Genomic DNA, 71,361 nt, shown 5'->3' with positions numbered 1-71,361 from the left:
GTTTGCGAAGAACGAGTAAAGAACAATTGCGATGAGATTGTATTTTAGATGTAAAGAATAGGACCGGGGTCCACGGATCACTAGCGGTGTCTCTCCCATAAGATAGCAGGATGTTGGGTGAACAAATTACGGTTGGGCAATTGACAAATAAAGAAGGCATAACAATGCACATACATATATCATGATGAGTACTATGAGATTTAATCGGGGCATTACGACAAAGTACATAGACCGCTATCCGGCATGCATCTATGCCTAAAAAGTCCACTTTCGAGTTATCATCCGAACCCCCTCCGGTATTAAGTTGTAAACAACGGACAATTGCATTAAGTATGGTGCGTAATGTAATCAACACAAATATCCTTAGACAAAGCATCGAAGTTTTATCCCTAGTGGCAACAAGCACATCCACAACCTTAGAACTTTACATCACTTGTCCCAGATTTAATGGAGGCATGAACCCACTATCGAGCATAAATACCCCCTCTTGGAGTCACAAGTATCAACTTGGCCGAGCCTCTACTAGCAACGGAGAGCATGCAAGAACATAAATAACATATATGATAGATTGATAATCAACTTGACATAGTATTCAATATTCATCGGATCCCAACAAACACAACATGAAGGATTACAAATAGATGATCTTGATCATGATAGGCAGCTCACAAGATCTAACATGATAGCACAATGAGGAGAAGACAACCATCTAGCTACTGCTATGGACCCATAGTCCAGGGGTGAACTACTCACACATCGATCCGGAGGCGATCATGGCAATGAAGAGACCTCCGGGAGATGATTCCCCTCTCCGGCAGGGTGCCGGAGGCGATCTCTGAATCCCCGAGATGGGATTGGCGGCGCGGCGTCTGCGGAAGGTTTTCCGTATCGTGGCTCTCGGTGCTGGGGGTTTCGCGACGAAGACTATATGTAGGCGGAAGGGCAGGTCGGGGGGCCACACGAGGGCCCCACACGCTAGGGCCGCGCGGCCGGCACACGGGCCGCGCCGCCCTGTTGTGGCGGCGCCTCGTGGCCCCACTTCGTAAGTCCTCCGGTCTTCGGAAGCTTCGTGGAAAAATAGGACCACGGGCGTTGATTTCGTCCAATTCCGAGAATATTTCCTTACTAGGATTTACGAAACCAAAAACGACGAGAAAATAGCAACGGCTCTTCGGCATCTCGTCAATAGGTTAGTGCCGGAAAATGCATAACTATGACATATAATGTGTATAAAACATGTGAGTATCATCATAAAAGTAGCATGGAACATAAGAAATTATAGATACGTTTGGGACGTATCAGAGAACAATCAAAATAAAATTAAGATCAACAAAAGAGACAAGGAATTGCCATTTTGAGGGGCCGGAGGCTCCGGCTCCACTTGGCAGAAGCATCTGAGTTGTCAAAAATTCCGAGATCTCACGGAATATTTGCTTGAAAAATCCTCAAACGAGAGGTGAAAATGATGGATTGTCTAAAGGCAACAAAAGCAAGTGTAGATCAAGACCAAAAGCATCAAATACATGGATCAACACCAACAAAATCCCACAAGAATACCCAGAATGATCTAGTACCAAATGGGGCTATTTTGTGGGATATATGAAATTAAGAAAGATTTTTCCTACAAAGTCTAGTGATTTAGGGGACACAAAAAAAGAAAAAAGTCAAACCTTGGTAACCAAGAGCTCTGATACCATGTGATATGGGTTGGGGTCCCAATATTCATAATTAAACCATGAAACGACGGGGAAAACAAAGAAGACAAGGATAACACACAAAGTAATTGGGATACATAGCAAGTATGGACGAATTAAAGGCACCCATTTACGAGTGCCTACACATAAGAATTTGGATCGCCCAACTCAAACAACCCACTCTTGATGACACTGCTCTATCCAAACGGTCCATCGACTGATCCGGTAGAATCCACTAGGGAAAGATTTGCTAGGAAAAACTATAGGGTTCGTAGCATAGGAAACAAAAAATTTCTACCGCAATAACGAATAAAACCAAGATCCAATCTATGAAAAATTCAAGATCTAATCTACGAGATGTGTACAACGAGATAAATGAGAACTAACTCTCGAAGATCCAAAGACTTAACAAGATCCGATCTCGTGGTTGATGAAGACGATCCTCCCGGTGTTGCGATCCGATAGCACTTCCGCATTCGGTCACACGTACGGAGTCGATGAAAACCTTCCTCTCCCCGTTCCAGCGGGCAGCATAGGTACTAGATCCCCTCGGAATCTCAGCAGCACAATGGCATGGTGGTGGTGATGGAGGAGAAATTCATGTAGGGCTTCGCCAAGCCGGCGCAGGAAGGAGGAGGAGGAGGAGGAGGAGGAGGAGGAGGAGGAGAGGTGGCGGCTAGGGTTGGAGGAAAGGGGTGGGCTGAGCCCCTGCCCCCTCCCCTCTCTATATAGGGGGACGGTCAGCCAGGGAAGGCTTGGCCCCTCCTCCAAGCCCTAGGGCCGGCGCAAGGAGAGGGGAGGGGGGGGGGGGCCTTGCCCCCCAAGTCTTCCCCTTTAGGGTTTCCCCTAAACCCTAGGGGGTTGGCCGGCCTAGGCCTTGATGCTTCGTGCGCCTGGCCCATTATGGTTGGGCAGCACCACCTCGGCTCAGCTGGCCCCTCCCGGGGTTGTGGGCCCACCAGTGACCCCTCCGGAACCTTCTAGAAACCCTCCGGTCTTCCACCGAAAAATTCCCGAACTTTTCTGAACCCCGGAAAATAACTTCCCTTATATGAATCTTATTCTCCGAACTATTTCGAACCTCCTCATGATGTCATGGATCCCATCCGAGACTCCGAACAACATTCGGTCTCCATCACATATTCCATATCTACTTAAACAACATCAAACCTTAAGTGTGTCACCCTACAGTTCGCGAACTATGCAGATATGATCGAGACACCTCTCCAATCAATAACCAATAGCGGGACATGGAAATCCATAATGGCTCCCACACATTCAGAGATGACTTCGTGATCGAAAGAACCATTAACATACGATACCGATTCCCTTTGTCGCGTGATACTTTACTTATCCGAGGTTCAATCATCGGTATCTCCATACCTAGTTCAACCTCGTTGCCGATAAGTATTTTTTACTCGTACCATGGTATGCGATCCCTCGTGACCTAGTCACATGCTTGCAAGCTAATTGGATGACATTCCAGCGAGAGGGCCTATAGTATATCTATCCGTCATTTGGATGGATAAATCCCACTCTTGATCCATGCGCTTCAACTCATACTTTCAGAATACCTAATGCCACCTTTATGACCACCTTTACGAAGTGGTGTTTGATGTCATCGAAGCATCCATCCGGTGTTGGTGATTAACATGATCTCATGGTCGAAGGATTAGGTTACTATGTATTTGAAAGCTTGTAGCAAAACGAACTTAATGACTTGATCTTATGCTATGCTTATTATGGGTGTGTGTCCATCACATCATTCTCCTAATGATATGATCTTGTTATTGATAACATCCAATGTTCATGATCAGGAAACCATGATCATCTATTAATCAACAAGCTAGTTTAACAACACATCATTCTCCTAATGATATGATATTATTATTGATAACATCCAATGTTCATGATCAGGAAACCATGATCATCTATGAATCAACAAGCTAGTTTAACAAGAAACTTGCTAGGGACTCTTTTATGTTTACAAAAAATCACAAGTATTAATGTTTCCGGTTAATACAATTATAGCATGGGATGCAAACATTTATCATAAACACAAAGATCTAATAATAATCATTTTATTATTGCCTCCTGGGCATATCTCCAACAAAAACTAGTGGAGGGCTTAGACTCCACAAGGGGAGGGTCTTGGATTACACATGGGGAATTTAGGGAGCAAAGATTTAGGTTTCATATCATGAGTAAACTTAGATCGGATGAGAGAGGAAGGTTACTTATAGTCTTTTTTTGTAGGTAGGTTATTGATAGTCTAAGCATGAAGTGGTATGAGGAGGCAAAGGTTACACAGTTCCTTTCCGAGATGTTGTGCGCAAGCAGTAGTCCGGATCTTCCATACTTCTTGGAGAAGTGTTAGGCCAAGCCAGAATAAGGTTGGTCAGACCTTCGGGGGATTCGTTCGACTCCACTTGATTGTTGTGTAGAGGCCCTAGCCATGTTTTCTTTCCGGGTTTTTTTCTATCGCAAGAAATTTTTTTACCTCCCTAGCAAATCTTTTTACTATAAGGCCCCGCTTGGTTCAGTTTATTTTAGTCAAACCGGGTGTAAAATTTCCCGGCGGTAACCATTTCCATACAGAGCGCTTGGTTCACCTTCTTTTAGTAGGTCTGTTTTTCCCACCGAACGTTTACGCATGGCGGACAATAAAACCGGGCAACCAAATTTTACGGACATGTATTTGATATGGCATTCCAAGCGGGCCCTAAGAATTTTTTTCTTCACACAATTTCTTTTTAAATTCGTGAACATTTTTTAAAACATGTCAATATTTTTCCTCAATTTTATAAAATATCTTCTTCAAACTATTCGTTACTAAAAAAAACCTGGTATGTTATGGGGCCCTGCTAGATGCAGGCCATTTAACAAAATGCCTCTAGGCCGGAGCTCCCCAAATTTTCACTGCATTGTTTATGACTTTCTGTATCTGTTAGTTTCCATTGACACATGCCACATTGCGGCAAACACTGCGCACACTCATGTTGCAACACAAAGGGCGTGTTTGGTGGTTTGTATGTCCCTTGACTCGCATCGGGCGAGCAATTTTCGGTCAGTTTAGTTGCCTGGACCGAGGCGCGTTGTTGCAGGAACCGGTTCTCGAAGCAGCGTCGGGTCATGTTCTAGAGGACCCGTTCTGGCGCCACTTTGGGTGCATCGATGCAACTGTTGCACTAGGTGTTGCTTACGCTCACTCTTCCTTACACTAGTCCACACAGCCTCTCTCAAATCAACACAAACATAGTCCGAATCGAAATAAGATATACACGAAAAAGATGTGTGTCGATGATACGAACTAATTCTCACAATCGGTTTCGAGTTTAGTTGATCGTAAATCGTCAATTTCGTGTATGAAGTTTTAAGCGAATTTTGTCAATTCGTCGCACACGCTCAACCGTTTGAGATTTTCTTTCAGGAGTAGGTTCACATCACCATTCCGCATGACTTTCATGTTGACAGGTTTTTATTTCGGTGTACATATGCTGATACATAATTGACTCACAAGTATAATGCAATCTGTACGTATGTGTGACTAAGGTTTGAAATACTTTTGCTCAACTTCTCGTTCCCCATTTTCATGGATGGCGATGTGCTGTAACCGACGTGACCGACAGTGTCATGGTGATGTTCGTTTTCGTGGTCGGCGATGTGCCCATGCTTGTGACCGGCGGTGTCCTGGTGGTATTCATCTTCGTGGTTGGTGACATGGTGATGCTTGTGACCGGTGTCACCGACGGTGTCATGGTGGTGTTCGTCTTCGTGGTCGGTGACGTGTCCATGCTTGTGACCGGCGTGACCGGCGGTGTCCTGGTGGTGTTCGTCTTCGTGGACGGCGACATGGTGCTGCTTGTGACCGGCGTCACCGACTGTGTCATGATGGTGTCCGTCTTCGTGGTCGGCGACGTGTCCATGTGTGTGAACGGTGTCACCGATGGTGTCATGGTGGTCTTCGTCTTCGTGGTCGGCGACGTGGTGATGCTTTTGCCCGTCGTGACCGGCGGTGCCATCACTGACGTGCTGAAGCTTGTGAACGGTGGTGCCATGGTGATCTTGTGATAGGTGACGTAAGGTCACCATGTTGCCATATAGGTGAGGCTACAAAAATCATGCGACCAACCAATCGAAGTGTCACTTGGGTGTCACTCGATGCAACCCATCCTATCAAACGATGTGTCATTCGTGAATCGAAACTCGTCCGGAACGAGATGGGAATCCCATCTCACTGGCGCAATGAGCCACAATTCTCATGCAGGCTACCAAACGCGCCCAAAGTGCAGACATGGAACTTACGGAACTTGTTTTCTTTGGCGAGTGCACTCATCGGAAACCTGTTGAATTAATTGGCACACCATGCCATCGGTTCAGGGTGCAGATCGAACATCGCCTTCACCCGGATGGCAGTCTGATGCCCCCTTATCTGGTCGTCTTCGCCTCCTGTTCGGAGCCGTTCTTCGCCGAAGAAGCGCCTGTTATCTTTGCCTGCTGCTTCTCGCAGTCCAGATCGGCTACCTGCTCTTCGCCGCTCGCGTTGTACTCCTGATCCTTCTCCTTGCCCCACAGCAGCATGTACAGGCCGGCGATGACCACCACTCCTCCGATTATGCTGCAGATCAACAACAACAGTAGATCCATTGAGTTAAGAGTTGGAGCATTTTACACCGACAAAACGCAAACGTCACAACTCCGGAGGTAGTAATTGAGGTGAGTTTTTTTTAACCGGCAAAAAGCTTTGCCTTTCGAAAAGGAGGTTGCGCCGTATCAGCAAGACTTTTGGTGCTCTGACGGATCAGCCATGCGTTTGTTGTGTTGTGCTATCTTGTACGTATGGATGTGATGCAGAAAAGGGGCACTACGTATGTTCAAGACCACGCATATCGATCTTGAGATACGTACCTTCCGACGTATAGGTTTTCGCCGAAGATGAAGTAGGCGAGGATGGCCACCATGATGGTGGAGAGAGGGTTGAACATGGTGACGAAGACGGGGCCTTTCTTCTCCGTGCACCACAGCTGCGCAAACACCGTGAACCCACTGCACGCGATCCCCTGAAACAACAACATACATACAATTCCATCGTGAGCACCACTACTACTCTGAAATTGGAAATAACTGAATTTATGTACACTGATTTCTAACGTACAGAGTAGATGATGCACCAGAACTTGAGGCCGAAGCCAATGAGCCAGTCTTCTTTCTTGTGCTGCAGGAGCAGCGTAAAGGCCAACGACTGTATCCCTCCGATCGTCGCCATCCACGCCGTCAGAGATAGCTCCGCCGGGTACCTCTTCACAGACGACGCCTGCCATTTCAGCACGAAAGTGTCCATAGCTGATCACAGGTCCTCGATACATTTTCTTACATCCCAGCTTAATTATCTCATTTTCTGAAACACTTATGTGTCACTCTAGACCATGGTGACCTTTTATTTGACAAAACAGTTGCATACCTGCAGGATGTACCAGATGGACCAGCACACGCAGCTGGCCACGGCGAGGAATGCTCCTTTGAGCCAGCTATCATGCACGCCGTTGCTGCCCTGTATGTGAATCGGCGCATTCCAGGGGCTCGCAAACGCCGCTCCCTTGTACAGCGTCATGGTGGTCACTCCAGCGAAGGACACCACGGTTCCCGCGATCTTCGCGAGCCCTCGCGGGCTCCTCACGTCCACGATCTCCATCCTGAGGACGATGGCGATGACGAAGGTGATGGAAGCGATTGTGTTCACCACGGAGGTGACGAACGTCGGGGACGTATACTTGAGGCTCGCGAAGTACATGTTCAGAGTTAAGCTCACCCTGAAAATCCAGTTCACGGCAAAGTTGTGTCACTAATTTCTCTTCTGTGAATGACATGAGTATAGAGGTTCAGTTGAGATTTTTCTTGAGCTTACCCAAGAAGTGAGAGCACAAAAATCTCCAGGAACAGCATCCACGTCATCTTGGGTCGCAACTTCCTGACGACCAAACAAGGATTGGAAGAAGATGAACAAACAAGGAGCAAAGTAGACACATCACATGCACTGTCAAGTCTGAACTATCCTAATTGATGAACAGTTGAACACAAGAACACTGGATCGTCGTACATACTTCTCGTGGTAGTAGGCGAAAGGCCAGAGGAGGACGGTGACAACGACATGGCGGTAGGTGACGTATACGTAGGGGTTGAGGCCGCGGTTGAAGGCGGCCTCGGTGATGAAGTACATGAAGGTGTAGCACAGCTGCACCATGATCATCATGTTGTGCGGAGCGTACCGCCTCCAAACCCCTCCTCCCATCTCAGCAGCCATGGCAACCTCAAGCTCAAGTTCTCTCGCCTCAAAAGCGCGCGAGAGTCTATCGGTTTCCTTGATAGAAGAAAGAATTGGAGCGGAGAACGCCGAGTGTAGAGCTTGCCATTATAAAGGCCGTGGTGCCGTGGGGATGGGATGGCTGTCGTGGAGGAGTAGAACCTGATGCATGGAGGTGTCACTGTAATAGCCTGGCGAGTGACGAGACAGGTCCACCTGAGCAGCAACAGCGGCGCGTTGTGCTCTTCTGAATAATGTGCACTAAGAGCAGTGTCAGCATCGGTGCTTTCGGTTTTGGTCAGAACCTACCTAGTGCTGCGAAAACATAGAAATAACGGATGAAATCAGAATTAGATGACGAGCTTAGTGTAGGCATCGATCCTGTTTTGGACAACAGTTCAAGCAAAAGAATAGTACAGTCGAATGTGACATGTCGATCAGTAATTCAGTATGCGATGCCAATGTATGCAGAAATGGGCCGGCAAGAAACAACCAGTCCTCCACTCCTGCTAATTAATCTACCAGTTGTGAATCGATCATTCTGGCAAATTGGATGAAAATGATTTGTTTTTTTTTTTTTGAAATGGGGAATGCCCTGGCCACACAGCCTTTTATTATTATATCCTGAGCAACCATCAGCAGCCGATTGCATCCAATAACCATACACTTCCGTTAATCCTCCGGGAATAGGGAATACCGTAGCTGAATCCAGTGTGCCATATGAATAACCTGCAAAAAAAAAATTATAGAGTCCTTTCTATTAAAAACAATATTATTTTGACGGTTCCATATTGCCCAAACTAAAGCTAAAACAGCAATGTGAATTTTAGCCTTAGTTTTAGCATCTATGCTATTCAACCAATTTCCAAACAGATTGGTAATATTAATTGGTGGTGAAATACCAAAAGTAGCATGGAGAACACGCCAGACTAGTTTAACAAAAGGACATAAGATAAAGAGACGATTCACCGTCTCCTTCGAGTCACATTAACAATATTTCGTACTCCCATTCTAATTTCTTTTAGCTAAATTATCTCGTGTGAGAAGTACTCTCTTATTTAGAAACCACATAAAAACTTTTTATCTTTAGTGAGATTTTCAGCTTCCATGGACATTGTCTAAGAAAACGAGCATGTCCATTCACATACATCGATTTAACCATAAATGATCCCGAAGGCGTCAATTTACAGACAAAGGAATCAGACTCATCATTTAAATATACCTCCATTAGTCTGCAGCATAAATGTACCCAAGAGTTCCATTTATTGCCAATTAAACGTCGTGTGAAACCCATGTTAATAGGGTTCAAGGACAACACATTTGCAACTGAGACATGTCTCCATTGTACAATGTTCTATAAAGAAGGATACTGATGAGCAAGTGGAGATAAACCTAGCCAAGTATCTTCCCAAAATCGAACAGTAGTTCCATCACCAACTTTGAAAAGACCTCTATCAAAGAAACCACATTTAACATTCATGAGACCTTTCCAAAAAAATGAGTCCGTCGGTTTACTTTGAACTTGAGATAGAGTTTTTTGAGATAGGTATTTATTGCGCATCAATTCTTGCCACACACCCTCTTCATTAAGTAACTTAAACAGACACTTGTTGAGTAAAAAATTGTTCTTAATATCAAGTACTTCAATACCTAGCTTCCCTGTCCTTAGGTCTACAAATAATATTCCATTTTGTTAACCTGTATTTGCGTTTTTTCTTCACTTTGCCAGAAAAGTGAGATCTATAAAAATCTAATCATTTTCTGACCCCTTTGGTTTCCAAAAAACGACAACATAAACGTCGGTAAGCTGGTAAGAACTAAGTTAATGAGCGCCAACCGATCTCTGTATGATAACAACTTACTTGCCAACAACCAAGTTTGATCTCAAAATGGCTTTCGACTGAATACCATTCAGGAATTCGCAACTTCCTATAATAAATAGGAACCCCTAAATATTTGAAAGGAAGTGAACCAGACTCGCAACCCAATAATTGTTTGTACTGTTCCTCCTCATCCTTGATTCTCCTAAAACCAAAAATCTCGTTTTTATGAAAATTAATTTTTAACCTAGATAATTGCTCAAAGAAAGACAATATTAACTTCATGTTTATCGCCTTTTCTAGGTCATGTTCCATGAACAAAATTACCGTAGGATCGTCTCCAGATCTTGTCTTGTCTGTTCAAGTGTCACGAAAATACTGTAGGATCGTCTCCAGATCTTGATCACTAGTGAGACTGGCATCTTGACACTGCTCCTTTAATTTTCTTTCTAGCACCATATGCTGAGCTCTAATGGCGGGCCGAGAACATAATTTAAGTAGTGGACATGAGAATCCCGCAAGTGCCAAATGATTTCCTAAGCTGCTCTTAGAACAAAAACAAAGGTTTTTTTAAGCAAAATCAAACGGTGGTAAAGCTGAAACACTAACCACGGCCAAAAAGCAATTCCATTCGTGTCAAATGCTCATCAGTGCATGAAGGGTGATCAAACCAGGTGCTTCAAGTTGGGCCCTCGTTAAGCTAGGCTATTCCATCCACTAAATAAGTAAATATAGACCTAACCACTTAACCCGGCCCCATCAATTAATTACTTTAAAATCTTAGAGAGGAATTAGCAATGGTTTCGCCAACTCTTTCCATTGGGGGAATGGTACGTGCCACATGAGCCGTAGTACGTTTGAGAAGGCTGATGTGCACGCATCAGCAATCACCTAATCAGAATGACATCAATCTATACTTACTTCTCAATTCTCATTGGATTGGCGGGGCAACAATTAATGGCATTTTGACGCGGCAGCAGGATTTCATCAGCTTTTGTTGCAAAGGCACGATGTGTGGTGGCGAACATGCTGGCAAGTAGTAGTGGTGGGTTAGGAGAATGTGGCATCCAGGTAGGATCCGTCCCTGTGTCACACAAGCCTCACTCTTTTACTCTCTTGTTTTTCCCCTATTTGGTCCCCAAGAGGGATGAATATGTTGTGCACTTCTCGCACAGCATTGATTTGTGCTGCTACATTGGACATTGGGGCTAATTAAGGGATTGATTCATTTGTGTGTGGAATAAAGTAAAGCACTCATCTTCCTTTTTACGATCATGTATTTGGCATTGTCCAAAAAAAGATGCGGCTTCAATGGAATTAGGCAATTAGTCACCATGCTGAAACAGATGTGTGGCGTGACCACCGTGCATGAGAAATTGAGAATACATGGTTTTGAGACTATTGATCATCTCTTCATCCAGTGTTAGTTCTCTGTTCGCCTTTGAGACACTAGCTATCAAGGGGTGGATTGGCATCCCCATTATTCATCCGAGGCAATGGACGGGTCTCTATATCTATGCTTGGTGGAACATGATGGTCAGTGGCACCTCGCTGGATAGGAAAGCCATCTCCTCGCTTGCATTGTTGGTCACTTAGGAGTTATGGAATGCGCACAACGCGAGGGTTTTGCGCAACAAACAAGCGCCATTGCATGTTGTTCTAGATAAAGTTAAGTGTGAAGCCCAGTTGTGGGTAACCGCAGGTGCTAGGCATTTGGGCAATATTATGTTGGAAGAGTAATCCCATGTAATAATAATAACTTTACATTCTTGTAAAACTCTACTTAATCAATAGATTGGTGACTACATTTTGCCCTAGATTTTTTTTTAAAAAAAATTGAGAATACTAGTACATGATCGCTTGTGGTTCCTATAAATCATACTCCCTCGTTTTCAAATTAAGCTGAAAATAGTTTTTAGTCAAAGTCATTTTTTCCGAGATTTGACAAACTATATAGAAAAGATATAATATCTATAATACTAAATGCACACAATATGAAAGTATATATTTCATGATGATTCTAACACTATTAGTTTGAGATTATAAATTTTGATATTTTTCTATATAGTCGGACAAAATTTCAAAAGTTTGGTTTTGAGTAAAAGAAAAGCTACTATCTATGTTCATAAAAGGATGTCACAAATTTTTCTAAATGTATATTTATCCAAACACTCTTTAGTGTATAGATACATCCGAATTTAGAGAAATCTCAGACATCCTTTTACGGGCGGAGAGGGTATATGCATTACATTTTGGGAATGAGCGAGTATTAGTTGATCATTTTGGTACTAGGGAAACTGATCACAAATTCTCATGATAAGTTTATTTATCAAAAAGGGGAACATTGCCCCAGCTTCTGCATCAACCAATGGATACAACCAAGTTCTCGATAAGTATACATAAAAACTATAAGTTGTGTATAAATATTAGAAAAATCAATGCACCTTGGTGTGGAAGTTGGCGGCTGCCAACCGACCCTTCATTGGTGGCCCTTGTGCTCTTCCGCATCTCGTCCCCGATTTTTTGACCTAGGGTAGAATGTTTGTGCATGTTAGTGGATCTAGACCGTTGTACATGCTAACTTCTCATGCTGGGTGCCTCACCGTGTCGTACTAAACAACATGAACACAATAAATAAAATTAAATCTTGCATACATGGCGCACCGCCACGCCGAGGCTACTAATTTATATTGAACTCTTGTACCTTTCCATAACCCATTATATTCCTAAATATATATCCTTATTTTCATATGTATAATTCCTTATTTTCTTAGAGCTTTATGTTTTTTTTTGCGGGTAGAACTTTTAGAGTTTAACTAGAATAATTAATCATGCAACTACATTACCATGCCAGTTGTTGTAGAGTTCTATTTTACATCATTATAAATATTAATATTTAACTTGATAACTCAAAGCCGCATTCTCTCTAAGATGTTTCATTTGCATTTCAACCCTAGTTAAAAACGTTCAAACCTCTAATTGTGGCTTAGTGTGTAGTCCACTGGGCCGTGCAGATCCACCATACGCAAAACAGGACTCGATAATGTTTTTTGTTCGGCGGCAGTTGGGTTGGGCCAAAATCTGCCAGGGAAAGAGACACCACCACCCGATTGCTCGACTGGACTCCCCGCCGGCGGCGCCGCCGTGCGACATTTCCAGGCTTAAACCCTTCTCTGCTCCCCATTCCTAGAGCCGCTGAGAAACCCCGCGACGATGCGGCGCCTCCACAGGTCCCTCCTCGCCGCCGCCCTCACCAAGCCCCTCTGCCGCCACCGACCCCCTCCCCCGCTGCTCCACCGCTCTCCTCTCCGCCCGCACCAATCGCTCCCCTTCTCCACCCGAGCCCTAACCACGCCGCTACCTTCTTCCGCCGCGGCGCCGACCGCCCTAACCACGCCGCCACCTACTCCCAACGCGGCGCCGACCTCCCAACCCACCGCCCTCGCCTCCCTCGAGGCCGCCGAGCGCAAGGAGGCCGCGGGCGACCACCAGGAGGCCCTCGACCTCGCGCTCAAGGCGCTCGCCCCCCTGCAGGAGACCCACGGCGGCTGGTCGCTCCCCGTCGCGCGCGCCCTCCGCCTCGCTGGCGCCGCGGCCTTCCGCCTCAACCTCCTCAACGACAGCCTCGACTCCCTCGAGGCCGCCGCCGAGATCGTCGACTCCCTGCTGGGCGCGGGCGCCGAGGCGGCCACCGTCGGCGCGGCCGTGCTCGACCAGCTCGCGCGCACCAAGACGGCCATGGGGCGCCGCTGGGACGCGGTGGCCGACCTCCGCCGCGCCCTGGAGCTCAAAGGCCGCGTCCTGGACGGAGGGTGCGCGGACGCCTGCAGGGACGTCGCCGAGGCGTACGTGGGGGTGCTGTGCTTCGACAAGGCGCTGCCCCTCTGCCTTTCAGCGCTGGAGATCACCGTGAAGCGGTTCGGAGACGGCTCCGCCGAGGTGGCTAAGGTCCGGCAGATCCTCATGGTTGCTTACACCGGGCTGGGCCGCAACGAGGAGGCGTTGGAGCAGAACAAGCTTCTTAGGATGGTGTACGAGGGGCTGGGTATGGATGTGGAGCTTTCTCTGGCTGAAATCGATGGCGCCGGCTTGAGTATCCTGCTGGGTAGAACGGAGGACGCGATGAATGACCTGAAGAAGGTGATGAATCGGGCCAGCAAGGACAGCGAGGAGCGTGCGCTGGCATTTGTCACCATGGCCAAGATCCTCTGCTCCCAGGAGAGGCTCAGCGACTCCAGACGGTGCCTGGAGATTGCTCGTGAGACTCTCGACTCCAAACGTTCTGCCAACCCTGAGCGGACCGCTGGCGCATATACGGAGATATCGATGCTGTACGAGTCAATGACTGAATTCGAGATGTCGCTGTGTTTGATGAGGAAAACGCTTGCGTTTCTTGAGCGTGTCTCAGGGATGCAGCACATCCAAGGGAGTATCTCGGCAAGGCTGGGTTGGCTCCTCCTGCTGACGAAACGAGTTGATGAGGCTGTTCCTTTACTGGAGAAAGCAGTGGAGAAGCTCAAGAACTGTTTTGGACCGCTGCACTTTGGGTTAGGATTTGCTTATAAGCATCTGGGGGAGGCTAACCTTGAACTGAACCAACTGGACGCAGCTGTGAAGTTCTTTGTTCTTGCGAGTGATATCATTACTGCTGCATTTGGGCCGAAACATGAGGATTCCATTGAGATACTTCAGTTGATTGCAAATGCATATGGACTGATGGGGAGGTAATCAATTTCTTCTCATATTCTGACTGTTACATCATTGAGGTACATTTTACTAGTCTATGATATACAGATGCTTCAGTCCTGTAGAGTTACCCTGTAAGTTGATACTCTGTGCTGTCCAAGTGTCCATTAAGTTAGTTACTACACACTAGGCTGTTGTTCATCCAGTGGCGGACTTAGGAATTAACCGAAGCCTGGGTGCAGCACAAGGCAACTAAACCTTTTTTCCGACTAATATAAACACCACATGGTTTTAATCAATGTTTTAAAACTTGGCCCATATGCCAATTAATCGGTCAACTTATGATGAACCGTGGGGTGAGCGATAAATTTACAGCATATCGGCCTGGTTTATCGCCGAGGCCAATATAACGGTCTGACAACCTCCGACATTTCAGCCAAAATATCACGAATTACGGATCTAGTACCTGATTTCTCGGCCGATACATTACCTCAAATTTTGCCATTTTTGTTGATTCAAAGGCAAGGAATCAAGGTAACACTTCTTTCCAATTTGCCAATATTTTTTTTACATAGCGGATTCAAGAACTTATAATGGCAGAACTTGGATTTTTTTTTGAAAAAACTAGCCAATATGGAAGATAATGGATTAACCTAATCCGAAGCCGACCGAGCAGTAAACGATAAATGATGTCTTAAACATTGGTTTTAATACAAAAACACGAATATGAAGTCTCCCCTTTTTAATTTTAATTTCCATACCCTTAGTGGAAGTCGAAGTTTTAAGTTTCTAGTTGAGATAAAACATGGCGGATCTTTCAGGATTTCGAATGCAGGGACAATGAAGGGTAGACAAAAGGGAGGAGGATTTATGAAAATTTTCGTGCAGCGTATGCCATGTTTCGTTTGTATTTTTTCTGAACGCCTGTGCAAGTCAGATGTCTTTGTCCACATTCTACTCCCATACGACACGTCCTGCTCATGTAACTGCAAGACGAGTTTGGAAATTCTGGCTAAGGATCGACCATTTTTTCCTGGGTATCGATCGGTAACTGTAATACATAGTCTGTAACTGGCCACGGTCCACGGTAACAACTAATAGTGGCTCAATATGAGGAATAGTTCTGGCCCAATTTGTGGCCCATGATGGGCTGGCGTGCGGCATGGCCCTAAAATTGCCTCGTATAGCCTGGGCATGGCAGCGTTTGAGCGTGCTGGTCGCTGTGCAGAAATCTCTACGGGCAAAGGGGCGCGTGACAGAGAAGCCCGGGCGGTCGCCCGGGCAACAGCGAGTGTGGGTCCGCGCATGTGTTCATCTATGTAGCTGGATGCATTATGGATAATATCTTATTGCACCCATTTTGCCATCTTGTAGAAAAGTGAGCAATTCTGAACTGATTGAGCAACTATACGGTGTAGTGTCAGTTATAATTAGTAGGTCATTATGCAAGGGTTGCTGCACTGTTGTTGATTATTGCATACAGGAGTCTCAGCAAGAGCAGCAGTTGGTGATTGCAAAAGTCAAAAAAAAAAAAAAAAATCTCGCAGACATACCTTGTTTCCAGATCATTCTGGTGGTAGCTTAGGTGGAATATAGGAGAGAAGAAAAAATGTGATTTGGTTTCTAACACAGTAAGGGGAAACTCTGCATGAAATACATTGAGATAGAAAATAACAGCACCCAATGGGAAGTGAAATCCTGCTTATAACACAAAACTGTAAACATAAGCTAGGCCAAGTAGGGAGGTAGAGCTTATCTGTTATTACTGGCAGTGAAGGTAGAACATGCTCGTATAGCAAAAAAATGAAGATCCCGTGTTTGGTTTCAAATGTGAAACTATCTTCTTTTGATGCTAGCTGAACTATCTGTAGAGAACGCTTGTTCTGTTGGCTTATCTGTTTATCAGCACCCCCACTGCTCTGGCACATGTACATGGTCAAAAGTTGGTGTTGCATTAATTAGCATATGAATTTGCACTGCCATTCTGTCAACCATTTGACTGCTAACTAAAATTAGTGTTTGGTGGTTTTCTAAAAAAAAAAGCAGGTGAGATCTGTTATGGAACTACTTCATGCAAATTCCTGAAACTGTTATATAAATATAAGTAAGAACTTATATGTCAGCGTCTCAGCGATTCCCTTGTGTCGATTTGCATTTGATACTGTGCTTTGTATTGCAGTTACAAGCATGCAGAGGATTATCAACTACGAGTTATAGCTGCTTATGAAAGTTGTGGCCCTGATATGTCATATGAACAAAGAGAAGCTCGTAGGCTTCTGGAGCAGCTAAGGAAGAAGGCTGAAGGGTCACCTCATGCAGTATTTCCTGCCAATTCATTGCCTGTGCTTCCGCAAGACCGAGAATAATGCTTCTCCTAGCATCTTATAGAGGAAGATGACTCAATGGTAAATTAACTTATTATCAGTGATCCCTCAGCCTCAGGTCCTTTTACATATTTTGCGCCCGCTGTCACCATACAGTTCATTTACTAGTTAATGGATGAATGGAATTAAATGTTATAGTGTCGCATATTATTATTTGGGAACATAATCTATTGTTTCCATGCATGAAAATGTGGGCATGTGGATTACCCACCTTGAGGCTACCGGAAGTACTTAAGATTGTACGATTTTATCAAAATTACTTGAAACATGTTTTCATGTATTTTCTGATTCCATGGGGATCTTGTGACTGACTTATTTCTGGTTGGAATTGATTGACGACATTGAGGTACTGCTCCGACCATTATATTTGAATTGCTACCTTTAACTACTTTACTTGAGGAAGTAGCATATAAAAGAGTGTATCATGGAAGTGGCAGATTAACACACCACATAGGCTTGGTTGGGTTCTGTCATTCTGTGACTATATCTTATACATTTTCTATGTGAATTCCCGTGGCATGCTTGAAAAATTACAAATGGAAATTCAACTATTGCTTATCGAAGTACTGACATACTAGTTATGAAATAACTATGCTGCTATACTTAATTACCTGTAAGTTGATGCTGTCCAAAAGTCCATTGAGTTGGTTAGTATATACTAGGCTATTAATTTATTCATGGTTCATCTCTGTAACTGGAGGCAGTATGGAAAACATCTTGATTGAAATACTATATTTCTGTCCTACTGTCTCGTAGAAACCAACTGAGCAATTCTGAGATATTGTTCATAAATATCGTACTATTCCTGTTCTACCATCTCGTAGAAACCAACTGAGCAATTCTGAGATATTGTTCATAAATATCGTCAACAATACAACATGTGTCAATATATCATACTGACACAAATTGAGCATGATTTTCCTTATCAACAAATTGAGCAGCTACATGATGCGGTGCTAATTATGATTAGTCAGTCATTATGCAACCACTGCCTGAATTGCTGATTATTGCATAATAGAGTTTCCAGAAGTGATTTCATTGGAAGTTGCAAAAATAAAATGCAAGCTCGCCTGCAGACGTTTTCAGATTATTCTGGTGTGTAGATGGAGTATAGGAACAGAAAGGGAAGTCTATTTTGTTTCCTACTACAGTAAGGAATAGCCCTACACTATTAGAAAATAGCTGTACACAATAAGAAGAGAAATCCTGCTCACAGCTCAATTTTTGTTCACCAACAATGATCTTATCTTAAATGTTCAACATTGTATCACGATCTGCTTTTTTTAGCCGTAATTGGTAGAGCATCTCCACTTGTGTCCTGGAGTTCCTGGGTTCAAATTAGCCCCCTTGCATGCCTAGAAATACCCTTCCCCAACCCGCACAATGTGTGGGAGCTTTCAGCACTGGGTACGGAGCCTTGGCGCAGTGGTAAAAGCTGCTGCCTTGTGACCAGGAGGTCACGGGTTCAACAACAACAACAACAACAACAACAACAACAACAACAACATCAAATCCTTTTTCCCAAGCAAGTTGGGGTAGGCTAGATATGAAACCCAACAGAAAAGAGAACCAAAACAAGGAGAAAGAAAGAAAAAGGAAAAAAGAAAAAAGAAAAAATAAAAAAGAAGAAAGAAGGAAAAAAAAGGAAAAAAAGGAAAGAGAAAAGAAGCGAGTGACTAAGGTTCCGGCACATGGATCGCTGATCTCCATGCAGTCCTATCAAGAGCCAAGACTTTAGGTACATTCCAATTCCTCAGGTCTCTTTTTATCGCCTCCGCCCACGTCAACTTTGGTCGTCCTCTACCCCTTCTAGTCTCCTCCATACTCTTTAGAGTTCCACTGTTGACGGGAGCTTCTGGAGGCCTCCGCTGGATATGCCCAAACCACCTTAGTCGGTGTTGGACTAGCTTCTCATCGATAGGTGCCACCCCTAGCCTATCACGGATTACCTCGTTCCTAATCCGGTCCTTTCTTGTATGGCCGCACATCCAACGCAGCATGCGCATCTCCGCGACACTCATTTGTTGGATATGTTTTCTTTTAGTGGGCCAACATTCTGCCCCATAAAGCATCGCCGGTCTGACAGCCGTCCTATAGAACTTACCTTTTAGCTTTTGTGGGACATTCTTGTCACATAGGATATTAGATGCCTGCCTCCACTTCATCCACCCTGCATTGATCCTGTGGCAAACATCCTCATCGATATCACCATTGCTTTGCAACATTGATCCCAAGTAACAGAAGGTGTCCCTCTTGGGCACTATCTTTCCTTCTAAACTGACATCTCCGTCTTCGCCACCAACACCACTAAAGTCGCATCGCATGTACTCAGTCTTGGTCCTGCTAAGTCTAAACCCCTTTGACTCCAAAGTTTGCCTCCATAGCTCTAACTTCCTATTCATGCCGGCCCTAGTTTCATCTACTAGCACCACATCATCAGCAGCAAAGAGCATACACCAAGGAATATCTCCTTGTATATCCTTGGTCACCTCATCCATCACCAAGGAAAACATGTATGGGCTCAAGGATGACCCTTGATGTAGTCCTATCGTGATTGGGAAGGTATCAGTCTCACTATCACCTGCGCGAACACTTGTCACAACAGGATCGTACATATCTCTGATGAGGGTAATGTACTTTGTTGGAACTTTGTGTTTCTCCAACGCCCACCACATGACCGTCCTTGGTATCTTGTCATACGCCTTCTCCAAGTCGATGAAGACCATATGTAGGTCCTTCTTCTGCTCCCTATACCTCTCCATAAGTTGGCGAAGTAAGAAAATCGCCTTTCTAGTCGATCTCCCAGGCAATAAAACCGAATTGATTTTTAGTTACTTTCGTCACTCTCCTGAAGCGATGCTCGATGGTTCTCTCCCAAAGTTTCATAGTATGGCTCATAAGCTTAATCCCTCGGTACTTACTACAACTTTGGATATCTCCTTTATTCTTGAAGATAGGTACTAATATGTTTTTCCTCCACTCCTCGGGCATCTTGTTTGACTGAAAAATGTGGTTGAAAAACTTAGTTAGCCATACTATTGCCACGTCTCCGAGGCTTCTCCACACCTCAATTGGGATACCATCAGGGCCAAGGGCCTTTCCTCCTTTCATCCTCTTGAGGGCCTCTTTAACCTCAAGCTCTTGGATCCTCCGCACAAAACGCCTACTGGTGTCGTCAAAGGAGTCATCCAGCTTGGGCATAGTGCCCTCGTTCCCATCGTTTGAATAACCCATCAAAGTACTCCCTCCATCTGTTTTTGATCTCTTCATCTTTCACTAGAAGTCCTCGTCCTTGATACATTTAACTTGGTTGAGGTCCCTTGTCTTCCTCTCACGAATCTTCGCCACGCCATCCTTTGTACCTAGTCTGTCATATAGCTCCTCATAGGCCCGCCCCCTTGCTCCACTCACAACTTGCCTTGCCTTTTTCTTGGCCTCTTTGTACTTCACCATGTTGCTTGTGCTTCTATCGTGGTGCCAACTCTTGTAGCACTCCTTCTCCTTGATAGCCCTTTGGACATCCTCATTCCACCACCATGTGTCCTTAGCTTGTGGCTTCTTACCCTTGGTCACTCCAACCACCTCCCTAGCTACCTTCCGAATGCTCTTACCCATCTTCACCCACATGCTATCTGCATCTCCCTCTTCGTCCCATGGTCCTTCCATGATCATCCTCTCCCTAAAGGTTTGTTGTGCTTCCCCTTTGAGCTTCCACCACTTTGTTCTTGTGATGTTGATGCCTTTATCCCGCATCACACGAGCGTGTAAACGGAAGTCAGCTACCACAAGCTTATGTTGCGCCACAACACACTCCCCAGGGATCACCTTGCAATTAAACAAGCCCTCCTATCTCTTCTTTTAGTGAGGACAAAGTCAATCTGGCTAGAGTGTTGGGCACTACTAAAGGTCACTAGGTGAGATTGCCTCTTCCTAAAGAAGGTGTTAGCGACGCAACCTCAAAGTCCAGGATGTCTTTACCCTCAAAGTTTCTGTCACCATACCCGAAGCCTCCATGCACACCCTCGAACCCTATGTTAGTTGTGCCGACATGGCCATTGAGATCTCCTCCGATGAAGAGCTTCTCGTTTGGCGGTACACTTCTGGCGCTTATGTTGAGCCCAACTTGTGGGGCATAAGCACTCACCACGTTCAGGACAAGATTCCCAGTAACTAGCTTGACTAGGATGATCCTATCACCCTTTCTCCGAACGTCCACTACTCCATCCTTGAGGCTCTTATCTATGAGGACACTTAACCGGTATTCTCGACTTCCCTCGCCTTCTGACCCGCCCATCTAGTCTCCTGAACACAAAGGATATTTATACGCCTCCTGATGGCAGCATCCACTAACTCTCGTAGCTTCCCGGTCAAGGATCCTACATTCTAACTACCCACCCGCAACCTATTTGCCTCAGCTAGCTTCCTTGCCCTTCGCATCCATCGAGAGAGATGCAAAGACCCTTGCTCACTTAACACTACATCCGGGCGAAGATGTAGCGCGCCACTATGGCGGTGGCGGCCCGGCCCTTCCTCATTTAACACCATATCCGGGTTCCGATATGGCGCGCCACTAAGGCGGTGGCGGCCCAGCCCTTGCTCATTTAACACCACACCCGGGTTCCGATATGGCGCGTCGCTGAGAGGGTTATGCCCCAACGAAAATCTGTTGGGTTTCATATCCATAGGAAAGGCTGGTTTTTACGTTGGCTCGCCATGCCTAACACAACCCTCCTCCTTTACCCGGGCTTGGGACCGGCTATTCCTAAAAGGCATAGGCGGAGTTAGGAGGTCACGGGTTCAAGTCGTGGAAACAGCCTCTTGCAAAAAATTGCAAGGAATGGCTGCATACAATGACCCAATGTGGTCCGACCCCTCCCCGGACCTGGCGCAAAGAGGGCGCTTCATGCACCGGGCTGCCCAATTGGTCAGATTCGTTTATTTCCACACAAATTTTTGTATGCTATATTGCAATAGGTGATTTATTGTATACGTAAAAAAACGAAATTGAGTTAGTAGTTTTCTGAATATTTCAATTTTGTTTATTTGCATGTAGAAGCTAACAAACTGGCTAGTCAAAATACTAGTTTAGATCTTTTACTTGTACTATCACAGACTGTCAGGAGGTGCTTCCACTCATGTATATATAAGGTCAATGGTTACTCTGACAGAGAAAACATCAAGATACTTTTTAGTACGAGACTGCATGATCCAGATCAGCCCTGATATGAACTTGTAGCAGTTCCACCAATTTGTTGCGCTTACCATGGGCAATAGGACAAGCTGGCTATATCTTAGGAGGTGAATAATAAGACACCTTGCTGGCCCCAGCTTAACACTATAAGCCCAAAAGTGTAAGCTAGACCATGAAGGCATGTATTGCTTATCTGCTGCACTTACTAACGCGGAAAAGGTACTAGTCGTAACAGAGCATAAAATGGTGACATATGGTATGCTCATTAAAACTGATCTTTCTCAAGCACACTCCCCGCCAATATATAGATATGGATGGATTTAGATGTGATCATGTCAATATATTCTATTTGGGAAGACAGTCTATTATGCTCCATGTATGAAACAGGAGCTTGCTGATTACCCAACCTTCAGACTATAGGTAGCATGTCTACTGTATCTTTCACATATGCCATGTGAGTTTTCTGTGGCTTTAATAGAAAACCTGCCGAATTCCAAATGGCAATACAACTAAAGTCTATCAAAGTACTGACGTACTTAGGCTGTGCTGATACATCAGATATCTTGATTCACTGTGCCCAGCAATCTATCTTTTGTTCATGTAGTCTCCCTTGGGAAACTGAAGACTGTTGCACTACCACACACTTGATTCCTCTTGTGATTTCACTATTTGCTGCTGGGCGCCGAGTCTCTATTTTTTGGTCATCTAGAAACTTGCTTATTTTGTCTTCTGAAGGCCTAGTTACATGTACAATAGTGTCCAAGTCAGGAGCTGTTCCTCCTCTTGAGTAGATGGAAGATGGCTTCTACTTTGGCTAAATGACAAAGCAATGTCCTATAAAAGGTCCCCGTACTTGCTGTGCTGACAAATGCTGCTATAGCCAAATAGTGTGGTAAGTGAATGCATATTTATCCTCGCTTGGTTTGAATTTTGTTACTATTTTCCTTATATAGCATTGCTTTAGTTTATCACCATGGTTGCACATGCTGCATATTTGAAGGATCGAGTTCGCAATCAGCAAACATAAACTGAGGGTTGCTGCTAGCTTGTCTAAGTCTACACCGCAAGTATTTGTGTGCCAACAGTAATGTTGTTTGATCCAGTAGCCAGTGGTCCCTTATCAGTGACAGTTAGTCCACTTACCGGAATAGCTATTTGCTAAAGACAGTGGGACTGTCACTGCAGGGCATAGTTATGTGTCAGAAAGCTGGTTCAAGATTGAGCAACTAATTATGGTTAGTTCGGTCAAAAGCTAAGCAGTGGTAATTAAGACTCCCGGGGGATTTCTCCTACGCTACCCATAATATGTGGAAGTATCGACGTAATTTCATAGTCATTCGATCTGAATGCTACATGAAGAACTTATGCAACCACTACCTGAATTGTTGATTATTGCATAATAGAGTCTCCGGAAGTGATGTATTGGAAGTTGCAAAAATGAATGTCTCGCATGCAGATGTTTTCAGATCATTCTGGTGGTAGTGTAGATGGATATAGGAACAGAAAGGGAAGTCTACTTTGTTTCCTAATACAGTAAGGTATAGCCCTACACTGCGAATAGAAAATAGCTGTATACAATTAGAAGGGAAATCCTGCTCATGGCTCAGTTTTGTTCACCGAAATTGATCTTTTCTTGAATATTCATCAGTATTGTTATTTCGATCTGCTTCTTTTCAGCCATAGTTGGTCAGATTCGTTTATTTCCACACCAGTTTTTGTCTGCTATTTTAATGTGATTTTATTGTATACGTCAATAATATGAAATTGAGTTAATATTTTTCTGAATATTATAATTTTGTTTATTTGCATGTAGAAGCTAACAAACTAGCTAGTCAAAATTCTAGTTTAGCTCTTTCACTGATACTATCACAAGACATGCTTCCACACATGTATATAATAAGGCCAACGGTTACTCTGACAAAGAAAACATCAGAAGAAGATAATTACGGGACTTTAAGGGTCTTTATAACAGTATAACTGCATGATCCACATCAGCCCTCATATGGACTTGTAGCAGTTCCACCACTTTGTCACACTTACCATGGGCAATAGGACACAAGGAACACCGTTTGAAAAAAAATCAAAGTTCACATACTAACTCAGAGATCCAGTTTTTTAGAGCACGAAGTGGGTGATCGGGAGTTAGTTGAACATGTAAAATTATATGAACTGCAAGATGTAACATGTTCGAGTAGTGGCAGGACAAATTAGCTTTATCTTACAGGGTGAAAAATAAGACTGCTTTGCTGGCCCCAGCTTAACCCTATTAGCCCAAAAGTGTGAACTTAAGCTAGGCCAAGTAGGGAAGTATTCCTTATCTATTACGGTACTTACTAACGTGGAAAAGGTACAAGTCCTAACAGAGCATAAAATGGTGACATATGGTATGCTAATAAAACTGTTCTTTCTCAAGCACACTCCCTGCCAACATACAGATATGGATGGACTTCGTACTAATTAGCAAATAAAATAGAATATGGTTGTGTAGATAAAATGAGGATCGCATGTTTAGCGCTATATGACTAATGAACGAATGAAAGACTATCTTCTAGTTGAACAATCTTTAGCGAGTGCTTGTTGTGGTGGTTTGTGTGATGCTCTCAGCATGTTGCTGAATCGCCCCTCGTCCCTAGTTTTTGGTACAGGCATGCAGTAAAAAACAGATATTGCGTTAGTTAGCATATGAATTGTTGAGCGGTCGTTTATTTGGCTGCTAACTTAAATTTATGTTTTGTGGGTCAAATCTGTTATGGAACAACTGAATACAGTTTCCTGACCATCTTATAACAATTTATAGTAAAGCACTAGTTATATGCCGCTTCGCTCATTACAGCTACAAGCATGCCTTGGATTTTCAACGAGTTATTGATGCTTATGAAAGCTGTGGCCCTGGATCCGCCTGTGTGGAAGAGGAACTCTAGAGCAGCTGAGGAAGGCAGAAGGGGCACCTTTTATCCAGTATTTGCTGCAAATTCATTACCCTTGCTTACCCAAAATCGAGAGTAGTTCTTGTCGGCATCTGTTAGATGAGTACGGAGTATGACCCAATGGTAAATTAAGATTTTAGCAGTGACTCTGAGGTCGTTTTACTACTCCCTCCGTCCCAAAAAGGATGTCGCAAATTTGTCTAAATTTGGATGTAACTATACACTAAATTGCGTCGCGTCAAAATAGATCAAAATTTAGACAAATCTGTGACATCCTTTTTGGGACAGAGGGAGTATTATTTTGGTGCCCAATGTCACTACACAGTTTATTTACGTATCAGTGGAACTAGATGTGATCATGTCAACATATTCTATTTGGGAAGACCGTTGAATATGCTCCATGAATAAAACATGAGCTTGCTGACTTCAGGCTATAGGTAGCATTTATACTGTATCTTTCACATCTGCCATGTGAATTTTCTTTGCCTTTAGTAGAAAACCTGCCAAGTTCCAAATGGCAATAAAACTAATGCCTATTGAAGTACTGATGTACTTAGGTTCTACTCCCTCTGTCCCATAATATAAGATGTTATTACAACCAATATATCAGTAGATTGTTTGTATTTTTCTTCTTCGAGCAAAAGCAAAAGGATTGTGTCTCGTTGCATTGAATAGGGAAAATATTTTTTACAAGCCTATAGAGGCCGGTTACATCAAATATCTTGATTTACTGTGGCCAGCAATCTACATTTTCTGTTCATGTAGTCTCCCTTGGGAAAGTGAGGACTGTCGCACTACCGCACACTTGATTCCTTTTGTGATTTCACTATTTGCTGCTGGGCGCTGAGTTTCTGTTTTTTCTTCATCTGGAAAGTTTACATTTTTGTCTGCTGAAGGCCTAGTTACACGTACAATAGTCTCCAAGTCAGGAGCTGTTCCTCCTCTTGAGTAGATGGAATATGGCTTCTACTTTTGCTAAATGACAAAGCAATGTCCTATAAAAGGTCCCCGTACTTGCTGTGCTGACAAATGCTGCTATAGCCAAATAGTGTAGTAAGTGAATGCATATTTATGCTCGCTTGGTTTGAATTTTGTTAGTACTATTTGCCTTATAATATAGCATTGCTTGAGTTTATCACCATGGTTGCACATGCTGCATATTTGAAGGATCGAGTTTGCAATCGGCAAACATAACTGAGGGTTGATGCTAGCTTGTCTAAGTCTACACCGCAAGTATTTGTGTGCCAACAATAATGTTGTTTGTAGCCAGTGGTCCTCTAACCAGAATACTACGTAGCTATTTGCTGAAGACAGTGGGACTGTCACTACAGGTCCTATCAGGAAGCTGGGTTAAACTTGATACCCGATGGTGTTTATTGTACTGTCAGCTTTGAGAGCTTGTTCACCTGATGGCGACTGGATGTATGTGCGCAAGTCGGAGGTCCCAAGTTGCAGTGCCCTTCGATGAGGTGGGACTGTCAAGAAAACTTTGTGCTTATCCTGCGTCATTCTTCATGGAAACGTGAAAACCCTTCCAGTGGTGGGACTTCCCAAAGAACCGACAGGTACAACTGCATGTGGAACAGAACTTGAATCCTCAGCTTGTGTATTGTTAACTAACTAAGTTTTGCTGTTTGCGAGTTACTTTAGACTGTTAGTGGTTGTTGGTATTTGGAACATAAGGCCGTTGTAATTGTCTAGGGAGTCTCAGTCGGCATGTTTCTGTTGATGAGCTCAGCAGTTTTGCAGGCTTGGTCACGCAAGCCCGCCATATGAATCAGAGACGGCCGCGCGCATTGACAGTTAATGGTGCCTGCTGCCGCAACATCAGAGATCCCCAGAGATGACTGCGTCGGCCCGTGGTCTCCAGCTTCCGGCAGTCCTGCAACGGTGCAACCAGAGCTGGATTCAATCACTGCATCCATCATGTTGTTGCCTCAACAGTTCCATTCAGTCAGTGGACATCAGAACTACACTACACAGCTCTCCCTTCGTCTCCCTTTCATGCATGAACCGGCATTGATTGTGAGATTGGGAATGAATGATTGCGGCGTCCTTGAATCAGTTGGTGATGATAGATGGATAGATTCATAGACTCGCAGTGCCTTGTTGTGCGGAAGTGCTGATGGTTGGAGAATTTTCCCTCTGATGCATCGTCGCCCATTTTTGAGTCAAGCAAAGGCGTGGCCATTTATGTGGCGCAGGCAGGCGTGCAGCGATGTGTGCCTGCTGCGTCTGGATCGAGTCTCAGGTAAACTGTTGATGGCGTTGGGGTGTAAGATTTGCTTCTGACACGCCAACCGACTGGGTAGTTGTTCTCTTTCCATGGTCACCTACAGTTGCCGTTTGTCAGTTACTTAGGAGGGGTATATGAGTAAGCTCCTTAATGTGTCGTGTCTACATGCTGCTGTCTCGACTTCAAGTTGGTCCCCTTTGGCTTGCTCTTCACTTGACGCCCTGTTTTACATATTCATACGGTTGAATCCAACATGTTTAGCATTAGCTTCTTCTTCCCCCGGAAAAATATCACTACCTCTGATCCAATTCATCTGTCGCAGGTTCAACGAATCTAAACAGATTTATGCAATATTTTGCCTAAATCTACGACAATATTTGGATTGGATGGATATGGATTACTGTAGTTTCTTCTCCCCCCTCCCTACAAAAGCATTGATTAGTGTCTTCTAATACTCCTCCGCTCAATAATAATTGTCATGGTTTTAGGTCAAATCTAAACTAAAATGAACTAAAACTCTGACACTTACTTGGATAGGAGGGAGTAGCATTTTTACCCAGCACCATTATCTGCCTTTGGTTTGAATTAGATGATTTTCGTACCAAGAACATATAGTACATCTGTACGAACTAACAGCCAGGCTACTAACAGAAACGCTAGGCCAACAACAATGTGGTACCAAATACTGCACGAGACTGCAAATGTGTCGATCGACCTGGCATTTCAGTTGAGTGACCACTGACCAGTGGCTCTACTTCTACGGTTCTACATCTCTAGTCTCCGAGCTAAAAAATACTACTAGTAGACTAATATTGGAGCAGGGCTTGGCTGCTAGTAAGGGCATCTCCAGCGGGCCGACGTATTTAGGACGTCCGAAATGTCCGTTTGTGTTGCCCGCGGACGCGATGTGGCCCAGGGCGACCGTTTGCGTCTGGGGTACCTCCAGCAGTGCGGACGCATTTTTTAACCGGGGACAGCGTCAAACTCGCTAATGGCGTTTTACGTCCCGTCGAGGACTGCCGCCGGTGATTAACTGTTCCCGCGCGACGACGATCGTTCCCGCGCGTGCCCAATACATAGGCAAGTTTCGCCGGTGTTTCGCGCGCGCGGGAAACGCCCTGCGCGCCAACGCCGTTTCCCGCCCCGCCGTGGCTATATATGGTGGACACCGGCGGGGGCAATGGGCACACCTCACCCTACCATCCATCCATGGCTGACCACATTAGTTGGGAGCACGTTGTTCACATGTGCCGCAAGATCCACCCGGAGAAGGAGGAGGAGGTAGCCACCGCCGGCGTTGAGGCCCAGCAGCTCGACCTGGAGGCGGCGGCGGCGGAGGCGGAGGTTGCGGAGGCGGTGGCGGAGGCGGCAGAGCGCGCGGAAGGGCGCCTCGCGGCGACCAAGGCGGAGATCGCCAACACCATGGCCGAGCTCGCCGACGCCAAGGCTGAGCTCGCGGAGGCGCGGGCGACCATCGCGGCCCCTCCGGCGGACGCCGTCATCCACGACATCGCGGACGATGACCCCCCCCCCCCCGTGCCCAGCCGCTTCGAGTGCGCCGGCGACCAGCGTGTTCTGCTCGCGTCCTTCGAGTCCCTGGCTGGGGACGCCCAACACCGTCAGGCTTGGGTGGCGGAGGAGGAAGCCCACAGCTATGCGACGACCATGGCTCGGGGGTTAATGTGCTCCGACCTGGACTCGCTCCAGCGTAGGGACCCTTCTCCCACGCGGGTCGAGCAGGAGAACCGGGAGCTGGAGGCCGCCATCGCCGCCAGGGACGAAGCGGTGGCGGAGGCGGCTAGGGACAGGGCCCGCTTCATCGCCGACGTGGCGGCGATCCAGGCGGCGGCCCGAGCGAACGAGGACGCGGCGGCGGTCCAGGCGGCGGCGGAGGAGGAGGAGGCCCAGGCGGCGGAAGCGGCGGCTACCCAGGTGGCGTTGGCCCAGGCGGAGGCCCTGTGGGATAGCTCCCTGGCCGAGGCCCTCGAACGGCGCAGGCGGCAGGACGAGATGTCCGTTCGGCAGCGTGCGCGAAGCGCTTCCGCTTCGATGACGGCCCCAGCCCTTCCGGCGACCAGTAGTAGGTCGCGCGACTGCGAGTAACCGAGGCCGGTGTAGGCCGCGCGACGGTGAGTAGGTACGGCTGATGTAGTTTTAGGTTAACTCGACTAACCATCTCTGTAAAGATGGTCCTTTTGGCCAATCAATAGTAATGAAAAAAATCTTTTGTTTACCTACTCACTACCGACCGGGCCCGGAGACGCAAACTTGGCGCATTTTTGGGTCAGGTTTGCGTCTCCACGAACGGCTCGGTCACTTTGCGTCGCCCCGCTGGAGGTGGTGCCAGACGCATTTCCGTTCATGGCGGACGAAGTTGCGCAGCTGGAGATGCCCTAAATGCCATGGTAAAAGAAGGTGAGTCACAGTGAAGTAGTCGTGGGCATGCAGCGACCAACATTGCGGTCGTTCTCACGGCCGGTGGTCAATGCAGTCTTGGCAGAGTCGAAGATCAACAGTGCACCTCCATTGGCTCGTTCCCTTGCGCGAGACCTAGAAACAGTTAAAACCTGCATGCTAGCAGAAGAGGTCCGTGACAAGGTGATGCATAAGCTACAGGGAGAGGCCAGCCAGCTAGAAGAAAGATGTACGTTCGTTCCCACCGGCAACCTCTAGGCTCTAGCTAGAACCTCTCCTCGCGGAGTTGCCTCAAATCCATGTATTTGGCGTATGTGGTTGTTTTGCATCCGTGGGTTCGTGCCAACTTGCTCCTTTCCATGATTTGGAGAACAAATTAAACTAAAACCACGACGGGAATTATGACACCGGTGAGGTGATTAAGAGCATCTCCAGTCTCCCCAAATGTTTGAGGACGTGTTTTGTTCGTGCCGCGTTTGGAGGACGTCGTTCCCCAGTCGCGTCTCCAAACGCTCTCCCCAAATAAATATTTAGTGCACAAAAATAAAGGTTTTCATTCAAATTTGATTATATATTACAAAGTTTGAATGAAAACGGCTAGATTTCATCTAAACCCTACCCTAGCCTACTGACCGCCCGACGGTGCGTTCGACGGTCCTGCCCCGTCGTTGCCTCCCTTCCGCCGCAGCTCCTGCTGCGCGCGCCGCCTCTCCATGCGTAGAGCGGTGGCCAGACGCCGCTGCTCCAGCAGCGCGTCGTCGCCTGCCCTCCCCTGCTGCGCCACCTGGAGGGAGAGCTCGACGGCGCGACAAATTTGCGCCTCTTCGCGGCACGGGCAGCGTCCTGGAGCTTCTTCTCCGACTCGAAGGACTCGACGACCGAGCGTTGCTGATCGGCCGTCTCGTCCGGGTGCGGCCCATCGTCGTCGAACCACTCGAACTCATTGTCTTCGTCCTCCTGCTCCGCCGCCTCCTCCTCCGCCTCGGCCTCCTCCTCCTCCTCCTCCTTCATTCGCGCCTCCAGGCGCGCCGCCAACGCGTCGGCCTCTGCGGCCAACGCATCCGCCCGCCTCCCCCAGGCCGCCTCCGTTGCCGCCACTGCCGCCTCCCGCTGCTGACGCTCCTCCGCCGCCACCTGCTGCTGACGCTCCATCGCCTCCCACCGCCGGCGCTCGATCGCCCCCCGCCGTTCACGGTACTGCGCCTCCCGCTCCTCGCGCTGGCGCTGGTGCTCATCACACCACCGCTGGCCAATATCCTCCGTCCGGCGCCGCCGCGCCTCTTCTGTCGTGGCGGCGTCGAAGGCCGCAATGGTGTCCGCCAGCGCCTCCTCCTCCCACGCCGCGTTCTCCTCAGCTGCAGGGTCTCCCGCTGCAGCCGCCGCCGCCTCACGCTGCTGACGGGCCCGCTGCTCGATTGCCTCCCGCCGCTGCCGCCGCTCTGCACGCCAAAGCTCCGCCCCGCGCTGCCGCCGCTCTTCCTGGTGGCGTCGGTGATGTCGGACTGCGAATCCGGTGGTGGAGGTGGTGGTGGAGGAGACGGTGGTGGAGGGAACTGGCCATCGCCGGGGCGGTTCATCATTGCGCAGTGGTGTTCGAGCGACGAGGGCTGTGCTTGTGGCGGAGAAAGGGGTGCCGGCGGTTGTGGTGGCTACCATTGAGACGGGGGGGGCTTTTATAGACGCCGATATAAGGGAAGAAAGCGCGGGAAGAGGCGAGAAGCGGCGGGAAGAAAGCACGGGAACGCGCGGTGGCGTGCGAACGCCGGCGACGCATGGAGGCTGCGCAGCACCGACGAGACGTCTCTCCTGCCCCTCCGTCGCCATTAAGGCAAAGCTGTGACGCTTCGGTGGTGTGTCACTGCGCGCGAATAACTTCCGCCGCGAGGTACACGATGGTTAGGTCCAAACTTGAATGAGCCGCTGACACGTCGGCCCGCCACTCCCCACCTCGCTTTTCGTTGTGTCCAGCATGCCCGGACCGTCCCCTGTGGGGCGGGGACAGGCTCAGGGCGCCGGACACCGTATCGGGCCGCGCCAGACAAAAAACGGATTTGAGGGACGCGGCTTTGAATGCTTTTTTGTCCGGCACGCCCCAAATCCCTTTGAGGAACGATTTGGGGGACGCGACTGGAGATACTCTAAGGGCATCTCAGTCAGCCTATGTAAAACGGACAACAGAAGTATCTATTTTTGTCCGTTTGGGTTGGGACACGAACACAAAAATGCAAATCTGAGTCCAACCCCCCTCCCCCAACGGCTTGACGCAATTTTTTTTTGACAAAACTTATATTAATAGAAGGAAATTTACACAGGGGTTAAAAATGAAAAAACCATAAATAAAATATATATTACCCTAGCTAACTAGGGTTTGCGCCATGGCCGCCTATTCATCGTCACCGAGGTCGATGAAGACTGGTGGCTCCCATGGTCAGGGCCAGTACGACATCGGAGGAAGTCCAGCTGTTGGCACCGGCTCAGGTGGTGGCGCCATAGACGCTGGTGCGTGAGGACGTGCGGTGTGCAAGTCTTTCTGCGAGCAGGAGTGACTATAAGCATCACTGGACCGCCCTGCGCCGACCCCCACAGTTGGACAACAAGGCCATTCCACTAGGCGAGCTCGCTACGGGATATGGCGAGCTCGATGGCCTCCTCTTTGCTCATATCGGGAGGCTGGACTGTGACATCCTAGCTCAGGGCTCAATATGACTGATAGGATACTCATATTAACAAGTTGAGATTTTTATTTTCTGGAAGCTCATCTCCAAAGAATTCCGAGGTTAAGCGTGCTTGTCTTGGAGTGATTTGAGGATGGGTGACCAACCGATAAGTCCTTCCCGGATGCGCACGAGTGAGGAAAAAATACGCAGGACATGTGTTGGTATGTGGAGCTAGTCTAGATGTTCTACAGAGCTGTCAGGGGTAACATGCCCGGACGGGGGTGACCAGGGGTGTTACATGGACCTCCTGGTTGACGACTGGCAGATCAAGTGGTTCGTTGTCATCGCCTCCTTCGTCCTCGGCATCGTCGTCGTTCGTTGTTGTCGTCCTGGCCACAACCGTAGCCACGATTGTGGTACGCCACGTCACCTCGTTGCAGGTCGAACTTCCACGCGCCAAACATGTCCCAATTGTAGGAATCCAGTGTGAAAACCAGGTCACCCCGCAGATTGGGTGGGAGGATGAACCGGCGGCAGCAGATCTCCCGTGAGCGCCCTGTACAAGGAGGGGTGCCCGATGCTATGTCTAGATGTCAACTTGCGGTGGGTGCGGGTGACCTGGCGCTCCCTCGCGCCTTAAAAAGCAAGGAGCCAAGGACGATGCCTCGCCATCGATGGCGGGAAGGCCAATGCCGCCGCTAGAACTAGGACATAGAGGCGATTTACACAAAAATAACCCAAAAGTGGAAGAAAAGCACAGACTGACCCTCCGGCGAAACTATTTCACCAATCTAACCCTTTCGTGTGGCGCCCCTCCCACGGGCGCCACACGTGCCTATGTGGCTCCTCCTGCCGCGGCGCCACACACCTGGCCGACGTGGCCCCATCGACGCCGAGCCGGTGCGCCCGTCCGAGCGTGGCAGCATGTGTGGCGCCCTCCCAACGGCGCCACACATGCACTTGGAATCCCCAAAACATGCCGTGGGACAAATCCTCGGGACTTAGCCGTTTTGCGAGGCTCGATGTGTGGCGCCGATGACAAGGGCGCCACACTGCTCGTGTGGCGCCGATGCCACGGCGCCACACATAGAGCCTCGCAAAACGGCTAAGTCCTGCAGGATTTGTCCCACGGGATGTTTTCGACCCAATGGTTCATATAAGTTGGCATGTGTGGCGCCGATGCCACGGGCGCCACACTAGCACTTGTGGCGCCAGTGGGAAGGGCGCCACACATGGACTTGTGTTGAAAACATGAAAAATCCTACCAAACTCCAACGATTCACGAGTACAACATTGGACACAACAAGTAGCAATTTCATGATATACACATATAACACTTCATAGGTCACATTGTAGCACGTAGATTCAAACAACAAGTAGCATTACGGACCATGGTTCGAAATGACATAGGGTTCACAAATCGATACTTATGAATATAGAGTTCACAACAACACGTAGCACATCCTAGTAGCGTCCTCGACGTGCCGTCCTTGTGGGCTGCTTCCGGACGGCCATCCTCTTCGTCCGCTGCCTTGGCTGCTCCTGCTGCTGCTCCTGCTCCTCCTCCTCCTCCTCCTCATCCTCCTCGTCTGAAGAGAACGGCTCGTCGTTCCTCATCCTCGACATAGCTGATCTCCGCGGCGGCCCATCATCCTCCTCAGTGACAACCTTCTTTCCTCGGTTGACATAATCTTCCGGAGTGTACCGGTTTGGAGCCTTGCCCCTTGGCTTCAACCGGTAAGCTGACCGTTGCTTGGAGGTACGCTTCGAAGTACGCCTTGACTCGGAATTAGGTCGTCCTCGGGAGGAATCTTCACAAACATGAACACATGAGATTACAAAAGTTGAAATTAGTAAGAACATGTTTCACGACAACAAAATAGTCCATACATGTTCTTCGGAAGAGGAGGATGTAGGGATTTCGCCTTCGCGGCAACCTAGCAAGTTCGCTAACCGCCGCATCTTGCGTGCGGTGTTCTGCGTCATGGAACTCATGGTTACAAAGCCACCAGAACATAATAGTGTACATTCAAAGTTGGTGATCATACCTTAATGAAATTCCGCAACGGTCCGACAGGCTTTTCATCTCTGTGGCTCTGGTCCCACATAGTCTCGCACTCCTCGGCGGTTTTCTGGATCTCCTCCCGTTGTGACAAACATAGCATACACAATTTAAGCGAGCACATGGCAATCTAGATGATGTACTAGTTAGTGAGAGAATCCATTACCACGAAGTTCAGCTCGGAAGCAATAGAAGTCGATCTCCCTCTCGCGAGCAAAAGTGTCGTGCTGGCTTTGCCCAACCTCATCGAACTGGATGGGGTCGTCCAAGATGTCCTCAGCATACGCGTGCTTAACTAACTCGATACGCGTGTTCTGATGGAACCACTCGAGGTAGTTGTTGAAAGCGGTGAAGTCGTGAGGCACAATCTGCTCAGGGCCAGCATTCGCGTGCCGCTTCCAAGCGGTGTTGGAACGCTGCGATGTGGCCGCTATGATGGACTGGCCAATTTGTGATCTTCCTCGCCGCTGCCTATCAAGCCTGCAAGAATCAACAAGTTAGTTTGTACCTCTTCTATCAAGAATCTTCCATCGCATGATTCCAAAAGTTTACCTATGAAGCGCCTTGTCCGTGTCTTGCCACATTGGTGGGCACTCCTGATACAGCCCAAACTCGTCTCATCACTCTTTGCGGCCGGTGGTGTTCAACAAGCCACATGCATATGAGTGGGCAGCGCATACGCCGTAACCGCGCCTCCTCCGTGCACTTGGGGTTCGAGTCAGCCATCCCCGCGCCAATATGGTAGTAGCTACCATATGGCTCCCATTCCACTCGCGAGCATACAGTTATTTAGAACATGCCGGTAGAATCAATCAAAACTAGGATTGCAACTCCGCAGTGATCGGTTACCTGCTCAGCGGTAAGAGTGTCCAACTCCGCGATGTACTCGCTCGTACATGACCATTGGATCGCTCGTCATCTCCGAGACATTGTCCCAAAGGTATGCCCAAGTGGGCTCCCGATCGGAAAGTGAGGGAAATGAGGCCATGGCGTCTCGTTGAGTACCTTGGGACGCCCAAGCGATAGGCGGTCCCGGCTCCATACGGAAAGTAGGAGCATGCATCCACCAATACCGCCGCTCCCAGTCTTGCTCCCAGTCCTGCGACAAGCTTCGTCCAACTGCGTACATAAGATATTTGGTTACTACTTTGTGTAGCGCACTACTATAGGAAAATAGTACATAGAACAAATCATCACCTGCCGGTAGAGGTAGGCAAGTGCCGCTGTTCCCCAACTCCACCGGTCGTCCAACACCGTAAGCGCCTTCGACCAACACCAATGGGCCAGCTTACCCCCACTGTCGGGAAAGAGAGTCCTGGAAATCATGTACCATAAGTACACGCGGGCGTACGTCCTCCGAGTGTCCTCGTCGGCCTCTATGGGGCATTCTCGCAAAGTTAGTTCCGATCCAAGAGAAAGACGCGCCGGCGGGAACTCTCTCCTTTGGATTTTCTGGCGGCGGAGGAGCCCTGCCAATAAGATCCTCCATCTGTCCGCGCCACCCATCAGAAGCTGTGTTCATACACAGTGGCTCGCCCTGAATAGGTAGTGCAAGGATCATGGAAACATCCTGCAGAGTAGGGGCCATCTCGCCGGCCCTCAAGTTGAAGGTGTGAGTCTCCGGCCTCCACCGGTCGACAAGGGCGGTGAGTGCCGAGGGGTTCATGTGTGGCCCCCACGGCTTACAAGGGATATGAACGGCATAAGACCGGTAGGCCGGATGAACTCCGTGTACCTCTCGTCATAAGGTATATCCGGTGTGCCATGGTAACGAATCTTCAAAGGGTGAAGATCCGTTCCCCTCTCCGTCATATGAACAGCCCGGTGCTCCCTGTCGTACTCTTCATCCGGAAGCCACACCATCCTACATGTTTACACAACCATGTTATGAGTCATTCCACTAACAAAAATGAGCAACACATACATGAGAATATCCAAATACATGAGAGTTCATATCCAAATACATCACACATATGAATTTCGTAAGACATACCATTCCTAGGCACATAATAGACATATGTTAGACAATAGAATAGGCATTTGCTAAGCTCCAATTTTGCCTTTCACCACAGACATACATATGTAAGACAATATATCTAACTTTCGAATCACCCATACATACACACATTTGAGTGCAACAAGTTTGAATAGGCATTTGCTAGGCATATGTAACAAATTTGAATGCATTTGCTAGGCAAATATTAGACATTTCAACACATACATACATAGGATTTCAACACATACATGTAAAATTTCATATCTAGGGCTCCAACAAATCTTTGGTTCAAACACATATACTACAATGTAGATTCCACCAACATAAATTTCTACATATCCAAATCCAAGAAATCTACCAAATCTAGGGTTCATACCCAAATCTACCAAATCCACCAACACTATTGGATGAATCGGAGGGAATCGAAGGGGAATACCTTGAGGAATGGAGGAGGAAGGAGTTGGCCGGATAGATCCGATGATTCCTTGGTTGATTTGGTGGGGGACGAAGGAGGCGTGCGGCGGCGGCGGTTGGGGAGGAGAAGGAGAGAGGAAGAGAAAGAAGAAAGAAGGGTCGGGCTGGGCGCGGGCGCGGGCGCCACACTTAAGTGGATGTGTGGCGCCGTGGCATCGGCGCCACACAGGCCGGTGTGGCGCCCGTGGCATCGGCGCCACACATCGAGCCTCGCAAAACGGCTAAGTCCCGGAGGAATTGTCTCACGGTATGTTTTGGGGATTCCAAGTGCATGTGTGGCGCCGTTGGGAGGGCGCCACACATGCCTGCCACGTCGGATGGGCGTACCAGCTCAGCGTCGATGGCGCCACGTCGGCTGGGTGTGTGGCGCCGGCAGGAGGGGAGCCACATGGGCATGTGTGACGCCCGTGGGAGGGGCGCCACACAAAAGGGTTAGATTGGTGAAATAGTTTCGCCGGAGGGTTAGTCTGTACTTTTCTTCCACTTTTGGGTTATTTTTGTGTAAATCGCCGGACATAGAAGGCAAAGCTAGAGTCATTAACGTGCTGCATAAAGCTATGGCGGCACCAGGGAGCGAATGGTGCCCTAGAATTTGTGAGAGGAGGGAGCAGCAGCACGAGAGAGGAAACCTAGGTAGCTCGTTCCAGTAGCCGGGTAGCTATGGCTTTGGCCCCCACCATGCACCAACAACCGTGCAAGCGCGATGGATGCTTGGATTAGTTCACAACATCCAAACGTGCAAGCCCAACTTTTCCGGCCCGGACGTCGGGTTCCATCCGTGTCCATCCATCAGCTCCGCGCGCCGGCCATTTGCACGTACTGCTCGGCCGCTGTATTTGTATTTGTATCATCCATGGATTCACAATTATTCGATCATGTAGCTCGCTAGGTTTCGTTGCTTCCCCGGCCGGCTAGCTAGCTGGTCCCCCTGCGAGGCCGAGGCATCGCTGGAGGCTGGAGTGGTGCACCCGAAAGCACGCCTCAACGTTGACATCCCACCCTCCATTAGCGCCCCACTCTACTGGATGATTACCTGCTTATGTGACTGCCACACCAGCTAACCAAATCTACCCAGCTAGCTGCCGCACGCCAGAGATCGTTCCAAGAACGTGCATCACCAGATATGTCAGTGTACAATCTTAAGGTGTTGTTCCACAAAAGCTCGTTTAGGGTATCTCTAACCGACCCCTTATAATTTAGCTCCACAATCGGCTCCTTTGTCCTCAAACTTGTTAACTCCCTATTATTTTGAAGTCTTACAAACCAAATTATTCAAAGACAAACACATGCATGGAAGGGTTCTAATGAAGTTAAATAGCATGATTATCTTCATAAACAAAATAAGTTTATGAACCAAATTATTTACACTATAGAATTTACTAGGTTGAATTCTATTGCTAGAAAGTAAAAGGAAATTGAGAACCTAGTCAATTCATCAAACACTTGGAGGGCGGTGGAGGTGAGAAGGTCTGCTGGCGAGGCTGCAAGACGGTCGACGGAGGGGCTCGGAGGACGAAGATTCCCCTCGAACCTTAGCCGCTGGTCGCACACCATGCTCCCCACGGCCGAAGAGCCGTGGTAGGGATTTCACTACTGCCTCGATTCCGGCACAACCTAACTTGGCCGCGAGCATTCTACATCACCCGATTTTCCGCCGGCTTTGTTTTTTGAACAATCAAGCTTGACGGTTGGATTTTTCGATGCGGCAAAAGCTGCTAGGTGCCGACGGAGGCTAATGGCGGTCACAGGAGGCGACGCCGGTGATGACATGGTGCGTGCGGGTGAGAGTGTCAGCTCAACGCACGGTGGAGGGTTGATTTTTTCTCTCTAGCTGAGCCGCATCTGAATATATTTGAGAGTTGGAGACCATGAGGAGTAAAACTTTTTTACTCCTCTAAAGCCTATAAGGAATCGGCTAGGTCCATTTTAGCCTATTATTTCAAACTTTTTATATTCTTCTAAAAGTTTTAGGGATTTTGCTAGAGATGCCCTTAGCAGCCGCACATGGCATGGCCGGGAGAGCGCGCGCACGGCAGGCCCGGCCCCGGCGAGCTATATAGCTAGCTAGCCGGCGTGGCTCGATCGACTGTTCCGTTGTATATTATGCACGGATTGGACAAGTCCCGGTCTCACTGTGAAGCACCAAGTCGCGCTGGTAGATAGAAAGTTGCCATGCAATGAAGCCACGTACGTGTGACACAACACACGGATAGATGCTCGATCGCCCAACCCATAAATTATACTATAGCCTACAAAAACCCTACAAAAACCATGGCTCGATCATCCTAGGCACAACCACCTTTTAAGCCGCGCCCTGTACGTACGTACTGTACCTGCTAAGCCGTAGCTAGCTAGGCAGCGTGTGCCATGGTTCCCCATTTGGAGACGTCCAATCCAAGCCTTAACTACATGCCCGTGCTGTGCATTCGTACGTTACCCAGTGCTGGTCGAGAAAAGATTTACTGCCCCCTGAGTTGTATATACATACATGCAGATTTGGAAGACCATGTAAATTATCGTCGCATCCAACACCAACAGCATCCATTCTGATTCATGCTTGTCGAAACAAGCCTTAGTTAGTTAGACCATCTCCACAGGCGTCCCAAAATGACCTCCAACAACAGCACCGGACAAGCGGTTCGGACTGCGGCAAAAATTGCCGTGGATTTGGCCACCCCCTCACCTCCCTCCAAATATGTATTACACTTGGGTGAAAATAGCCCAAAATCTAAGCTGGGCACAAATGCACAATGTACTAAAATTATCCTAATTTGGGCTTACCCTAAATCTTTTACAATGCAATGAGGAAGAAGACGGTGGAGCTAACTCACATCGTCTTGCCAGGACTCACTAGGGGTCTCTCCGTCGTTCTAGCTCGACATGTCGAACGGCCGCGGTGACACCGAGCCCTTGGCGACGTCGACTCTGAACGATGGCAATGCGACAACGGAATGAGAGGATGCAACATGTTGCTCCGTTCACGACTCCAAGGTGTCAGCGCGTCGAATCGTGGGCTGCAACATTAGCAATTTGGCACCGACTCATGAGGTTGGGAGGAGAGCCGAGCACTCAAAAGGAAGAACTAGGACGGGGGTAGGCTTGTGTCAGTGAAGGAGGTGGTGCCCCGAGAAAATCCAACGTGGTCTTGGTTATCGGCTCCCTGACCGATCTTTACGTGTTAGGGCTAGCACGGGTTGAATAGAACAAATTATCGGGTCACGCGTGCTGCCGACAATCTTTGGGGCGGCTGCAGGCCTTTTAATGTCCGGTAGCATCGCTCATTTAGACTACCCATAGTGGTAGTAACATCACACACTTTAATGCATTTTAGTGACATGGCATGACAATAAAAAAAAGAGTGAGGTGTTAATTAACTACTCAAGAGTACTATGTTACCATAACATCACACTTCTCAAGATAAGTTGAGTCTACAATCTAGTAATAGATATGTAGGTACCCATTATGAAGGTAATAACATAGAGTAGTAACATGCACCATGTTACAACTCGATGTTACTTCCCACTATGGCTTGGCTATTGTTACGGGTAGCCGGTGAAGATGTCCTTAGAGAAACAGTCATAGGATTTGGAGTGTAAAAGTCGGTACGGCAAGGCCTATAACGGCCGATCCCATGGAAATGCATGCGATCCTAGATAGATCCAGCAGCCAACTGCCAGTGCAAGATCGGGCAGAAAGAGACGTCGCCGGGCACCACAAGACACACGACAGTCGAGTGGACAGCCGCTCTTTTTCCAACTCCCCCGATCGTCACGGTTCCCAGGCCATTTCGCACAGCCCCAGCATATTTACACGTACGCTAGCTTTGTACTGCTACAGCAGCAGCAGCGTACAAATGAATGAATTGTACAGTACGACCGATCAAAGAATGTACCACTACGACATTTGCCTCTGCGCCAGGAACTCCTTGACGACGGACACGTGCAGCTTGTCGCAGGAGGAGTCCATGGACAGCGACCGCCTCATCGGCTCCACGGCGAACTCCTTCCTCCTCGTCGTCTCCACCGCCTCGTCGCCCACCGCCTTCTTCCGGGCCTTCCTTCCGCCGCCGGCAGCGGCCCAGCTCTCGTGCTCCCCTCTCACCTCGATCACGATGCTGCCGGCGTCGTCGTTGCCGCTAGCGCAGAGCTCATCCTGCCAGTGCCGGTCGTGTCGCGGCGGCAGGAGTGGCATCGGCGGAAGGGTGACGCTCCGGCGGCAGAAGGGGCACCGCGCGCTGCCCTGGAGCCAGGTGTCGATGCAGTCGATGTGGAAGGCGTGGGCGCAGCCGGGGAGCAGCCGCACGCGCTCCCGCTCCGCGAACTCGCTCAGGCACACCGCGCACTCGGACGACGTCGACGTCGACGCCCTCCTCCCTTCAGCCGCCGCCGTGAACGTCACCACCGGGAGCATGCGGATGAGCGGCATCCCGAGGCCGCGGCGCCGCTGCTCCTCGCAGGGCGCCGCGGCGCGCGTTGGCTCTCGCCACGGAGGGTTGCGGGACAGCACCGCGCGGAGCAGCTGGCACTTGGTCACGAACGCGTAGTAGCTCGCCAGCAGCGCGAACGCCGCGACGATCCCGACCACCGTGATCACCACCATCGGGACGCTGGCGCTGGCGCTCGAGGAGGAGGAGGACGCCGGCGAGGACGGGAATGCCGCCGGCGCTGAGGAGCTCATCTTGTAGGTAGCTAGCCTTGTGCACGCGCTCTCTCTCGGCGGCTGAGCTATCCGGTCGGACGGATACAGTTAAAGGCAGAAAGGGAAGGCGGAGAGAGACGTGGAGCGGCTCTGTACTGACGGCCGATGGCAGAAAGCGAGCTCACGCCAAGAGGCAGCCGTCGTGTGGTTTTCGTTACGATATATTTCCATTTCCATATCTCCTCGTGTAGCTAAGGAGCTCGTACGTACTACTGCTACGCTTCTGCGCTGCCTAATCAGAGGTTACGAGGTGTGAAGCTCAGTTGGAATGGATCAGTTTAGCCGTCTGTCTCATAATCGCATCGAGATTCAGCAGAGATGTGTACATAAGAGAGGTGTCTGGTGTGCGGTCTCGTTCGCACTTGATCAGGTACAGGAATAAGACCCTGCATTGCGCGTACGGCTCCATAGGCCATAGCCTCGAGCCCTCGACGTTGTCGTAGCAGGGCCAAACTTCTGTAGGAACAAGGAGAAATAGAGAGCAAGAAATGGAGACAAGTTCGAGTCCTACATTGCCGGGCTGGGCCCAATGGCCCATCAAAAGTGGAGTCGACCAATTTTCATTTTCTCCCCAAGGTCCTGGTTCTCCTGTTTTTTTAGAGCAACATAGACCCCCTCTTTTTTCTTTTGCCAAACAGAATAGTACAGACAGACAAACAACTTACAAATATGTACATACACTCATCTCTATGAACACGCGCATATACATTCTATCCTTATGAGCACCTTCGAGAGCATAGGTCCAAGAAATTAACCTGACGGGTGATTGACGAAGTCACCACGGACGCCTCGTTATTAGCGGGAACATCGCCTCTACTAAAAAATATTTCACCTTTATAAGACACTAAAATGTCAAACCCGAGATCTGATCTTGGTGGACTGAGATGACACTGTCCTCCTAACCATCCAACCAAAGATTGGTTCTCGCATGGATCCCGTTCCTGGTTCCATTAGACAACGAAATCACGTGAAACATATTCTACAACATCATTCTACATGCCTCCCGATGCAAAAGACAAAGGTTTTAGAGCTGCGAAAATTCACATTTGAAACCGAGCTCATATGCTCCCGCTACAGTAAAAAATATAGAAATAGAAACTAAAAAATCTAAATATTTTCGACAACAAACATGAAAATGTGTTATAAATGCAAACAAAATTGTGGTGAGAAATGAAAAGTTTGGTGATCTATGCAAAAAACAACAAAAATCAGTGTTGTTTGAACATTTATATTCGAGGATTTATATTTTCGTGCCCTTCATTTGTTAGTTCAACTCACTTTTCCCCGGCCTCTTGACATTTTATCACTTTTACCCAAACTCTTGTCTCGTGCTCTCACAAGAAGGTCTAACAGATGTAGCCGTCTGGTCAATGGCATTGACAGTTATTCTGACATGTAGGACGATGTCAGGCTCACCTGCCCCTAGGAAAATGTCTAGTGATCCGACACTTTTTGTGATACCATGATACGAGCCTTGATAATTCAAATTTATATACATAAAAAATGATACACCGGTTTCAGTAAAATCAAAATTAGATAGTCATTGCCTCAACATGCTTCATCACATGAATAGTAGGCTTCAACGGTTTCAGTAGAATCAGTTTCCATGATCACATTACTGCAACCTAGGCGATTAGCGTGAGCTAACCCCTCTCTCATTGCCATCGCCTCAACCATTTTTGCAGAAGCTACATTTAGTAAGTAGATAGTCGATGCCGCTGGTAAGTTTCCATAAGAGTCCCTTAAGACCGCACCCACGGATCGTGCATCTATATCCAAAAAAAGTAGAACCATCAACGTTAACCTTAACATATGTCTACGGCATGGTCTCTCCCAGGATGACTTCGGACCGGTCACCTTTGCCATTGCCTTGGTAGTATTAGCTATTATAGTAAAGACTAAGAGCATCTGCAGTCGCGTCCCCCAAATCGTCCCCCAAACGGCGTCGATTGAGCGTTTGGGGGACGTCGCTCCCCAGTCGCGTCCCCCAAATGCCGCCACCAAACATTAAATAAGGGTTTTTGAAAACACAACCATTTATTAAATATAGCATACAAATAAATATATTTGCGGAGATTGTTTTCAAATTAAAATACAATAAACAATAAAACAACTAAATAAATGTAAATAAATAGGGCTAGATCAATGTGTCACGGCATTTGCTGATAATCCTTTGATCCTCCACAAATGCTCAACGAGATCAGCTTGAAGTTGCTCGTGAACATTGCTATCACGGATCTCTGCGTGCATGGCGAGGAAATCAGTAAAATCTGCAGGAAACTCATGATCAAGCTCCGCAAGAGGGCCTTCACACTCATAGAGACCAACATGTGTCCTGTCATGATTCTTGCGGTCATCCTCGATGATCATGTTGTGCATGATCACACAAGGCTGCATCACCTCCCACATTTGGTCGTGAGACCAGCTTAGAGCAGGGTACCGGACAATTGCAAATTGAGCTTGAAGCACACCAAATGCCCGCTCGACATCCTTCCTGCAAGCCTCCTGTCGTGTAGCAAAGTGGGAATTCTTCTGACCTGATGGATTCGAGATTGTTTTGACAAAAGTGGCACATGTTGGATATATACCATCGGCTAGATAATAGCCTTTGGTATATTGGTGTCCATTGATCTCATAGTTGCATGGTGGAGCATGCCCTTCCACTAGTCTGCTGAACACCGAAGACTGCTGCAACACGTTGATGCCATTGTGTGATCCGACCATGCCAAAGAAAGAATGCCAAATCCAGAGGTCATAATCTGCCACAGCTTCAAGCACCACACTGCAATATCCATGACGCCCTTTGTATATACCTTGCCAAGCAAACGGGCAGTTCTTCCATGACCAGTACATGCAATCGATGCTTCCAAGCATTATAGGGAATCCTCTGGCAGCATTTTGTGCCATGATCCTTGCAGTCTCTTCCTCAGTTGGCCCTCTCAAGTAGTATTTGCCAAACTTTCCCACCACAGCTCGGCAAAACTTGTGCATGCACTCAATGGCAGTAGACTCACTCATGCGAAGGTAGTTGTCCTGTGTATCGGTAGGTGCTTCGTATGCAAGCATCCTCATGGTGGCGGTGCACTTCTGAATCAACGAGAACCCGACATCTCCTACAACGTCGTGCTTGAGCTTGAATTAGGGGTCGAAATCTCGAACGCCATGGAGGATATTCATGAACAGACCCTTGCTCATCCTATACCGGCGTCGAAAATTGTCGGCATGTGTTGCGTCATCTGCGAAGTAGTCGTTGTGCATCATGGTATGCCCCCCATCCTCTGCCGGGGCTTCGACTTCTTTCTCCCCGGCCTTGATCCTCCGCGGCGCGGCCTCTTCCTCTTCTCCGCCTCGGCGTTAAGCACGTCCTGGAGGGCCGCGATGATCAAGAAATGCTCCCGGAGGTCGTCGTCGAAGGCTTGCTCATCCTCCAGAAGTAGGGCAATCATCTCGTCGTCTCTATCCATGTCTGAAGAAAAATCAATGGTTAAAATTGCGCCGCGGCAGATGACGCAACGAACATCGGCCAATCGCGCATACCTGGCAAGTCGTCGAGCACCTTGTGTGCGAGGAGGTGGGGCGGATTTGACGCCGCGTTCTGGGACGCGCAGGCGAAGCGACGGCGGCGGAACGACCGGCGAGAGTGCTAGCCGCGATGATGGTGGCGGCTCTCAGAAGAGATCATTCATCGAAACGGCCGGCAAATCCAGCGGCGGCAGAGGAGTGGGAGACGCGGGAGGGAAGGAGCGACGAGAAAAAGGCACGAACCAACGATTTATGGTAATAGTCGCTGACAGGTGGGAGCCCGTCTCGCTTTTCGTTGTGTCCGACGTGCCCGGAGCGTCCCCATGTGGGGCAGGGACGGCCTCGGGGTGCCGGACACCGTATCGGGGCGCGCCGGACAAAAGCGGCTTGGGGGGACGCGGCTGGGAACATTTTTTTGTCCGGCGCGCCCCAAATCCCTTTGGGGGACGATTTGGGGGACGCGACTGGAGATGCTCTAACATTTTGCATTGATGCATTGGTGGGACTAGTTCATTATGAGTGAGCCGACAACGGATGTACCAGAGGTACCAACCAGCGTCTGCTACCGTTTCTTTTTGCCCAAAGCAAAACTTGAGGTGGGATTCCCACCTTTCCTTGGGAGGGGGTGGCCGGCCACCTTGGTGGAGTCCACCTGGGACTCCACCCCTCTAGGGTTGGCCGACCATGGGTGGTGGAGTCCCTCCGGGACTCCGCCTTCCAAAGTGATTTCTTCCGGACTTTTCTAGAACCTTCTAGAACCTTCCATAAATGCACCGGATCATTTTCAAACTTATAAAATGACTTCCTATATATGAATCTTATTCTCCGGACCATTCGGAACTCCTCGTGATGTCCGGGATCCCATCCGAGACTTCGAACAAAACTTCGAACTCCATTCCATATTCAAGTTCTACTAATACGACATGAAACCTTAAGTGTGTCACCCTACGGTTCGTGAACTATGTAGACATGGTTGAGAACTCTCTCCGACCAATAACCAATAGCGGGATCTGGAGATCCATAATGGCTCCCACATATTCAACGATGACTTAGTGATCGAATGAACCATTCACATACGATACCAATTCCCTTTGTCACGCGATATTTTACTTGTCCGAGGTTTGATCATCGGTATCTCTCTATACCTTGTTCAACCTCGTCTCCTGACAAGTACTCTTTACTCGTACTGTAGTATGTGGTCTCTTATGAATCATTCATATGCTTGCAAGCTATTTAGACGACATTCCTCCAAGAGGGCCCAGAGTATATCTATCTGTCATCGGGATGGACAAATCCCACTGTTGATCCATAGGCCTCAACTCATACTTTCCGGATACTTAATCCCACCTTTATAACCACCCATTTACGCAGTGGCGTTTGATGTAATCAAAGTACCTTTCCAGTATAAGTGATTTACATGATCTCATGGTCGAAAGGACTAGGTAACTATGTATCGAAAGCTTATAGCAAATAACTTAATGACGTGATCTTATGCTACGCTTAATATGGGTGTGTCCATTACATCATTCATATAATGATATAACCTTGTTATTAATAACATCCAATATTCATGATTATGAAACTCTAATCATATATTAATCAACAAGCTAGTTAAGAGGCTTACTAGGGACTCATTGTTGTTTACATAACACACATGTATCAATGTTTCGGTTAATACAATTATAGCATGGTATATAAACATTTATCATAAACACAAAGATATATAATAACCACTTTTATTATTGCCTCTTGGGCATATCTCCAACAGTCTCCCACTTGCACTAGAGTCAATAATCTAGATTACATTGTAAGGTACCTAACACCCATGGCATTCTGGTGTTGGTCATGCTTTGCCCTAGGGAGAGCTTTAGTCAACGGATCTGCTACATTCAGATCAGTGTGTACTTTGCAAATCTTTACTTCTCCATCTTCGATGTACTCACGAATCGAATGATAATGCAGCTTGATATGCTTCAGCCTCTTGTGTGACCTTGGTTCTTGTGCATTGGCGATGGCACCCATGTTATCACAGTAGATGACTAGTGGGTCCAATGCACTAGGAACCACACCGAGCTCTACAATGAACCTGTTCATCCATACCGCTTCGATGAAGCCTCGAAGCCGCTATGTACTCCGATTCCGTTGAAGACTTCGCCACCGTGCATCGCTTTGAGCTTGCCCAGACTTATCGCAAAGCACCATTCAATATAAACACGTACCCGGATCGTGACTTAGAGTCATCGGGATCGGTGTTCCAACTTGCATCGGTGTAACCGGTTACAACGAGCTCTTGGTCACCGATACGTCCCAAACGTATCTATAATTTCTTATGTTCCATGCTACTTTTATGATGATACTCACATGTTTTATACACATTATATGTCATATTTATGCATTTTCCGGCACTAACCTATTGACGAGATGCCGAAGAGCCAATTCTTGTTTTCCGCTGTTTTTGGTTTCAGAAATCCTAGTAAGGAAATATTCTCGGAATTGGACGAAATCAACGCCCAGGGGCCTATTTTGCACGAAGCTTCGAGAAGTCCGAGGGAGAGACGAAGTGGGGCCACGGGGCGCCGCCACACTAGGGCGGCGCGGCCTAGAGGGGGCCCGCGCGGCCCTAGCGTGTGGGGCCCCCGTGACTCTCCCGACTCCGCCCTTCCGCCTACTTAAAGCCTCCGTCACGAAACCCCCGCATCGAGAGCCACGATACGGAAAACCTTCCCGAGACGCCGCCGCCGCCAATCCCATCTCGGGGGATTCGGGAGATCGCCTCCGGCACCCTGCCGTGAGAGGGAATCATCTCCCGGAGGTCTCTTCATCGCCATGATCGCCTCCGGATTGATGTGTGAGTAGTTCACCCCTGGACTATGGGTCCATAGCAGTAGCTAGATGGTCGTCTTCTCCTCATTGTGCTATCATGTTCGATCTTGTGAGCTGCCTATCATGATCAAGATTGTCTATTTGTAATCCTTCATGTTGTGTTTGTTGGGATCCGATAGATATTGAATACTATGTCAAGTTGATTATCAATCTATCATATATGTTATTTATGTTCTTGCATGCTCTCCGTTGCTAGTAGAGGCTCTGGCCAAGTTGATACTTGTGACTCCAAGAGGGAGTATTTATGCTCGATAGTGGGTTCATGCCTCCATTAAATCTGGGACAGATGACAAAAAGTTCTAAGGTTGTGGATGTGCTTGTTGCCACTAGGGATAAAACATCGATGCTTTGTCTAATGATATTTGTGTTGATTACACTACGCACCATACTTAATGCGGCTTGTCCGTTGTTTACAACTTAATACCGGAGGGGTTTGGATGATAACCCGAAGGTGGACTTTTTAGGCATAGATGCATGTCTGGATGGCGGTCTATGTACTTTGTCGTAATGCCCCGATTAAATCTCATAGTACTCATCATGATATATGTATGTGCATTGTTATGCCTTCTTTATTTGTCAATTGCCCAACTCGTAATTTGTTCACCCAACATCTGCTATCTTATGGGAGAGACACCACTAGTGAACCGTGGACCCCGGTCCTATTCCTTACATCCGAAATACAATCTATCGCAATTGTTCTTTACTATTCTTCGCAAACAAACATCATCATCCACACTATACATCTAATCCTTTGTTTACGGCAAGCCGGTGAGATTGACAACCTCGCCGTTGCGTTGGGGCAAAGTTCCGTGATTGTGTTGTGCGGGTTCCATGTTGGCGCCGGAATCCCCGGTGTTGCGCCGCACTACACTCCTCCGCCATCAACCTTCAACGTGCTTCTTGACTCCTACTGGTTCGATTAAACCTTGGTTTCTTACTGAGGGAAACTTGCTACTGTGCGCATCACACCTTCCTCTTGGGGTTCCCAACGGACGTGTCAACTACACGCATCAGTCACCTCCATAACAAAGAAACATATCCTTAGTTCTTTTCAAGTACTTCAGGATATTCTTGACCGTTGTCCAGTGTTCCATTCCTGGATCACTTTGATATCTGCTAGTCAAACTAACAGCATGTGCTATATCCGGTCTAGTACATAGCATGGCATACATGATAGAGCCTACTGCCGAGGCATAGGGGATCTGACTCATCCTTTCTCTTTCTTCTGCCGTAGCCGGACCTTGAGTCTTACTCAAGACCTTGCCTCGGTAACATAGGTAAGAATCCTTTCTTACTTCCGTCCATTCTAAACTTCTTTAGAATCTTGTCCAGGTATGTACTCTGTGATAGCCCTATTAGACGTCTTGATCTATCTCTATAAATCTTGATGCCTAATATATACGATGCTTCACCAAGGTCTTTCATTCAAAAACTATTATTCAAATAACCTTTTACACTGCTTAATAGTTCTATATCATTCCCAATCAATAATATGTCATCTACATATAATATCAGGAACGCTACAGAGCTCCCACTCACTTTCTTGTAAATACAGGCCTCTCCATGACACTGTATAAATCCGAAGTCTTTGATCACCTTATCAAAGCGTCGGTTCCAACTTCTCGATGCTTGCTTCAGTCCATAAATTGAACGCTGAAGTTTGCATACTTTGTCAGCATTTTTAGGATCGACAAAACCTTTGGGTTGTACCATATACAACTCTTCCTCAATGTCTCCATTAAGGAACGCCGTTTTGACATCCATCTACCAAATCTCATAATCGAAAAATGCAGCTATTGCTAACAAAATCCTCACAGACTTTAGCTTCGCTACAGGTGAGAAAGTCTCATCGTAGTCAACTCCTTGAATTTGTCGGAAACCCTTTGCGACAAGTCGAGCTTTATAGACAGTAATATTACCATCAGCATCTGTTTTTCTTTTGAAGATCCATTTATTCTCGACAGCCTTGCGGCTATCAAGTAAGTCTACCAAAGTCCACACTTTGTTATCATACATGGATCCCATTTCGGATTTCATGGCTTCTTGCCATTTGTTGGAATCCGGGCTCATCATCGCTTCTTCATACGTCGCAGGGTCTTCATCATTGTTGTCCACAATCATGACATTTAGACAAGGATCATACCAATCAGGAGTGGCACGTTCCCTTGTCGATTTGCGAGGTTCGATAGCTATCTCGTTTGAAGTTTCATGATCATTATCATTAGCTTCCTCTCGTTGCCGGTGTAGGCGGCACAGGAACATCTTCCGACACTGCGCTACTCGATCAACGAGTGAAGATTCATCAATCTCATCGAGTTCTACTTTTCTTCCAAGTCACTTCTTTAGTGAGAAATTCTTTCTCAAGAAAGGTTCCGTTCTTAGCAACAAAGATCTTGCCTTCGGATCTCGTGATAGAAAGTGTACCCTATAGTTTCCTTAGGGTATCCTATGAAGACGCATTTTTCCGCTTTGGGTTCTAGCTTGTCCGGTTGTAACTTTTTTACATAGGCTTCACAACCCCAAACTTTAAGGAACGACGGCTTAGGTTTCTTATTAAACCATAATTCATACGGTGTCGTTTCAACGGATTTTGATGGTGCTCTATTTAAAGTGAATGCGGCTGTCTCTAATGCATAACTCCAAAATGATAACGGCAAATTAGTAAGAGACATCATAGAACGAACCATATCTAAGAGAGTTCGATTACGACGTTCGGACACACCGTTTCGTTGTGGTGTTCCCGACGGTGTCAATTGTGAAAGTATTCCGCATTTCTTTAAATGCATGCCAAACTCATAACTCGGATATTCACCTCCGCGATCAGATCGTAGAAATTTAATCTTCTTGTTACGTTGATTTTCTACTTCACTTTGGAATACCTTAAACTTCTCGAAAGTTTCGGATTTATGTTTCATGAAATAGATATACCCATATCTACTCAAATCATCTGTGAAGGTTAGAACATAACGATAACCACCGCGCGAGGCTACACTCATTGGTCCGCACACATCGGTATGTATGATTTCCAATAAGTCTGTAGCTCGCTCCATAATACCAGAGAATGGAGTCTTAGTCATTTTTCCCATTAGACATGCTTCGCATCTATCAAGTGACTCAAAGTCAAGTGATTCAAGTAATCCATCGGTATGGAGTTTCTTCATGCGTTTCACTCCAATATGACCAAGACGTAAGTGCCACATATAAGTAGAATTATCATTCAATTTAATTCGCTTAGCATCAATGTTATGAATATGTGTATCACTATTATCGATATCTAACAGAAATAAACCATTCTTTTCAGGTGCTCGACCATAAAAGATATTATTCATAAAAATAGAACAACCATTATTCTCATACTTGAATGAATAACCGTCTTGCATTAAACAAGATCCAGATATAATGTTCATGCTCAACGCGGGTACAAAATAACAATTATTGAGGTTTAAAACTAATCCCGAAGGTAGATGTAGAGGAAGTGTGCCGACAACGATCACATCGACTTTGGATCCATTTCCAACGCGCATCGTCACTTCATCCTTCAATAGTCTTCGTTTATTCTTTAGTTCCTGTTTCGAGTTACAAATATGAGCAACCGAACCAGTATCAAATACCCAGGAACTAGTACGAGAACCAGTAAGAAAAACATCTATAACATGTATATCAGATATACATTCTTTCTTCTTCTTCTTGACAAGGCCGCTCTTCAGATCCGCCAAATACTTGGAGCAATTACGCTTCCAGTGTCCCTTCTCCTTGCAGTAATAGCACTCAAGCATCGTGCTTAGGGCCGCTCTTAGGGTTCACAGGAGGCGTGGCAGCCTTTCTTGCCACCCTTCTTGAATTTTCCCTTAGACTTGCCCTGTTTCTTGAAACCGGTGGTCTTGTTGACCATCAACACTTGGTGCTCTTTCTTGATCCCAATCTCAGCGAGATTTCAGCATGGCGAAGAGTTCGAGTAACTCTTTGTTCATGTTCTCGCATATTGTAGTTCATCACAAAGTTCTTGTAACTAGGTGGCAAGTGATTGAAGGACACGATTAATCCCCGCCGGTTAGGAATCACTATTCCCAAGTCACTGAGTTTCTTCGCATGCCCGGTCATGGCGAGCATGTGCTCACTAACGGAGCTGCCTTCTTCCATCATGCAGCTGAAGAAGTGTTTCGATGCTTCATAGCATTCCACGGCCGCATGAGTTTCAAAGATAGCTTTCAGCTCATTGTCGTGGTATCGTCACGGCATATGCCATAGGGTGGCTAATCGAAGTGGTTCCTAGTGGTCTCACGGTGGTATCCGGATGCGGGTATGGGCACGAGCGACACGGCCACGTACCCAGGTTCGAGGCCCTCCGATGGAGGTAACACCTCTACTCCTGCCATGAGTGTATATGATGATATCACAGTACAATGGTGCTCCTAGAGCTGTATCCGGCCGCTCTCGGGAGGCTAAGGTAGACGAAGGTCTCTCTCACAGGGCAGCGCTAAGACTAGAATGAGTAAGAAGTGATCGATCGTCCCCCGCACGAGGGGGGTAGCCCAGCTTATATAGGCGCTGGCATTTTACATAGAAGTCCCTATAGTCTAGTGGCCGGCTTGGCCGGCTCCGGCTACCGCTCCTTCCCGAGGCGTTGACGTCACGGAGCCGTTGAGGCCTCATGGCCTATCCCATCCGCCTGCCGGAGTCAGTGGTATGGCGAGGAGGTGTCCCTGTCGCCATCATGCCCTGTAGCCGGTACGGACCGACGTACGCCATGATGGCCTGTCCGCCGCGTGGCACTGTTGCTCCACAGTGCCCCGCGCTTTACGGGAGATGAGGTCAGCGTGGACCTTTGAACCCGGACCACATACCCAGTTCCTTCTCGTGCAAGACTCGCCAGCCTCGAGTCGGTCTAGAGTATAAACCCCAGTCGGATATGGCTTGTAGAAGCCGGCCCAGCCACAGCGTTGAGGGCCGTAGCCAGGCCGACTAGGACGTAGAGCCAGCCGGCTCCTGGGTCAGCCGGCCGCGGTTTCCAGCCGGCTGCTCCTCAGCCGGCCTTTGCCGCCAGCCGGCCAACCTCAAGCCGGCTGCTCGGCGTCCATTGCCCTACCCGGGGTCTTCCCCCCGACATTAGCCCCCGAAGCTGGCAAGGTCCTGCGTTAAGAGGGACCTAGGCAGGTTTTCCTGGCTTTAGATATCTCTCGAACGTGTTTCAGCGGCACTCGGAGGGGCCGACTGAAGATTCCTATTCAGCCGGCTGCGCCCTCATCCGGCTCGCTTCGTCCGACTGCTTCTAGCCGGACGCTATTTTTGCATCTGCAACTTTCGCTTTTTCACAAGTGTTGACGATGTCTCCGCCTTGCTGAGAGAATTTGGGGCCGGATGGAATTCAATGTCCGGCTCCGGCTTGGGCGCGCCGGAGTCTCCGCCGCCTCGGGCCTTGCGCCCGACTTGACCGGTCTGACGGCTGGCTCCTGCTACCGTTTCGTCTGGTCACATCAATGTTTTCTCCGGATCCGGTGCGGTAGTGGGGGACGTGGTGTGGCCGTTTCCGGTAACCGCTGCCGTCGTGGGGGGAGTTATGGCGCAGTAAATCCCGATCGTGGCCCACGATCGCCACGTGGCAGCGCATCGGGCGCGGAAGGCGGCTATAAATGCCCCTGGGAGCGGTACCGAGGCACCGTCCCTGCGCACTTCATCTTCTCGCCCAGGCTCTCCCTCTCCTTCGCTCGAGCGCTTCCCCACACGCCGCCACTCCTTCTCCGGTGACCTCCTGGCGAACTCCGGCGACCAAGCGCGGCCGCACTCCTTCGCCGCCCGGCAGTCGTCCGGGGCCCCGCGTTTCGACGGTACGCTCATCGCCACCGCACTCTCCTCCGGCGAGGAGCGGTTCTTCTTCGCCATTTCGTCTCTCCTGGTCTTCTTCTTCTTCCTCCTCGTCGATGGCCCAGCCAAGTGGTTCTTGGAGGGGTTCGTACATGCGCGGGGATGACATCGCGCGTCTGGTGCGCCTCCGCCGAATTCCCCCGGAGGTGATCACGAGGGTGCCCGGCGAGGAGATCGAGCCCAGGCCGGAACCCGGCGAACGTGTGGTCTTCGGAGCACACTTCGATCAAGGACTGGGCCTGCCGGCTTCGCACTTCTTCCGCCGGTTTCTCGACTTCTTCGGCTTGCAGCCTCACCACCTGCCGGCCAACGCCTGCATCCTCCTCAGCTGCTACGTGGCCTTCATGGAAGGCTACGCCGGCTTGTGGACCGACGTGGAGTTTTGGAGCCGGCTCTTCTACATCAAGGCGCAGACGACTGAAGGCCACCTGAGGACCTGCGGCGCCGCCTCGATATATTCTCGCACGGGCACGCCATTTCCGAGGATCCCGACTGTGGATTCTGTGAAGAATTGGCAAATGTCTTTCTTCTACGTGCGGAATGACAACCCGGCCTTCGACCGGCTCAACTTGCCGGAGTACAACCCGGCGCCGCCAGTCGGCCGGCTCAACTGGGGCCAGAACGCCAGGACAATGGACCCGGACGCAGAGGTAAATCTTCTGTGGGATTTCTTGGGGGCGAGCGTCGCAGAGGGCCGGCTGAGCGCCGAGGACCTCCTCTGCACCTACACCATGCGCCGGGTGCTGCCGTTCCAGATGCGTGTCCACAAAATCGGGCACATGTCTGGCCGGCTTGATCCAACCCGGACGTCCAAGCTCGAGCTCACCAAGGCCCAGGTCGCCCGCCGAGTGAACAACGTCACCAAGGCCAACAAGCCGGAGAACTGGGATTGGGGGCTGCCGCCTTTCGACCGGGCGCCGCCGCCTGAGTTGGTAAGTTTTTGTTCTTTGGCCGACTTCCGGCTTGCAGCTGCGTGGCCGACTTGATTTTTACTGTTTTTCTTGTTTTCAGCTTTTCGACCGCCAGGGCCTCGAGGACGGCGACCTGGAGCAGAAGGTCTGGGCGGCGGATCATGTTGATCCGGCTGACCAAGCCGGCGACCAAGCCGGCGACGATGATCTGCCGGAGGTGCCGGACCAGGGCGGCCAGGGGGAGCACAACCCGCCGCCCTCGCCGGAGCATGAGCAGGAGCAGGAGGAGCCGGCGGAGTCCGGTACGGGGCCGATCCCTGCGGTGCCCCTGCGCATGAGGCCGCCTGGCGCCTCGGCGACTGATACATCTCCGACGTATCGATAATTTCTTACGTTCCATGCCACATTATTGATGTTATCTACATGTTTTATGCACACTTTATGTCATATTCGTGCATTTTCTGGAACTAACCTATTAACAAGATGCCGAAGTGCCGCTTCTCGTTTTCTCGCTGTTTTTGGTTCCGGAAATCCTAGTAAGGAAATATTCTCGGAATCGGACGAAATCAAGACCCGACATCCTATTTTTCCACGAAGCTTCCGAACACCCGGAAGGACCGGAGGGGGCCACGGGCCCACGGGACCATAGGCCGGCGCGGCCTGGGTGTGGCCCGCGCCACCCTATGGTGCCGCCGCCTCTTCGACCCTCTGACGCCGCCTCTTCGCCTATAAGAAGCCCCCAGACCTAAAACCACGAGACGAAAAAAGCCACGATACGGAAAACCTTCCAAAGACGCCGCCATCGCGAAGCCAAGATCTGGGGGACAGGAGTCTCTGTTCCGGCACGCCGCCGGAGCGGGGAAGTGCCCCGGAAGGCTTCTCCATCGACACCGCTGCCATCTCCACCGCCATCTTCATCACCGCTGCTGCTCCCATGAGGAGGGAGTAGTTCTCCATCGAGGCTCGGGGCTGTACCGGTAGCTATGTGGTTCATCTCTCTCCTATGTACTTCAATACAATAATCTCATGAGCTGCCTTACATGATTGAGATTCATATGATGATGCTTGTAATCTAGATGTCATTATGCTAGTCAAGTGAGTTTTACTTATGTGATCTCCGGAGACTCCTTGTCCCACGTGTGTAAAGGTGACAAGTGTGTGCACCGTGTGGGTCTCTTAGGCTATATTTCACGTAATACTTATTCACCGTTATGAAGAGCATAGTGAAGTGCTTATTTATATCTCTTTATGATTGCAATGTGTTTTGTATCACAATTTATCTATGTGCTACTCTAGCAATGTTATTAAAGTAGTTTTATTCCTCCCGCACTGGTGTAATGGTGACAAGTGTGTGCATCCGTGTTAGTACTTGGCGTATGCTATGATTATGATCTCTTGTAGATTATGAAGTTAACTATTGCTATGATGGTATTGATGTGATCTATTCCTCCTACATAGTGTGAAGGTGACAGTGTGCATACTATGTTAGTACTTGGTTTAGTCGAATTGATCTTTCATGCACTCTAAGGTTATTTAAATATGAACATTGAATTGTGGAGCTTGTTAACTCCGGCATTGAGGGTTCGTGTAATCCTACGCAATGTGTTCATCATCCAACAAGAGTGTAGAGTATGCATTTATCTATTACGTTATGTGATCAATGTTGAGAGTGTCCACTAGTGAAAGTGTAATCCCTAGGCCTTGTTCCTAAATATCGCTATCGCTGCTTGTTTCTTGTTTTACTCGTGTTACTACTGCTCGCAATACTACCACCATCAACTACACGCCGACAAGCTATTTTCTCGGAGCCATTACTACTCGCTCATATTTATTCATACCACCTCGTATTTCACTATCTCTTCGTCGAACTAGTGCACCTATTAGGTGTGTTGGGGACACAAGAGACTTCTTGCTTTGTGGTTGCGGTGGTTGCTTGAGAGGGATATCTTTGACCTCTTCCTCCCCGAGTTCGATAAACCTTGGGTGATCCACTTAAGGGAAAACTGCTGCTGTTCTACAAACCTCTCGCTCTTGGAGGCCCAACACTGTCTACAAGAATAGAAGCACCCGTAGACATCAAGTACTTTTCCAGCGCTCGTTGCCGGGAGGTAAGGTAAAAGGTATTCACATCCTCCGACTACTAAGCTATTTCCTAGCACTATTGCCGGTGTGTGAGTGCTCGAAGCTATTTCCTTTAGATCCTGCAATTGCATCTTTTTGTTTCTTGTTTTTATTTTCACTAGTTAGGCATAATGGAAAACAACAAAAAATTTGGTGAGCTTTTTAATCTTTTTCCTGATTTAGAATTGTTTGGTGCGAACATTAAAAAACCAATGGAACCTTATTCGCATGCTAGTAGCGATGTTATTAGTATGAATGCAATTACTGCTAATGCTATGGAGAAGTCTAAGCTTGGGGAAGCTAGTTTCTGTGATCTTTTTAGCTTCCCATCTTTAGGTGAGAAAATTTGCTCTGATAACACTTTATCTCCCATATGCGATAACTCTAATGATGCTTGTGATATTTTAAATGCACCTACCGAAAGTATTCCATATAAAATACCTATGAAAATTATTGAACGTGTTATGGATAACCGCTATGAAGGGGATGGAACTGTGCATCCTGGAGATCATTTACTTGTTTTTGCATGAATTATGCGGGTTATTCAAGTGTGCAGGTATCTCTATGGATGAAGTGAAGAAGAAATTATTCTCAATGTCGTTGTCCGGTAAAGCGGCGCATTGGCATAAACTGCTTGAAGGATGAGCATTCTCTTGATTGGAAGGATATTGTGCCTCTATTTTATTCTAAATTCTATCCTCCAAGTGAAATTCACAAAGACCGAAACCGAATATATAATTTCTGGCCTCATGATGGAGAGAGTATTGCCCAAGCATGGGAGAGATTGAAGTCTTTAATGCTCAAATGCCCCAATCATGAGCTTCCGGGTAATATCATCATTGATAATTTCTATGCAAGACTTTCTTTTCAAGATAAGACCTTGCTCGGATGCTACTTGTTCCGGATCATTCACGCGCAACAAAGAAGAGTTTAAAAGGGACCTTCTTGATCGGATTAAGGAGAACGCTGAAGATTGGGAGAACGACAAAGGTAAAGAGTTAGGTATAAATTATGATTATGAATGCATTGAAACTTTTATGGATACCGATAAATTTCGAAATATGAGTGTTACTTATGGTCTTGACTCTAAAGTTGCTGCAAATCTTTATAAAGCCTTTTCTTCTCATTTTGAATTGCCTAAAAAGAATTTTGATAAGTATCATGAACCTTTTAAAGAGGCTTGCATGAAGAATGAAATTGTTGTTAATTATTGTAATGAGCATGCTCAAACTCCTAAGAATGTTATTTCCTATAAGCATGTTAATTTTTGTGGAATACATAGACCTTGTGGAATTAATCAAATCAAAGATGAATATTGTATCCATCATGCTAATGAAAAAACTAGAAAGTGGTTTAGGGTTCTAGATGATCTTGGTAAAAAAGTTTGTGCCCTCTATCCTTTTATTTGTGAAGTTTGCCATGAAGTGGGTCATTTTAATTTTCAATGCTCCTCCAATGATAATTTGAACCCAATGAGTGCTGCAAATTTGTATTGTGACGATGAAATTACTCCTAATCAGCATGATGAACTTACTTTATTTTTGGGGTGTGAAGAACTGTCGAGAAAAATCTCTTTGTTACATATGAGTGATCTTGATATTGATGATGTCCTGCATGGGTGTTTTTCTTATTGCATTGATAATAGCCATACAAATACTTACATACAAAATATTTTAGAAGATGACACCTTGCCAAAATATGATAGGACCGCTGTGTGTTTTCAACTAATTAATGGAAAGGAGGGATCCTCCCAAGTTTCTTCTATTGTTTCTAAAAGTAAATCAGGTTATGCGGACAAGCCACCCTTCAAGCCTCTTCCTCCTAAAGAAGGGAACGAGGAGAAGGAAGAGAAGAAGAAGAAGAAGGGAACGAAGAAGAAGAAGAAGGAGAATAAAAAGAAAGAGGTAATGGCGTATCCCCGCGTGAATGAGATAACGCTAGGTAACCGTAAGTATGTTGCTCCTAATGATTATTATGATAATGAATCTGAATACGATGATCTTCCTATGCCCTTTACATACATTAGTGATCATGATTTGAATGAGCACACTACTTTTGATATTACAAATCTCTGGGAAACTAATTCTGAAAATGATGATAATAATTGCCATAGTGCCAGTGCTATCCATGCTTCCTCCCATAATGATATAGAAAGCTCTAAGCTTGGGGAAGAGGTGTTTGAAAATCCTTTAGCTACTGGTCATTATGTGTTTGATACATCTCCTTCTAATAACAATGATGGTATGGACACAGATAAACCAACTGTGAAAGATAACTATTCTATTTCTTATGATGACACTGTGCCTCCGACCTTTGATGATTATTATAAAGAATGCTATGATATAGGTTATAACTATCCTTATGAAACTTGTCATAGTCATGATTGGATTACCAAAAACAATTCCCTTAATATGCAACTTGTTTACCATGTTCAAATTCTTGATAATAATCTTGCTCCAATTACTATTAATGAGAATAACTTTTCTTATGCCAAATTTAATGATACTTCTATGCATATGAACCATGATAAGAATGTTTTAAGTGATGGGTATATTGTGGATTTCATCAATGATGCTACTGAAAGTTATTATGAGAGAGGGAAATATGGTTATATGCATTTCAATAATATTAAGTTTCCCCTCTTTATGTTGAGAATCTTGAAGTTACTCGTGTTTTATCCTCTTATGCTTGTCACTTTGTTCTTCATGAATTCATTTGTGTACAAGATTCCTCTGCATAGGAAGCATGTTAGGCTTAAATGTGTTTTGAATTTGCCTCTTGAAGCTCTCTTTTGCTTCAAATACTATTTCTTGCGAGTGCATCATCAAAACTGCTGAGCCCATCTTAATGGCTATAAAGAAAGAACTTCTTGGGAGATAACCCATGTGTTTATTTTACTACAGTAACTTTGTTTTATATTTGTGTCTTGGAAGTTGTTACTACTGTAGCAACCTCTCCTTATCTTAGTTTTGTTGCATTGTTGTGCCAAGTAAAGTCTTTGATAGTAAGGTTCATACTAGATTTGGATTACTGCGCAGAAACAGATTTCTTGCTGTCACGAATCTGGGCCTAATTCTCTGTAGGTAACTCAGAAAATTATGCCAATTTACGTGAGTGATCCTCAGATATGTACGCAACTTTCATTCAATTTGAGAATTTTAATCTGAGCAAGTCTGGTGCCATTTTAAAATTCGTCTTTACGGACTGTTCTGTTTTGACAGATTCTGCCTTTTATTTCGCATTGCTTCTTTCGCTGTGTTGGGTGGATTTCTTTGTTCCATTACCTTCCAGTAGCTTTGAGCAATGTTCAGAAGTGTTAAGAATGATTGTGTCACCTCTGAACATGTGAGTTTTTGATTATGCACTAACCCTCTAATGAGTTTGCTTTGAGTTTGGTGTGGAGGAAGTTTTCAAGGGTCAAGAGAGGAGGATGATATACTATGATCAAGAAGAGTGAAGAGTCTAAGCTTGGGGATGCCCCCATGGTTCATCCCTGCATATTTCAAGAAGACTCAAGCATCTAAGCTTGGGGATGCCCAAGGCATCCCCTTCTTCATCGACAACATTATCGAGTTCCTCCCCTGAAACTATATTTTTATTCCGTCACATCTTATGCACTTTGCTTGGGGCGTCGGTTTGTTTTTGTTTTTTGTTTTGTTTGAATAAAATGGATCCTAGCATTCACTTTATGGGAGAGAGACACGCTCCGCTGTAGCATATGGACAAGTATGTCCTTAGGCTCTACTCATAGTATTCATGGCGAAGTTTCTTCTTCGTTAAATTGTTATATGGTTGGAATTGGAAAATGCTACATGTAGTAACTCTAAAATGTCTTGGATAAATTGATACTTGGCAATTGTTGTGCTCATGTTTAAGCTCTTGCATCATATACTTTGCACCCATTAATGAAGAAATACTTAGAGCTTGCTAATTTGGTTTGCATATTTGGTTTCTCTAGAGTCTAGATAACATCTAGTATTGAGTTTTGAATAACAAGGAAGACGGTGTAGAGTCTTATAATGTTTACAATATGTCTTTTATGTGAGTTTTGCTGCACCAGTTCATCCTTGTGTTTGTTTCAAATAACCTTGCTAGCCTAAACCTTGTATCGAGAGGGAATACTTCTCATGCATCCAAAATACTTGAGCCAACCACTATGCCATTTGTGTCCACCATACCTACCTACTACATGGTATTTCTCCGCCATTCCAAAGTAAATTGCTTGAGTGCTACCTTTAAATTTCCATCATTCGCCTTTGCAATATATAGCTCATGGGACAAATAGCTTAAAAACTATTGTGGTATTGAATATGTACTTATGCACTTTATCTCTTATTAAGTTGCTTGTTGTGCGATAACCATGTTTACGGGGACGCCATCAACTATTCTTTGTTGAATATCATGTGTGTTGCTATGCATGTTCGTCTTGTACGAAGTAAGAGAGATCTACCACCTTATGGTTAAGCATGCATATTGTTAGAGAAGAACATTGGGCCGCTAACTAAAGCCATGATTCATGGTGGAAGTTTCAGTTTTGGACATATATCCTCAATCTCATATGAGAAAATTATTAATTGTTGATACATGCTTATGCATAAAAGAGGAGTCCATTATATGTTGTCTATGTTGTCCCGGTATGGATGTCTAAGTTGAGAATAATCAATAGCGAGAAATCCAATGCGAGCTTTCTCCTTAGACCTTTGTACAGGCGGCATAGAGGTACCCCTTTGTGACACTTGGTTAAAACATGTGCATTGCGATGATCCGGTAGTCCAAGCTAATTAGGACAAGGTGCGGGCACTATTAGTATACTATGCATGAGGCTTGCAACTTGTAAGATATAATTTACATGATACATATGCTTTATTACTACCGTTGACAAAATTGTTTCATGTTTTCAAAATCAAAGCTCTAGCACAAATATAGCAATCGATGCTTTTCCTCTTTGAAGGACCTTTCTTCTACTTTTATTGTTGAGTCAGTTCACCTATTTCTCTCCACCCCAAGAAGCAAACACTTGTGTGAACTGTGCATTGATTCCTACATACTTGCATATTGCACTTGTTATATTACTCTATGTTGACAATATCCATGAGATATACATGTTATAAGTTGAAAGCAACCGCTGAAACTTCATCTTCCTTTGTGTTGCTTCAATACCTCTACTTTGAATTATTGCTTTATGAGTTAACTCTTATGCAAGACTTATTGATGCTTGTCTTTAAGTACTATTCATGAAAAGTCTTTGCTTTATGATTGAGTTGTTTACTCATGTCATTACCATTGTTTTGATCGCTGCATTCATTACATATGTTTACAATATGATCAAGTTTATGATGGCATGTCACTCCAGAAATTATCTTTGTTATCGTTTTACCTGCTCGGGACGAGCAGAACTAAGCTTGGGGATGCTGATACGTCTCCGACGTATCGATAATTTCTTACGTTCCATGCCACATTATTGATGTTATCTACATGTTTTATGCACACTTTATGTCATATTCGTGCATTTTCTGGAACTAACCTATTAACAAGATGCCGAAGTGCCAGTTCACGTTTTCTCGCTGTTTTTGGTTCGGGAAATCCTAGTAAGGAAATATTCTCGGAATCGGACGAAATCAAGACCCGGCATCCTATTTTTCCACGAAGCTTCCAGAACACCCGGGAAGGACCGAGAGGGGGCCACGAGCCCACCAGACCATAGGACGGCGCGGCCTGGGTGTGGCCCGCGCCACCCTATGGTGCCGCCGCCTCTTCGACCCTCTGACGCCGCCTCTTCGCCTATAAGAAGCCCCTGGACCTAAAACCTCGAGACGAAAAAAAGCCACGGTACGAGAAACCTTCCAGAGCCGCCGCCATCGCGAAGCCAAGATCTGGGGGACAGGAGTCTCTGTTCCGGCACGCCGCCGGAACGGGGAAGTGCCCCCGGAAGGCTTCTCAATCGACACCGCTGCCATCTCCACCGCCATCTTCATCACCGCTGCTGCTCCCATGAGGAGGGAGTAGTTCTCCATCGAGGCTCGGGGCTGTACCGGTAGCTATGTGGTTCATCTCTCTCCTATGTACTTCAATACAATAATCTCATGAGATGCCTTACATGATTGAGATTCATATGAGGATGCTTGTAATCTAGATGTCATTATGCTAGTCAAGTTAGTTTTACTTATGTGATCTCCGGAGACTCCTTGTCCCACGTGTGTAAAGGTGATAGTGTGTGCACCGTGTGGGTCTCTTAGGCTATATTTCACAGAATACTTATTCACTGTTATGAAGAGCATAGTGAAGTGCTTATTTATATCTCTTTATGATTGCAATGTGTTTTGTATCACAATTTATCTATGTGCTACTCTAGCAATGTTATTAAAGTAGTTTTATTCCTCCTGCACGGTGTAATGGTGACGAGTGTGTGCATCCGTGTTAGTACTTGGCGTATGCTATGATTATGATCTCTTGTAGATTATGAAGTTAACTATTGCTATGATGGTATTGATGTGATCTATTCCTCCTACATAGTGTGAAGGTGACAGTGTGCATACTATGTTAGTACTTGGTTTAGTCGAATTGATCTTTCATGCACTCTAAGGCTATTTAAATATGAACATTGAATTGTGGAGCTTGTTAACTCCGGCATTGAGGGTTCGTGTAATCCTACGCAATGTGTTCATCATCCAACAAGAGTGTAGAGTATGCATTTATCTATTCTGTTATGTGATCAATGTTGAGAGTGTCCACTAGTGAAAGTGTAATCCCTAGGCCTTGTTCCTAAATACTCCTATCGCTGCTTGTTTACTGTTTTACTGCGTTACTACTGCTGCAATACTACCACCATCAACTACACGCCAGCAAGCTATTTTCCGGAGCCGTTACTACTTGCTCATATTTATTCATACCACCTGTATTTCACTATCTCTTCGCCGAACTAGTGCACCTATTAGGTGTGTTGGGGACACAAGAGACTTCTTGCTTTGTGGTTGCGGGGTTGCTTGAGAGGGATATCTTTGACCTCTTCCTCCCTGAGTTCGATAAACCTTGGGTGATCCACTTAAGGGAAAACTGCTGCTGTTCTACAAACCTCTGCTCTTGGAGGCCCAACACTGTCTACAAGAATAGAAGCACCCGTAGACATCAGCGACTTCTGCGCCCAAGGGGAAGAAACGGGCCGGCGGCGGGTCCACGGCCAAGCTGGAGGCTAAGGCCAAGAAACAGCGCCGGCTTGAGCCCAAGAAGGTTCCGGAGGCAGCCGGATGAGTCCCTTTTCTTCGTTGTTTGATTCCTTTTCTTTCCTTTCTTTTTATTTATCTTGTCTTGTTTGTTCGACTAGGGCCGCCATCAAGTTCACCCAGGGCGGCGGCTCTCGGCCGCCTCCCCGTGTTGAGCCAACGCTCCCGCGGCAAAGGAGGGAGTCAACCCCGCAGTCTTCGACGCTTCCGCGCGCGCCGCCTGTCGTCGTCGTGCCGCCCGCGGCTACGCCGCCTTCCGCGGGGGCGTCTTCTTCAGCTGCACCTCCTTCTGCGGCGCTTGGCCGCGGCGCCCAGGGTGAGTCGGTCCGCCGGCCTACTCTGGATGAGTTGTTTCCGCGCCGCGCTCCACTGTTGGGGCCTGCGGCCGGGGCCGGCAAGGGTGCACCGCCAGCGACCGGAGCTGGAGCCGGCGGAACTGCGCCGCCCGAGACTGGAGCTGGAGACAGCGGGGCTACGCCGCCTTCCGCGGGGGCGTCTTCTTCAGCTGCACCTCCTTCTGCGGCGCCTGGCCGCGGCGCCCAGGGTGAGTCGGTCCGCCGGCCTACTCTGGATGAGTTGTTTCCGCGCCGCGCTCCACTGTTGGGGCCTGCGGCCGGGGCCGGCAAGGGTGCACCGCCAGCGACTGGAGCTGTAGCCGGCGGAACTGCGCCGCCCGAGACTGGAGCTGGAGCCAGCGGGGCTGCGCCGCCTGAGGGAACGCATCCAACGCCGGAGAAGGCGGCCCCCACCGGACCAACTGCTTCGACTGCGCCGCCTCCGACTTCGGAGCCGTCGAGGGAGGAGGCGGCCGGGAAGGAGCCGGCAAGGGAGGAGCCAGCCCGCTCGAGGGACGCCGGCTCCCGGGCGTTGGTGAGGAAGGAGGGCCCGTCGGACCCATCTGAAGGCCTCCATGTGGCCAAGGGGGCCCGGCTGCTGCACGTGCCGTCCGCCTCCGACTCCAGCCTTGGCTCGGCTGGCACCATGGAGAAGGCGTGGCATCAGGCGGATGCCTGCGAGGTGACCAGCCGGGAGGGGCGTCCGGGCGTGGCGCCCATGAAGATGTTCTTCTCCGGCTACCGTGCCAGCCTTAAGGCCAAGGCCGCCGAGACCATTGCCCAGCTGGCAACGCTGGAGGATGTTGACAAGGTAGGTGTCTTATCTCATTTTTTGCAATTTTGTTATTATCCTGGTAGCCCTCCGAGGCATGGGCCGGCTGCTTGGAGCCGGTCCGGGTTTCGTCTAGACATCTGATTGTTTCTTTCAGGTGGTTACGGAGCGGCGCACCATCTTGTACAACCAAGTCGTGACCAGCTATCACAAGGCCAAAATTGAGCGGGCCGGCTTGGCTCGCGAGCTGGAGGTTGCCAAGGGTAAGGTTTTCTTCCATTTGACTTAGCTTCTTTTTCTTTGATTTCACTCGGCTGACGACTTTTCTTGTCGACTTGCAGCTGAGGCTGCCCGGGTCCCACAGCTGGAGTCGGACCTTCGGGCCGCCCGCGCCCAATGCGCCGAGAGCGAGGAGGCAGGTCGGGCTGCTGCCGCCAAGTTGAAGGTGGCTGATGGGGAGCTGGCGCGGCTGCGCCGACTTGAGGATATCCACCTCAAGGAGCTGGCCGCCCTCAAAAAGGATGGGGAGGAGAAGCTGGAGGGCCTGAGCAAGCGACTGGAGGAGGTGGACCGGCAGCGGCTTGCGCTTCGCCAAGAGGTGACCGCTAAGTCCGATGAGCTGTCGGCCACCGCCAAGCGGTGGGTGGATGAAATTAGCGCGCTCGACCGCGGCTTGGCGGGTGAGTCTTTGTATTTTTCTCTTTCCTTCCCCTTTGCCGGCTGTCGGCTGTCGGCTTAGGTTGGTAGCCGGCAGCAGAAACTGATTTTTTCGATATCTCCATCTTCAGGCTGGGGGCAGTCGGTTCTTGCCGGCTGCCGCCAGTCTTTTCTTTTACTTCGAAATCTCCATCTTCAGGCTGAGCGCAGTCGGCTCTTGCCGGCTGCCGCCAGTCTTACTTTAGGGCTTCGGAATCTCCATCTTTGGGCTGGGGGCAGTCGGTTCTTGCCGGCTGCCGCCAGTCTTTTAGACCGAAATCTCCATCTTCAGGCTGGGGGCAGTCGGCTCTTGCCGGCTGCCGCGAGTCTTACTTTGAAAATTTGCATTTTTCTGCCTTTGATAAGCTTCTGACGTGCTTCTTCTTTGCAGCGGCCTTCCCTGAGGCGCAGGATGCAGCACTAGCGGCCGTTGGCAAGGCGCGGGAGGAGCGCCGGCAGGCCACTAGGGAGCAGAGCTCCGCCTGCTTCACCATGGAGGACTATCTGGCGTCCATGGCCGCCCGCGTGGAGCCAATCACCAAGCTTGGCTGGGAGCTCCGGAAGGCGGCGGAGGAACTGATCCGGCTGCTGTGGCCGACGGAGACGTTGCCGCAGGACCTCGCCAACCTCATTAAGTGGCTGGAGACGGCGCCGACCGCTTCCTTGACCGGAAGGAGTCGGCTGCGCGTGCCGGAGCCGATATGGCCCTCTCCTTCGTGCTCTCCTCGGTATGACGAGGTCAACCTTGATCAGGCCGGAGTGCCGGCGGGCTGATGTGGAGGAAGGCCTTTCGGCGGAGAATAAGACCGCCCGGCTTGCCCGCGCCTGCGCCATCGCCGACTTCGTGGACAAGCGCATCTTCATCGAGGATCCGAACCCGCCGTCTGACGACGAGGAGGAGGAGGCGGAAGATGATGCGGACACGCCTGAGGCGGACCCGGCAGCCGGCAACGCTGATGCTCCCCCGGCTGGTCCTGATCCAGCCGGTGCTTAAATTTATCTGTTAAGATGTTGCTTTTGACAAGACAATTCGTTAAATCCCCGGGATGCCGGGTGCATATGTAAGACAATGTTATTATCCTTTTATTATGGCACACTTTAATGTGTTTGTTAATCATTTGTGTGCCAGCTTGCTTTCTTTCAACTTGTTCGCTTTTTCTCATCCGCCCCACTCTTTGGCTTTGCCCTTGCCGATCGTACGTCCGACTTGCGGTCCGTCGCCGGATCAAGAGCGGGCCGCTGGGTGAGGCCGACAGTATTTCAGTCGAACGAGTCGAATTCGGCAGTCCGACACTTTTATGAAAGAGTTGTGCAAGAATCGATTCGCTTTCACTCTTTCCCTTAACCGTCTTTCGCGTGCCGGCTCCCTAGGCACTTACTCCCGCCAGCCGGACAGCTGGGTTGCGGTCTGTAGCTGGTCGGAAGCCGGCTGTCGGAAACCGGATCACGTTACTAAGCCGGCCGCGTGAGAGGGTGTTAGCCAATCGGCGAAAACAATAGAGTACGCGAAAAACTTGTCGAAATCGGCGCTCTTAGCACTTGCTTTTTCATAGCTTACAAAAGGGAGTACAAGGGATACATACATTCTTGCTCTCAAGTGTAAAATGGTCGAAGCAACCTGACATTCCAGGGACGTTTAGTATCCTCGTCAGTTTTGTTCGCCTTGTTTTTCTTAGCCTCTTGGGCATCTATGAGATAGTAGGAATCATTGCCTACTTGCCTTGCTCACGATGAAGGGACCCTCCCATGGGGATGACAGTTTATGCTTGTCCGGCTGTCCGTTGGATCAGCCGGAGCACTAGGTCTCCTTCTCGGAATGCTAAGGACCGGACCTTCCGGCTGTGATAGCGTCGGAGGCTTTGCTGGTATACGGTAGACCTGGACTCGGCCATCGGACGGACCTCTTCGACCGGGTCGACTCCATCTTCACGAGCTTCTTTGGCTTCGGCTTCGTGTATAGCTTGATCCTTGGCGCGTCGTGCTCGATGTCAGTTGGCAGGACGGCTTCGGCCCCGTATACGAGGAAGAAGGGTGTGAAGCCGACTGAGCGGTTTGGCGTCGTGCGCAGGCTCCATAATACGATCCGGCAGCTCTTCAATCCAGCAGCCGGCTGAGCGCTCAAGCGGCTCCACCAACCGGGGCCGGATGCCGGCTAGGATCAAGCCGTTTGCCTTCTCCACTTGGCCGTTGGACTCCGGGTGTGCCACGAATGACAGGTCCATTCGGATCCCCATCTCCCCACAGTAGCGTTTGAAAATGCCTTCGGCAAAGTTGCTGCCATTGTCGGTGATGGGGGTAGCCATATCTCACGATTATCTCCTTGAGGAATGTGACGGCTGTGGAGCCGTCCAGCTTCTCGATTGGCTTGGCCTCGATCCACTTAGTGAATTTATTAATCATCACCAAGAGATGAGTCATGCCGCCTTGGGCTGTTTTGAATGGGCCCACCATATCCAAGCCCCATACGGCAAACGGCCAGGTAATGGGGATGGTCTTCAAGGCGGAAGCCGGCGTGTGCTTTTGCTTGGCAAAGCGTTGGCAGCCGTTGCACTTCTTCACTAGTTCTTCTGCGTCTCTGAGCGCAGTCGGCCGATAAAAACCGTGCTCGAAGGCTTTGGCCACTATGGCTCGGAGGAGGCGTGATGGCCGCACTCTCCCTGGTGGATTTCCGTAGGAGTTCAATCCCTTCAGCCGGCTCGACGCACCGCTGGAGCACCCCACTTACGCTGCGTTTGTACAGCTCGTGGTTGATGATTGTATAGGCCTTGGCCCTTCTCTCAATCTGCCTGGCTTGAACCCTGTCATTGGGCAGCACACCGTCGGTGAGGTAGGAGAGGAATTCTTGTGCCCATGATGGTACGCGTTTTATTTCAAACACGCTGACCATCAAGGCCTCCATCTTCGGAGCTTCCGGATTCGACTGCATGGTCGCCGGGTTCGGCTGTGGAGCCGGCGGGTTCGGCTGAGAAGCCCCCGAGTTTGGCTGAGAAGCCCCCGAGTTTGGCTGAGAAGCCCCCGGGTTCGGCTGTGGAGCCGGCGGGTTTGGCTGATGAGCCCCCGACTTGGGCGATGAAGCCCCCGGGTCAGCCGGCACGAATATGGAATCCGAGTCCGGTGACGGTATGATGGATGGCTTCCGCAGATGCGCCAAGGCAACCCCCGGCGGAATTGCTTGCCGGGTTGAGCCTATCTTGGACAGCGCGTCAGCCGCCTCGTTGTTTGCCCGCGGCACATGATGGAACTCGCAGCCATCGAAGAAGCCGGACAGTTGCTGGACGTGGAAGCGGTACGAGGCCATGTTGGCGTCCTTCGCGTCCCAGTCTCCAGATGCTTGTTGTATGACCAAGTCGGAGTCGCCGAAGCAAAGAATGCGACGCACGCCTATCTCCTTGGCCAGCTTCAGCCCATGGATGAGCGCCTCGTACTCTGCCACATTGTTGGATGCGGCGAAGTGGATTTGCAGGACGTAGTCCAGCCGATCTCCTTTGGGCGAGGTAACGACGATGCCGGCTCCCAAGCCGTTCCGCATCTTTGAGCCGTCGAAGTGCAGCTTCCAGTGTGTGGAATCAGGCACCGGCGGCAAGTATTGCATCTCGGCCCAGTCGACGAAGAAGTCCGCAAGGATCTGCGACTTGATGGCCGTGCGTGGCTCGTAGATGATGGTGTGGGCGGCTAGCTCCAGGGCCCACTTGGCAACCCGGCCATTGGCGTCTTTGCTGCCGATGATTTCCGCCAAGGGTGCTGTGGCCACCACCTTGATGGGGTGCTCCTGGAAGCAGTGCTTGAGCTTCTTGGCCGCCATGTATACGTCGTAGGTGACCTTCTGGTAGTGGGGGTAGTTTTGCTTTGACTGGGACAGCACTTGGCTGAGATAGTAGACTGGGCGCTGGACCGACTGCTCCTTGCCGGCTTCCTTGCCGGCCTCCTTGCGCTCCACCACAAGGATGACGCTGACCACACGATTGGTGGCAGCGATATATAACAGCATCGGCTCCATTGAAGCCGGCGATGCGAGGATGGGCGTGGTCGAGAGCACGCGCTTCAAGTCACGGAAGGCTTCATCCGCCTGTGGTGACCAGACGAATTTGTCCGATTTCTTCAGCGAGCTGGTACGAGGGCGGTGCCTTCTCCCCGGCCCGGCCGACGAAGCGGCTCAAGGAGGCCGAGCATCCGGTGAACTTCCGGACGTCCTTGAGGCACCTGCGGCAGCTCCATCTTCTCAATGGCACCGATCTTCTTCGGGTTGGCATCGATTCCTCGGCGAGAGACGAGGTAGCCCAGGAGTTGGCCGGGCGGCACGCCGAACGTGCACTTGGCCGGGTTGAGCTTCATCCGGAATCTTCGCAGATTGGTGAAGGTTTCTCTCGGGTCATCAAGGAGGGTAGGCATCTCCTTGGTTTTTACAACGACATCATCCACATATGCGTGAACATTTCTGCCGATTTGATCCTGCAAACACTTTTGCATGCACCTTTGGTAGGTGGCGCCTGCATTTTTCAAGCCGAATGGCATAGTCGTGTAGCGATAAGCCCCATACGGGGTAATGAACGAAGTCTTTATTTGATCATCCGGATTCAAAGGAATCCGGTGGTAGCCTCGAATAGGCATCTAGAAAAGACAACGGTTCACGGCCGGCGATCGAGTCTATGACTTGATCTATGAGCGGCGGGGGAAGGGGTCCTTTGGGCACGCCTTGTTGAGGCTGGTGTAGTCGATACACATGCGCCGGGAGCCGTTCTTCTTCAAAACCAGGACCGGGTTCGCCAACCCGGTCCGGGTGCAGCACTTCCATGATGAAGCCGGCTGCTAGGAGCCGGGCGATTTCTTCACCGATGGCCTTCCTTCTTTCTTCGGCGAAGCGCCCGAGGGGCTGCTTCACCGGCTTGGCTTCGGGCCTGACGTGGAGGTGGTGCTCGGCCAACTCCCTCGGCACACCCGGCATGTCCCTTGGAGACCATGCGAAGATGTCCCGATTCTCACGGAGGAAGCTGGTGAGCTCGCCTTCCTATTTGCTGCTCAAGCCGGCACCGATGGTGACGTACTTGTCCGGCTGTGCCGGGTCGAGCAGGATCTTCTTGGTGTTGTCGGCCGGCTGGAAGTGAGTCGTCCCAGCCGGGTTGCCTACTGCCGGCATGTCCGGCTGCGCGGCCTTAGCCAGGGCGACGGCGTCGTGGATGAGCTGCTTCTCGGTGGCGATGACCAGCATCTGGGCCATCTTGGAGCTCTGCGTGGCGCAGTCCATGGAGCGGCGATAGTCGCCGGCTACGGTGATGACCCCCTTTGGGCCGAGTAGCTTCATCTTCAGGTACCCATAGTGGGGCACCGCCATGAACTTGGTCAGGGCCGGCCTGCCCAGGAGTGCGTGGTAGGGACTGACGAGGTCCACCACCTTGAACTCGATCTTCTCGGTGCGGAAGTGATTCGGCTTCCCGAACATCACCTCCAGCGTGATCCGGCCGATCGGCTGGCAGCAGTGGCCTGGCACGATGCCATGGAAG

At 48.4% G+C, this 71,361-nt stretch overlaps 3 protein-coding genes across 5 annotated transcripts; 1 reads left to right on the top strand and 2 right to left on the bottom strand.

The window, feature by feature from the left end:
- Nucleotides 1-6,026: 6,026 nt before the first annotated feature.
- Nucleotides 6,027-10,843, bottom strand: LOC124694694 (WAT1-related protein At1g43650-like). Its single transcript, XM_047227650.1, has 8 exons — nt 10,737-10,843; nt 8,158-8,242; nt 7,796-8,052; nt 7,600-7,662; nt 7,156-7,504; nt 6,850-7,008; nt 6,603-6,754; nt 6,027-6,312 (listed from the first exon to the last, which is right to left on the bottom strand). Exons 1-8 carry the CDS (start codon nt 10,841-10,843, stop codon nt 6,123-6,125), a joined length of 1,362 nt encoding a protein of 453 aa, XP_047083606.1. The 3' UTR covers nt 6,027-6,122.
- A 2,185-nt stretch (nt 10,844-13,028) lies between these two features.
- Nucleotides 13,029-25,505, top strand: LOC124701454 (nephrocystin-3-like). 3 transcript variants are annotated; one of them, XR_007002066.1, is made up of 4 exons: nt 13,029-14,539; nt 16,681-16,906; nt 17,196-17,231; nt 24,910-25,505. XR_007002066.1 is itself a non-coding variant. In XM_047233517.1 (3 exons), the coding sequence occupies exons 1-2, from the start codon at nt 13,029-13,031 to the stop codon at nt 16,865-16,867; spliced, it is 1,698 nt and encodes a 565-aa protein (XP_047089473.1). In that variant the 3' UTR covers nt 16,868-16,906; nt 17,196-17,471. The 3 variants fall into 3 exon arrangements, 2 of the variants coding, with proteins under 2 accessions (XP_047089473.1, XP_047089472.1); XM_047233517.1 differs by lacking the exon at nt 24,910-25,505 and having other exon boundaries at nt 17,196-17,471; XM_047233516.1 differs by lacking the exons at nt 17,196-17,231; nt 24,910-25,505 and having other exon boundaries at nt 16,681-17,176.
- Nucleotides 25,506-29,659: 4,154 nt separating this feature from the next.
- On the bottom strand, nt 29,660-41,520 carry LOC124694693 (RING-H2 finger protein ATL1-like). Its single transcript, XM_047227649.1, has 4 exons — nt 40,751-41,520; nt 39,332-39,389; nt 35,795-35,847; nt 29,660-29,789 (listed from the first exon to the last, which is right to left on the bottom strand). Exons 1-4 carry the CDS (start codon nt 41,518-41,520, stop codon nt 29,660-29,662), a joined length of 1,011 nt encoding a protein of 336 aa, XP_047083605.1.
- Between the last annotated feature and the right edge of the window lie 29,841 nt (nt 41,521-71,361).

Source organism: Lolium rigidum, chromosome 3 (genome assembly GCF_022539505.1).
Source record: "Lolium rigidum isolate FL_2022 chromosome 3, APGP_CSIRO_Lrig_0.1, whole genome shotgun sequence".
NCBI lineage: Eukaryota > Viridiplantae > Streptophyta > Magnoliopsida > Poales > Poaceae > Lolium > Lolium rigidum.
This window is presented reverse-complemented; position numbering and strand designations above follow the sequence as displayed.

Excerpts from the sequence above, each read along its gene's own strand:
- LOC124694694 (XM_047227650.1), bottom strand. The coding sequence starts at position 10,843 with ATGTTCGCCACCACACATCGTGCCTTTGCAACAAAAGCTGATGAAATC. Across the intron at positions 8,243-10,736 it reads AATCCAATGAGAATTGAGAA|AAGAGCACAACGCGCCGCTG; the intron begins GTAAGTATAGAT and ends CACATTATTCAG. Across the intron at positions 7,505-7,599 it reads TTTGTGCTCTCACTTCTTGG|GGTGAGCTTAACTCTGAACA; the intron begins GTAAGCTCAAGA and ends CTGGATTTTCAG.
- LOC124694693 (XM_047227649.1), bottom strand. The coding sequence starts at position 41,520 with ATGAGCTCCTCAGCGCCGGCGGCATTCCCGTCCTCGCCGGCGTCCTCC. Across the intron at positions 39,390-40,750 it reads AAGGAGTTCCTGGCGCAGAG|AATGGATGCTGTTGGTGTTG; the intron begins GCAAATGTCGTA and ends AGCATGAATCAG. Across the intron at positions 35,848-39,331 it reads ATGGTCTTCCAAATCTGCAT|GGCAGGGCTCCTCCGCCGCC; the intron begins GTATGTATATAC and ends GAGGATCTTATT.
- LOC124701454 (XM_047233517.1), top strand. The coding sequence starts at position 13,029 with ATGCGGCGCCTCCACAGGTCCCTCCTCGCCGCCGCCCTCACCAAGCCC. Across the intron at positions 14,540-16,680 it reads GCATATGGACTGATGGGGAG|TTACAAGCATGCAGAGGATT; the intron begins GTAATCAATTTC and ends TTTGTATTGCAG.